The sequence below is a fragment of the Calidris pugnax genome, unplaced genomic scaffold, assembly GCF_001431845.1.
Source record: "Calidris pugnax isolate Ruff unplaced genomic scaffold, ASM143184v1 scaffold41, whole genome shotgun sequence".
Classification (NCBI taxonomy): Eukaryota; Metazoa; Chordata; class Aves; order Charadriiformes; family Scolopacidae; genus Calidris; species Calidris pugnax.
Genome location: NW_015094509.1, coordinates 23144186 through 23216274, shown reverse-complemented (window position 1 = coordinate 23216274; position 72089 = coordinate 23144186). Strand labels below are relative to the sequence as shown.

General features: G+C 39.8%; 2 protein-coding genes across 2 annotated transcripts in view; both read left to right on the top strand.

The window, feature by feature from the left end:
• The first annotated feature begins 25696 nt into the window (after positions 1-25696).
• KCNQ3 (potassium channel, voltage gated KQT-like subfamily Q, member 3) lies at positions 25697-61805 on the top strand. Its single transcript, XM_014965220.1, has 16 exons — positions 25697-25752; positions 27348-27438; positions 29147-29273; positions 30984-31156; positions 33092-33247; positions 34598-34708; positions 35549-35644; positions 36987-37081; positions 37903-37929; positions 41671-41727; positions 46414-46601; positions 47654-47756; positions 51398-51529; positions 52818-52916; positions 54669-54753; positions 55720-61805. The coding sequence occupies exons 1-16, from the start codon at positions 25697-25699 to the stop codon at positions 56455-56457; spliced, it is 2334 nt and encodes a 777-aa protein (XP_014820706.1). The 3' UTR covers positions 56458-61805.
• A 10022-nt stretch (positions 61806-71827) lies between these two features.
• Positions 71828-72089, top strand: part of HHLA1 (HERV-H LTR-associating 1) — a 14320-nt gene continuing 14058 nt past the window's right edge. The window contains exon 1 of the mRNA XM_014965219.1: positions 71828-71870. Coding sequence (XP_014820705.1) covers positions 71828-71870 — 43 coding nt within the window. The remainder of the gene's footprint in view (positions 71871-72089) is intronic.

The following is a 72089-nucleotide window of genomic DNA, read 5'->3' as shown; positions in this document are numbered from 1 at the left end:
TCCTTTCAAGTGTTTAATATCTCAGAGCCAGAGACATGTGTTTTAAAATGAAAGGTAAATGGATAAATATTGAAAGCAGACCAGGAAGGATTCATTTTGATACTTTGAAGGTGGTAGCACTGTTTTGCTAAGGTGAGAAAGGAGTTGCGGTGAGAGATATCTTGGGTTTTGTTCCACAGTAAAAACATTTTTGTTTTGTTTTATTTTTTTCTGGGACAAACTTTGTATCTCTTTGTAGTGTAAAGTACAGTGTGTCCTCAGGGTGAGAAAGAGTAATCAACAAGATTAAAAAAAAAAAAACAGTGGGCAGGTACAAGATAAATTTCAAAATCTTTTGGCACTGGCAAGCCTTAGAGACAAAAACCACTAAATTGCCTTTTGTGTATATCCCAGGAGAATGTTTTCTCCTTTGGTGTGTTGAATCTGTATGTTTGCTCATGTATTAAAATTGCTGCTCGGTCTGCAGTGTAAAGATAACATAAAATGAATCCTAAATACCAGATATAGGTTTAGAGCCTGAGATGCTCTCCAGAGCTGTCATCACTTCTGCGTTGCGGTTGTAATGGGATGTAATATATTATGTTTGCAGCTTCTGGACAAGCCATGGCTAAGGGGATTTAGAGAAGCTGACCAATAGATGTAGGCTAGGATACCTGCTGGAGAAACACACAGCAAACACTGAGGAATTGCAAAGGAAGAGAAAAACAGTGCAGAGGGACACCATTAAAAATGTGGGTTATCACCTTGCAAAGCCTATCCTGCCTTGCTGTGCCAAAAACTCAGCTAGGGGCTGGGACTTGCAGACACCTGGAGACCCACATAAGCAGGTCCCAGGCTGTCATGGAGAAGATAAGAGGAAGCAAGTCACAGCTCTTGGGCAGACAATTACTGTTCTCAGTCCCTCACCAAGGTCGCAGCAGCCACTGTGCACTAGAGGAAGTTGCTTTACCACTGTATTCATAGTGCCAAAATGCCTTGCTCTCTTCAGTGGGTTGGAGAGTGGTAAGACTCAAAAAAGGATGGCATCCGAGGGTGGCTATCTTTGATGTGGTCCTGGATAATCTAGAGTAATTCCTCTTTCTGCAAGGTGATACTACCTGTGAGGTTTTAGCCAGTATCCCCCTTTACATACGCACAGCCTGAGAGGTCACAACACTGCTGAAATAAACTTTTGCCCAAGCAGAGCTCTCTGCCTGGTCTAATGTGCCATGTTGCATGTACGAGAGATGGTTTTCACCCCATTCCTCAGGAAAGTAAGTGCTCCTGGAAGTGGGACAGGTGTGTTGACAGCAACACTGGTCATCAAAATGGGACGTGCTGGCACTGTACCATGTGGCATTCGGGAAAGGAGCAGGGAGGGAGAGAGGTCCTTGCTCTCACTGTAGGTACAACTCCTCCTTACGCTGTGAGCCAGAGGCTGTTTTACTGCAGGGTTTCATTTGTGATTAATGAGTTATTATGGCCACCATTAGAAAATCCACCATAGTTGTTTGTTGCCAGATGACATTCATCTCCTACTCAATTCCTGCTTTTGGCTGTCAGGTTTTGGCTGAAATCAGACACTGAGGTGATAAGTGCTGGAAAGCAATTCTTAGTTTAGGCTGTATAAAGAGAACAGTTACTCTTTAAAAGCACCTGTGTGTGTTTGGTATTGATAGGATTAGTGCAAGGTAATTCATATTCCAAGACTGTAACTGGGTTCCAGATTAAATACTATGTCCTGCAAAGGAAATTTCCAAGACATTTTGTGTTAATAACACTGCACACTTTTTTTTTTAATTATTTATTATTAATTTTGAGTACCAGCCTCACACTTCAAGAGTGTCTCGACAAGCTATTACACCTCCCTTAATTAAAGTTCTGTTAGCACACTGGCTTCTTGAAATTTCCAGGAGATACTGGTCCTGTAGCCTGTGTAAATTTATACTTCCTAAAGTCTGGCTTTCAGCTGAACTCTGGATTTCTGCTGCATACTGGGGTTACGTGTGTACCTCAGGGAAAGCAGCATTAAACATGGTGTGGAATCAATCAGGAGAATTATGAAGATATCAGAATTAATTTATTGGGTTATTATTAACTGGTTTCCAATAGAAACCTCCTGATAGAAATGTTCACCTTAAGGGAATGACAAATTTTGCTGTTTTCAGTCCTGCCTCAGTGAAGTGTTGCAAAATTATGGGAATCACAGGAGCTCTGCAAGACCGCACTGAGTGGCTGTATGTGATGTTACATCTCAGCTCCCTGTCTGTAAAAATAAATTACTGAGACCTAGTGCTTTAAGAATCCCTTGCAGACAGACATCAGACTAATATCAGAAAGTGAAAACCCATAATTTTCAGAAATGTGATTGGAATCAAGCAGATTCTTTGAATTATCTTATCTTGAATTCTGTGGACAGTCTCTCTTATTCTTAACACACGAAAGTGTAACTGTAAAGCTTCTGGCATGTATTTGTGTGGGATGACACTTGCCTACAATTTCAGTTCCTCTTTTATGTTTTTCCCTTGTCATCAACAGGCAAACTATATAACGTTGGGCAGATTAGTTAACTTTCTGTCTCGTGTCTGTCAGGCTGTTGAAAGCAGCAGGACATGCATCATATAATGGTTTGGTAGGTCTTCATCAGCAGTAGGGTTTTAAATGGTTTGAACATGGACATGTAGAATAAATGCAATTGTTTCATTTTGGCACCAGGCCGTTTAGGAACCAGTGGCTCATTCTGAATGTAGACATCTGTTGGCCATACATCACTCTTCTGTATTGTTCTTCCTTCCATCATTACGTGCAAGACAGTAGAAATCTTACTCAATTTAGGTGATTCCTCTCACTGTAAATATTTGCATTAAAGTTAATAGCATTACAGAGACACCATAACACTGAGCATGCATAAAGATGCCTGCCACTTTCTGGCTTTAAATAGTTTTCAGGTCCCCTTAGCAACTGGGTTTTGCATGTGCAACAAAGTGCTTTTAATGGGTGATAATCATCAGACATTGATGCCCATGCTGAAGAGTTAACATTAATGCCCTCTTCATGCTGCAGGTGTTATTCAGAGATTTGCTTACATCATATAATTAGATTGAACGATCCTCTTACATGTTTCTCTTTAACATTTCCTTGAGGGTGAATGGAAGGATTTACTTAGGAAATAATTTGTTATTTATTTTTCCCTCAGACTGATTTAGCTTTGAAAACAGAGACAGTTTTAAATCAGTGCCAATATTGATGGAAAAATTTACTCCATTAGTTTGAGGTGGTGTGACATCCCACAAATCCATGAAATGATCCCCATTTTTCTTGTTTATTGAATCACTGCATTTTAAATTAAAATAAAGCCTTTTCCAGCAGCTTTTTCTTCAGCAGCCAGTGGCCTCATTCATTCTCAAGTCATGGTAAAGACCTGCATTCTGTTGTCAGCCAATTTGATCCAGAGTTTGACTTTGCCAAAAATATCCAGAAACCTCTCATTTGCCTAACGCTTTTCTTCCTCCAGTTTAAAGCTAAATATTCTTCCTCTTCTTTAACTGTCAATTGTCTGCTAGAACAAGAACTGCAGATTTTTTAAAAAGAAATAGTTAATGATGGCAGGGAGGAAAAAAAAGAATGCATTTTCATATTCTCCTACCACGGGGCAATGAAGCATCTGAGGTTTTTAACCTTGACTTTGAAATGGCTTTGTAATTATGCCTTCTTAAGACACTATGTTTGAAAGTCTGCTCATCACTGGCTGAGTGGGAGAAGGAATCTTGTCATTCATGACGGCTGATAACTCGTTTGCCAGATCAAAATTAAGAATAACCTTTCACCACCAGCTGTAGCACAGCCATCATCCTCTCTGTCTTCTCAGTGGGTACCAATGAGATTACAGTCAGTTTGCACATGACAAACCAAAAATAACCCCAGCAGTCTGTTAAATTTTAACTCCCCCAAAGGATTACATCCTAACAAGCTCTGCAGTCTAGTGCAGTTCAGCTGACCAATGGGAGGTGTATCATATGTTTTATTTTTTTCAAAGTTTTCAAAAATCTCAATCAGAAAATAATTGTGTCTTGAACAGAGGATGATGTATAGTGTTGTAATATCCAGCACAGATTGCGTGGTAAAGTCTTTGCAAGATTAAAGCCCCAGGCCTTCAAAACTGCCATGGTAAAATTCAAAACTAATTCTTTCTCCTAATAAAACCTTAGCTAAATCCTTGCTGCTTCCAAACCTTTCATTGCGCTAGCAGGTTTCTCCTGTTCTGTGCGTATCTGTCTGGTGGAAAGCACGTGAAACTACTGCATTAGCTAAAGGGCATCTCAATTTGCCATCTGTATTTCAAGCTATTACAAGTAAAGCTTCTCTTTACATTTTTAAGATCTCTCTTTAAATTGCTCTTTAAGGCTCCTCTCATTCACCAGAGACATGGGTATTTAGAATTGATCAGCTAATTCTTGAGCTGACAGCAGATAGACGGGGAAAAAAAAAAGAAAAAGAGAAAACATCAAAGAAAAATAATCAGCAGCTTTGAACGTCTTTAGTTCAGTGAATAGTGACAGTGTATTTGGGGCCATCTTCCCCAAAGAGGGAAATTACCAGACGTCAGAAGCGCATAGGTCATTGAAGCATGGAGGTTTTTACATGAAAGTGTTTGGCTATAGGCTTTGCTGTCTGACTGCCACCATTTCTCTGTGCCCACTGTCTTTCATCACAGACCTGTTTCTTCTCTTCCTCTCTTGGGCTCGTGCTTTGAGCTCTGATCTTCCACTATTAAAGCCACTGAGAGTTTTGCCGGTAATTTCTCTAAGCATAAGATCAAGCTCTTACCTGCCATTCATACTCTTTCATAAGTTTCCCAAATGTTTTTTTCTGGGCTTCATTCCCCCAAAGCACAGATGTTCTTTCAGTCTCTTTTTTTTTTTTTTTGCTAAAGAGTAGAAACACTTCAGAAAAGCAGTGAATAATTTGATTTGTCAGATTTCTTCAAGCATTTTGGGAAATCCTTTTTTTAGGATATGGGTGATGATCAAACTAGTTCAGATTTTCCGTCTCTCCTAGAAGTAGCAAAATGATGTCTGTAGGATGCCTAGTTGCCAGAAAATGAATTCAGATACACACGCATGTACTTATTCCCATGTACAAACCTGTTTGTAACTGACATTAAGGTAACAATATTAGAAATAATTAAATACTTTCTGGTTGCTCACATCTAAGCTCTGTGAACAATTCATGCAGTTAAAGTTGTTGAATTAAACCTTCCTGACTCCATAATGCTGGCATACCAAGCAGATGTATTCTGGAGTACTACCCACTGGCACGCTATCTGCTGACTTGCTGCATTTAAAGAGAGAAGAACACTCATGTAACACTATATATATATATAGCAACCAACATACACCCTGGAGATGTTGTAAGGGCTCCAAAGTTAAGTTTACTTTGAGATTTTGAGCTTAAATCAGAACTAAAACTGCTGTAAAATATGTTATGATGATTGAATATACTTTCTAGATTTAACATCTTCACAGCCCTATTTAATTTCCTGTAATATTTTTAGTTCACATAAAAAGATGTTCTCCCTATTCATCAAAAGATATTTTAGTCCTGACGAGGAGAAAATGAAGCCACTGATGTCTGCTTCCTTTATTTAGTACTTTTCATTTGACACCGTGCTCCCACATCGGCTTCTTACCACTGTTCTGGGAACCAGGGAGAAGAGCTGGGTCAGTGAAAGTGTAGGAAGATGGAGTAAAGAGGCAGGTGTGCACCTTTCTGGGTTCATTTCAACAGTTACAACCCCTCCTGCACTTCCCTGCTGGAGGGGTCAGGCTCCTGACTATGAAGATGAGGTCTTCTGTTCTATCAGAAAAGGCTGCAAGGACCAACAGCTTCAGTCATGTGCAGCCAAAGAAAATTAGGTGTTTTCTCCAGGTGATATCAGGGACTCATCCACTGCATTCACCCGAGTAATGATAGTGTCATCTCTACAATGAGGTTGAAGTGTTTTTTAAAAAAAAAAAGCCTATATGGAAGACCAAGTGTCTCAACTGTAATGTACTTGAAAAAGAGTGAGTCTGTAATCATTTCCTGCTATAGCAAAATAATAACCCTAAGAAGTAGGCAATGCCTTACTTGGGAAGGCATTCCTTTGCCTTGTTGCAGGGAAAAGAAAAGAAAATATCCAGGCCTAAGGTGATACTCAATGCCAGAGTGAAGATATATCCCTTCGTGATACCAAATCTGGTTCTTGGCTTAACTCAGACTGTGGAAGTAAGATATACAAAGTGTGTCATCCTGTGCATCCAAGACTTTCTGGATTTTATGACACTTCTGTTCAAGCTGTCATTGCTTTCCTTTAATGGTGGCCTTTGTATATGTATTGCATTTAAAACAAAAAAAATGACTATGGGACAGGTTTCAGTGGGATGTAAAAATACCTGAGCTAGCTTTAGCCAGGGTACGATGATAATGGAAGCAGATTAACTGTGACAGCACAGGACTTTCTGCTGTCAGATTAATCCATTGCACCAGTTAATTAATTCTCAGGATGGAAAATTAACCCATACTACTTCTGTTACATTTGCTTTTTCATTCTAGCTAGCTTGATTAATTCTAACATTTTCATACTAGAACATCATACAATTAAGTTAGGTAGTAACAAGTAACAGTAATAGCATGACTTCCTATTTGTCTAGGTTTAGATCTTCAGTTTCAGATTAAAGTTGTGAGGATGTGTGTACAGAAAAATGTCCTCAGGGACCACAGATAATCTTTTTTTTTTACTAACCTAGATTGAAATCCCATTGCAGAGCAAAAAACCTGCAGTGATGTCAATAGAAATTTGTAGTGCTTAGTGGAGACTTGGGAACAGATTCACATGTCTGAATACCCCTAAACCCAGTATTTTCTGTTGCCAAGGTGCCAAGATCCAGCCTAAAGGGCTGAGGGCAGGGAAAAATTAAGGTGGATGAAAAACTGGACTTGAGCTAGCAATGTGCGCTCGCAGCCCAGAAAGCCAAACAGATCCTGGGTTGCATCAAAAGAAGCATGGCCAGAAGGTTGAGGGAGGTGATTCTGCCCTTCTACTCTGCTCTGGTGAGACCCCAACTGGGAGTACTGTGTCCAGCTCAAGAGCCCTCAGCACAGTAAAGACATGGACCTGTTGGGGTGGGATGGAGCACCTCTCCTATGAGGAAAGGTTTAGAGAGTTGTTCAGCCTGGAGAAGAGAAGGCTCTGGGGACACCTTATTGCAGCCTTTTAATACTTAATGGGTGGCTTTAGGGACCCATAGGGACCAACTTTTAAGCCAGGTCTGTTGTGACAGGACAAGGGGTAATGGCTTTAAATGAAAAGAAAGTAGATTTAGACTGGATATAAAGAAGACAATTTTACAGTGAGGGTGCTGAAATACTGACTCAGGTTTCCCAGAAAGGTGGTAGATGCCCCATCCTTGTAAACATTCAACATGAGGTTGGACAGGGCTCTAAGCAACCTGATCTAGTTGAAGATGTCCCTGGACAACCCTGGATGGGTTGGACTAGATGACTTTTAAAGGTCCAACCCAAATCATTCTGATTCTATGGATCTGTCCAAGGATATTCATGTTGATATTTCAAAATTTATCAGATGCCACTGGGCCCTAAAGGATAAGAAACTCTCCCAAAGGCTCCAGTAACTGTTTTTCTCTGGTTGAAATATCCCTGAGAGAAGCAGCGCTAAACTGGAGCAACAGTAGACAAAGAGTTAACCCAGGATATCTTTGCCATACTCTTTCATTTAATGCTAGTTCTCCTGAATGCTGGTAGCTGGAGTGCCACAAGCTGCAGTCTTTCCATCTCTCCTGATCACTGAGGTGTTATCTATCCTGTCTTACGCAGTGGTGCTCAAGTGGTCATTCAACTTCCTCAGCCAAGAAACTTCCGCATCAGCCTCTTAGTTTTTTCTTCACTGTAGAGGCCGTGAGACACTGAAGTCCACCAAACAGCACGTAGGATTTGAGAGATTATGGGTCTTCCTCCACTTGGAGTTTCCTTACCACACAAGCAAGCTGTGTATGACTCTAGAAGGTCATTAAGAACTGGTCATTTGCAAAAGGTTTTAGGCTATATGCTTGTGAAATAAAACGTGGTCTGGATTTTATATGTGCAAACCCTAGAAAGTATATCTATACTTAATTTGTTCCTATCTGGAAGTGGGGAATGAAGGAAATTTAGGCATGCAAAAATGTCTGACCTGTTGCACTGGTATCTGATCAATTAAGAACATCAGCTGAGGCAATTGTTAGTGTGAGCCCAATCTGTCTAGCTTGCTGTACCATGAAAGTACATGGAGAGGAACAAATAACCCCTGAATTCAATTTGGTTTTAACTGTTGCCTCTTTTTTCTTTTTTTTTTTTTTTTAATCATCTGTCTGATGAAGTTTGGGTCTGTGATATCAACTCATAGGGATTGCTACTAAATCAGCCTATGAAGTCATTGCTGGATCTGATGCCTGCAATATAAACCCTGCTTTTGAGCTGATAATGGAAAGGTTAATGCTGTAATAAAGGATGAATAGACAGATATGTGCAATTTACTCCCTGCTCTGTAAACTAGGGAACTAATGAAACCCGTGCTATAAATGAAATTTAAAAAAAAAAAAAAAAAGGAACAAAAAACCCAACCAACTTTCACATTTCCACATATTAAAAAATGACAGAAAAAATAAAGCTGATGTGAGTTTAAGAACTGGAGCAAGGTAGAAAGATACAACTGAATGTACAAGATGACTGCTGCATTATTAACAGGTTCAAGGGAAAAACTCATCCTGCTTTTGTGCACGGCATGGCATGTCTTGTATAAGAATGATTCAAAATTACTGGCAAAAAAAAATATTTAGGTTTGAAAGATTTCACATGCTTTTGTATCCTTTTGTCCCGTGGAGAGAACACAGTGATCCATGCTGGAGGAAGGAGCACAAGTTCCCTCAAAAGTCTAAAGCATAAAATATTTCGTATTTTTTATCCTGCCCCATAACTTCTGTTAAATTTTAACTCCCCCAAAGGATTACATCCTAACAAGCTCTGCAGTCTAGTGCAGTTCAGCTGACCAATGGGAGGTGTATCATATGTTTTATTTTTTTCAAAGTTTTCAAAAATCTCAATCAGAAAATAATTGTGTCTTGAACAGAGGATGATGTATAGTGTTGTAATATCCAGCACAGATTGCGTGGTAAAGTCTTTGCAAGATTAAAGCCCCAGGCCTTCAAAACTGCCATGGTAAAATTCAAAACTAATTCTTTCTCCTAATAAAACCTTAGCTAAATCCTTGCTGCTTCCAAACCTTTCATTGCGCTAGCAGGTTTCTCCTGTTCTGTGCGTATCTGTCTGGTGGAAAGCACGTGAAACTACTGCATTAGCTAAAGGGCATCTCAATTTGCCATCTGTATTTCAAGCTATTACAAGTAAAGCTTCTCTTTACATTTTTAAGATCTCTCTTTAAATTGCTCTTTAAGGCTCCTCTCATTCACCAGAGACATGGGTATTTAGAATTGATCAGCTAATTCTTGAGCTGACAGCAGATAGACGGGGAAAAAAAAAAGAAAAAGAGAAAACATCAAAGAAAAATAATCAGCAGCTTTGAACGTCTTTAGTTCAGTGAATAGTGACAGTGTATTTGGGGCCATCTTCCCCAAAGAGGGAAATTACCAGACGTCAGAAGCGCATAGGTCATTGAAGCATGGAGGTTTTTACATGAAAGTGTTTGGCTATAGGCTTTGCTGTCTGACTGCCACCATTTCTCTGTGCCCACTGTCTTTCATCACAGACCTGTTTCTTCTCTTCCTCTCTTGGGCTCGTGCTTTGAGCTCTGATCTTCCACTATTAAAGCCACTGAGAGTTTTGCCGGTAATTTCTCTAAGCATAAGATCAAGCTCTTACCTGCCATTCATACTCTTTCATAAGTTTCCCAAATGTTTTTTTCTGGGCTTCATTCCCCCAAAGCACAGATGTTCTTTCAGCCTTTTTTTTTTTTTTTTTGCTAAAGAGTAGAAACACTTCAGAAAAGCAGTGAATAATTTGATTTGTCAGATTTCTTCAAGCATTTTGGGAAATCCTTTTTTTAGGATATGGGTGATGATCAAACTAGTTCAGATTTTCCGTCTCTCCTAGAAGTAGCAAAATGATGTCTGTAGGATGCCTAGTTGCCAGAAAATGAATTCAGATACACACGCATGTACTTATTCCCATGTACAAACCTGTTTGTAACTGACATTAAGGTAACAATATTAGAAATAATTAAATACTTTCTGGTTGCTCACATCTAAGCTCTGTGAACAATTCATGCAGTTAAAGTTGTTGAATTAAACCTTCCTGACTCCATAATGCTGGCATACCAAGCAGATGTATTCTGGAGTACTACCCACTGGCACGCTATCTGCTGACTTGCTGCATTTAAAGAGAGAAGAACACTCATGTAACACTATATATATATATAGCAACCAACATACACCCTGGAGATGTTGTAAGGGCTCCAAAGTTAAGTTTACTTTGAGATTTTGAGCTTAAATCAGAACTAAAACTGCTGTAAAATATGTTATGATGATTGAATATACTTTCTAGATTTAACATCTTCACAGCCCTATTTAATTTCCTGTAATATTTTTAGTTCACATAAAAAGATGTTCTCCCTATTCATCAAAAGATATTTTAGTCCTGACGAGGAGAAAATGAAGCCACTGATGTCTGCTTCCTTTATTTAGTACTTTTCATTTGACACCGTGCTCCCACATCGGCTTCTTACCACTGTTCTGGGAACCAGGGAGAAGAGCTGGGTCAGTGAAAGTGTAGGAAGATGGAGTAAAGAGGCAGGTGTGCACCTTTCTGGGTTCATTTCAACAGTTACAACCCCTCCTGCACTTCCCTGCTGGAGGGGTCAGGCTCCTGACTATGAAGATGAGGTCTTCTGTTCTATCAGAAAAGGCTGCAAGGACCAACAGCTTCAGTCATGTGCAGCCAAAGAAAATTAGGTGTTTTCTCCAGGTGATATCAGGGACTCATCCACTGCATTCACCCGAGTAATGATAGTGTCATCTCTACAATGAGGTTGAAGTGTTTTTTAAAAAAAAAAAGCCTATATGGAAGACCAAGTGTCTCAACTGTAATGTACTTGAAAAAGAGTGAGTCTGTAATCATTTCCTGCTATAGCAAAATAATAACCCTAAGAAGTAGGCAATGCCTTACTTGGGAAGGCATTCCTTTGCCTTGTTGCAGGGAAAAGAAAAGAAAATATCCAGGCCTAAGGTGATACTCAATGCCAGAGTGAAGATATATCCCTTCGTGATACCAAATCTGGTTCTTGGCTTAACTCAGACTGTGGAAGTAAGATATACAAAGTGTGTCATCCTGTGCATCCAAGACTTTCTGGATTTTATGACACTTCTGTTCAAGCTGTCATTGCTTTCCTTTAATGGTGGCCTTTGTATATGTATTGCATTTAAAACAAAAAAAATGACTATGGGACAGGTTTCAGTGGGATGTAAAAATACCTGAGCTAGCTTTAGCCAGGGTACGATGATAATGGAAGCAGATTAACTGTGACAGCACAGGACTTTCTGCTGTCAGATTAATCCATTGCACCAGTTAATTAATTCTCAGGATGGAAAATTAACCCATACTACTTCTGTTACATTTGCTTTTTCATTCTAGCTAGCTTGATTAATTCTAACATTTTCATACTAGAACATCATACAATTAAGTTAGGTAGTAACAAGTAACAGTAATAGCATGACTTCCTATTTGTCTAGGTTTAGATCTTCAGTTTCAGATTAAAGTTGTGAGGATGTGTGTACAGAAAAATGTCCTCAGGGACCACAGATAATCTTTTTTTTTTACTAACCTAGATTGAAATCCCATTGCAGAGCAAAAAACCTGCAGTGATGTCAATAGAAATTTGTAGTGCTTAGTGGAGACTTGGGAACAGATTCACATGTCTGAATACCCCTAAACCCAGTATTTTCTGTTGCCAAGGTGCCAAGATCCAGCCTAAAGGGCTGAGGGCAGGGAAAAATTAAGGTGGATGAAAAACTGGACTTGAGCTAGCAATGTGCGCTCGCAGCCCAGAAAGCCAAACAGATCCTGGGTTGCATCAAAAGAAGCATGGCCAGAAGGTTGAGGGAGGTGATTCTGCCCTTCTACTCTGCTCTGGTGAGACCCCAACTGGGAGTACTGTGTCCAGCTCAAGAGCCCTCAGCACAGTAAAGACATGGACCTGTTGGGGTGGGATGGAGCACCTCTCCTATGAGGAAAGGTTTAGAGAGTTGTTCAGCCTGGAGAAGAGAAGGCTCTGGGGACACCTTATTGCAGCCTTTTAATACTTAATGGGTGGCTTTAGGGACCCATAGGGACCAACTTTTAAGCCAGGTCTGTTGTGACAGGACAAGGGGTAATGGCTTTAAATGAAAAGAAAGTAGATTTAGACTGGATATAAAGAAGACAATTTTACAGTGAGGGTGCTGAAATACTGACTCAGGTTTCCCAGAAAGGTGGTAGATGCCCCATCCTTGTAAACATTCAACATGAGGTTGGACAGGGCTCTAAGCAACCTGATCTAGTTGAAGATGTCCCTGGACAACCCTGGATGGGTTGGACTAGATGACTTTTAAAGGTCCAACCCAAATCATTCTGATTCTATGGATCTGTCCAAGGATATTCATGTTGATATTTCAAAATTTATCAGATGCCACTGGGCCCTAAAGGATAAGAAACTCTCCCAAAGGCTCCAGTAACTGTTTTTCTCTGGTTGAAATATCCCTGAGAGAAGCAGCGCTAAACTGGAGCAACAGTAGACAAAGAGTTAACCCAGGATATCTTTGCCATACTCTTTCATTTAATGCTAGTTCTCCTGAATGCTGGTAGCTGGAGTGCCACAAGCTGCAGTCTTTCCATCTCTCCTGATCACTGAGGTGTTATCTATCCTGTCTTACGCAGTGGTGCTCAAGTGGTCATTCAACTTCCTCAGCCAAGAAACTTCCGCATCAGCCTCTTAGTTTTTTCTTCACTGTAGAGGCCGTGAGACACTGAAGTCCACCAAACAGCACGTAGGATTTGAGAGATTATGGGTCTTCCTCCACTTGGAGTTTCCTTACCACACAAGCAAGCTGTGTATGACTCTAGAAGGTCATTAAGAACTGGTCATTTGCAAAAGGTTTTAGGCTATATGCTTGTGAAATAAAACGTGGTCTGGATTTTATATGTGCAAACCCTAGAAAGTATATCTATACTTAATTTGTTCCTATCTGGAAGTGGGGAATGAAGGAAATTTAGGCATGCAAAAATGTCTGACCTGTTGCACTGGTATCTGATCAATTAAGAACATCAGCTGAGGCAATTGTTAGTGTGAGCCCAATCTGTCTAGCTTGCTGTACCATGAAAGTACATGGAGAGGAACAAATAACCCCTGAATTCAATTTGGTTTTAACTGTTGCCTCTTTTTTCTTTTTTTTTTTTTTTTAATCATCTGTCTGATGAAGTTTGGGTCTGTGATATCAACTCATAGGGATTGCTACTAAATCAGCCTATGAAGTCATTGCTGGATCTGATGCCTGCAATATAAACCCTGCTTTTGAGCTGATAATGGAAAGGTTAATGCTGTAATAAAGGATGAATAGACAGATATGTGCAATTTACTCCCTGCTCTGTAAACTAGGGAACTAATGAAACCCGTGCTATAAAAGAAATTTAAAAAAAAAAAAAAAAAGGAACAAAAAACCCAACCAACTTTCACATTTCCACATATTAAAAAATGACAGAAAAAATAAAGCTGATGTGAGTTTAAGAACTGGAGCAAGGTAGAAAGATACAACTGAATGTACAAGATGACTGCTGCATTATTAACAGGTTCAAGGGAAAAACTCATCCTGCTTTTGTGCACGGCATGGCATGTCTTGTATAAGAATGATTCAAAATTACTGGCAAAAAAAAATATTTAGGTTTGAAAGATTTCACATGCTTTTGTATCCTTTTGTCCCGTGGAGAGAACACAGTGATCCATGCTGGAGGAAGGAGCACAAGTTCCCTCAAAAGTCTAAAGCATAAAATATTTCGTATTTTTTATCCTGCCCCATAACTCAAATGATGGTGTGTGCAGAATTTAATTACACGCTTTCTATTGTGGGCATGTTGAATCATTTGTGTTAGATAAACAACATCCATAGCCGCACTACAGCTGTTCAGTGTATGCTTAAAGTGGGCACCTTGAGATTCATCTAATAACCTTACAAGCAAGCTGAGTGCAAACATGTGCTTATTTTTAAAATGTCACAATGACTGAAATAGTATTGGTAATTTAATGTGAAGTATTTACCGTGAGAACCTTTCAAATTTTGATCTTATGAGTAATTAACTTTATCATCACACTTACCACAGCGCCCTAGGAGTTCAAATAACTTGAAAACTAATAGTTACCAGGTCTGATAATTTTACTGGGTGAGATGGGATTGCAATATTTGGTTTCTTCAACTTTTCTCCAAATATAACATTACCTTCGTAGGAGGAACTAAGCTTTTGTTCTTTAGAACCTATTAGCTATTATTTTAATAGTTATCTTGGCCATAGAAAAACACTAGAATGTATGCATCCTCAAGGGTAAAAATGTTGGAGGGAGGTATATCTGAGAACATCTCATTGTTAATTTTGGCTTCATCTCATGTTTTTTTTAATATTCAGTTTGGCAAATATTTCAGTGACAAACATGTCATGTGTAAGACAGAGTAAGAAAACAACTCTTTTTTTTTCTGTATTGTTAAAGGTTGTATTTAGACATTTGTGCCCTGGGGCCAAGTGGAAAGCTTTCTTCCTTTTTACTTCTTTTTTATCATTCCCAACATTGCAAGAGAATGTTAGGTTTGATTCATGGCTTGTTCTCTGACACTGTAAGAGAGATTCATCTGACCTAGTCACCTGGGGCTCTTTCTTCCAGTTGGAGAAGTAGGCACTTCTAATACATAGTTCCTCCTAAAGTAGATACCTAAAATAGAGCAGATGAATCATGTTTTTAATGTCTCCCAGTTTTCCCCACTGCTTTAAAGCAAGCCAGGCACACTGAGGTGCAGACGCTGCCAGTGTCTGCAGTAAGTTGAGGTGAATCCCAGCCTATATTTCACGTGCATCTGGCCTCATTTTTATTGAATGAAAATGCAGCCAGAAACCTTAAGTGGCAAAAGGGTAAGGCTGAACTCCAAAGCTCATTGAAGCCAATGAATACGTTCCCATTGATTTAAAGGCACTTTGAATTAGCCCCTAAAAAAGAATTAAGAAGAGAGCAATGTTGGAGGAGCAATCTTGTCCCTCTCCTTAATTTCTTGCTTTTTTTTTTTTTAAAAAAAAGACTACTTTGACTATAGACTAGCCTTCTGAGCCTTCATAGGACTGCTGGTGGTGGTAAGCAATGGAAAAATCAATGTACAATTGGTTGTCAGCATCTTGATCAAGACTTCTCACAAGTCATTTTAACATAATTGGAACAGTTAGAACCTATGACCTAAATAATTCATCAATGCGGAGAACAAATTCATGCCACTCTATACAAAATATAAATATAAAGGCAATACTGTAGATAGTTAACACTAATATCCATGTATTATATATCCAGAGCATTGAGAGACTAGAGAGATTGTCCAATTCATTCAGTACATCTTGCACCCAGAAAGGAGTTTCTGCCTGGTGTTGAGCGATTAATGTTTTCTCTAATCACATGGCAATTGTGCTACCGCGTCCCTGGAGTTGTCCTGTTGCAACACGTAGGGAGAAAAATCTGAGTTCCCTCACACTTTAATGACTGTATCAACCATCACAGTTGTCCGGAAGGTCAATTAAAAAGCCTAGACCTGACATTCATCCCTGTGCAAGATTCCTATTTTCACAGGAAAAGGGAAAAACTCCGCGTGTCTGATGCTAAGCTTCCCCATCATCCCAGTATTTGGGACTGGCAGAGGCACTGCAAGTTGTGAGCACAGCATCAGTGTTTCTGCTTCCCACTCCAAGCTTTCTGCTTTTCTTCACTTACATGAGACGAGATTCAGTTTGTGATTAAGAAATTCAATACAGCCATCCAAATATCTGTGTGCATACGTATGACTGAAGTATCTACTATCCCACTAATGTGGTTGGTACCATCCATGGAGCTCAGAGGGCAGTTGAACTCACTGAACGAGCTTTATTGGCTGGGTGGTTAGACCTGTTGTGCTATCCCTGAAAATGGATTTAACTTTCCACTCTTACAGATTCATTATTACATTGAGATTCCAGACACTCTCGGCATTAATGCCACAACAGAAGAAGGTGGCAAAGTTTGAATTTGGAACAGGAATTTCTGTTCCCATGGATTCAAAAAAGAATAGGAAACTTATGTGTCCCACTGTGCCAAATACTTTGTTACAGAGGACCTTCCTCCAGTAAAACCAGCTGCTACATTTAGGGAGAACCAAAGGTACATATTTTTTGAGGATAAAAACATGTGAGTCCCCACAGAGCTGCTTAGCACAGACTTAGCTGCTTTGCTAGATTGTATTCTGCATGCAGAACTTCTCATTACTGCAAATTGGATTTTATTTTTCTAAATGTACTTATGTATGCTGAATTCTGTGCTGTTTCAAATTACTTACTCGACTAAAGAGAGGTCTTTCTTCAAAGAAAAATACGTAAAAGTATTCCCTTCCATATTGCCATTTTTTCCTGCAGGTTTGATAGAATTGTCTTTGTTTGAAACTGTCAGGTTAAACAGGGATAACGTAATCTGAGATATAAATGAGTCAGTTGAGCAGAAGGGCCATCATACATTGAGTTGAGAGGCATTGTTGCAGATGCTGGTGAAACACTTCAGGAATAAAATTGGGCAGGTCTGGAAAAGGCTGATAACCTCCTCCAAAGACTTCAACTTCAGACTTCAAATGAAATATCCCATGCTTACAGATGATCGTTCTGAATTTTGAATGCTGGTTAATTGCTTATGGTAATGCAAAGCAGCAGAAATACTTTAGAACTGCATCAAATTTACATAGGTACAAATGCCATGTGCTACTGTTATTCTTTAGTTGTATAAATCAGAGTTCTGAGTGTACAATGACCTCTACAGAGCTTACCCAAAGTTCACCTTCAAGGAGTACATGATTCATTTGCCATGCTAACGCAACACATAATTTACTAATGAATGTGAACTGAAGAAGGAGCACGTATAACTTATCAGTATTATATGCTTCAGCTGCTGCAGTGTTGGCCTTAGTGGCTTTGGTAGCACCACGGGTCTGCAGTCCACTGGGAGTTGCAGATCCTTCAATGCTCTTTCCTGTGGAGATGCAGAACCTATAGCAACTCCATATGACACAGCCTCTGTAAGCACCTTCACTGAATCACTTTAAAGTTATTGACATACTCTCATTTGTTTGAAGATAAGACATTGGAAAAACACTATTAGAAAGGGATTTGACTCTAAGTAATTGACCATCTCACTCACACTTCTATCCAGACCACATATTTCGTCATGTATTAAACCATCAAGGCAGCAGATGACATTTTAGAGTTGAAGTCCACTTTCTGTCCCTCTTCTATCTTCTGAATACATTGTCCAAAAAGTCATCAAAGTTCATATAGAACTAAGAGAGAAGAGAAGCCCTCAGATATATTTTGAAATGCAGGTATTAAAGGGCATAAGACCTGTAGCAGTGGGTTGATTGGGGTGCAGCTGAGTTACAGGGGGTGGTCTCAATTCTGCAGTGTGAGAAAGGGCATGTCAGTGAGCATTTGGCCAGCTGGGGAAGGTGTGATTTGCAGACCATGCTGGTCAGGTTGACATCCAAAATGCATTTTCATCCATGTTGACACTGAGTTCAGCGCTAGGACTCTGGGGATACTCCCAGTGGGTATACTGAAGCCATCTCCTCCAAAAAGGCAAGGAACTGGGACTTGAATCTTGTGCACCTAGTGTACTATGAGATACCACAGGGGACCCTAAGTATCTATAAAGGGCTGGAAAATATATAACAGAACCTAGAGGATATCTGTGCCCTTATGGAGCAGCAGCTGCAGAGTGAAGTTACATCAGTGTCTCCATCATTTTCTGATAGAAGCTCATCCCTTGGGTGGTATTCTGACTGAGATAAGACCTTTACAGTGACATGTTTAAAAATGGCTATTTTCATGTGATCTCTGAGATAATCTAAAGCTTCTGAGACATCCTCAATCCTTTGTAGAAAGAGATATTAAAGAATATTCTGCATTCAGCACTCGGTGTCCTTTCCCTGCCATCCAGGTAATGCCATCTTATGGGGTACAGCAAGTTTGGTCTGTCTATTAATACAGTATTTTGTATATCTTGATTTGTGTATCCCAAGAAGAAGCCTTCCTCCACACCACCACTGTTCATTTGATCCACTGATGCTGTAATGTAGTTTAGCCCTTGCATCTTTTAGCACAGATCCCTTCTGCTCCTCTTCTATCACTGTGAATAAAGTGAGAGCAGCTCAGCGCATCTACTTTGTATTCCACACAGTAAGAAATCCTTTCCTGGCTGATTGATGTGAGCTTGTTTTGAAGCACCACTGGATTTGTGAATGGGTCATAGGCTACAGACCAGTTTGTTAAATAAAACTGATGTGCAGTGTTGTCACATAGAGTAGGATGCAGGGATGACTCTGCACTCTTCACTTATATAAAAATTAGAAAAAAAAATCAAAAATTCCTCCTGGATTAAAAAAAACCCAACAACTGGATAGTTCAAAAAAGGGATCTGAGACCTCTGATTTTCTCCAGTGTAGGCAGCAATTAAACACTATATGGAAAAGATCTCTCTTCTACTCTTGCTGTAATACTTCATGCTTTTAACTAATGAAATTTTTCATAATGAAAAACCCACTAAACTGTTACCTGGACCTGAAGTGTACTGGCAGTGTTCTTGTGGGTGCAGGCTGTGTGTAGCAATGCACCTTTTCCTTACACAGTTGCCAATCTTTAACTATGCAAAATGTCCATTAGGAATGGCAGCATGCAACTTTTCTTCTGAATTTCCCACTCCAGGTGAAAACTGAGATCACTGCATAAAGTGCTCATATTCACACATAAAGGTGTGTGTGTGATGGAGTTTGAGATGGCACAGGCAAAGAAGATACAGTCCAAATTGGAAATTGCTTTTTCACTTGGCAATCCCACCTGTCTGAAAGTGCTAGAATAAGTTGGAAATAGTGGCAGTGTTTAACAAAAAAATGTTCTTTTGCAATGTAGGGTCAAAAATAGAAAAAAAACCCAACTGTTGAAACTCCCAAATAGGTCAAAGTCTTGGGTAAAGAGTAAAGATTCTCTTTTCAGTTCACTGCAAGAATCTGCCCTGCCACTGAATTAATGTAATCACTTCCTTACTTCAAAATCCTCTATTAGAGACTACAGAGGTTATTTCTGGACAGTGCTATCTTCCTGATATTAGAAATTCACTTTCAACTATATCACCTTTAGAGGACCTAATATATTAGGAGGACTAAGGAGAATCTCCATCATTTATTGGATGCAAGGAGAAACACGGTGACCAAGGAGGAGGAAAAGGCTGAGGTACTTAATGACCTCTTTGCTTCACTTTTTAATAGTAAGACCAGTTCCATGGGTACCCAGCCCCCTGCGCTGGAACACAGGGATGGGAAGCAGAATGAAGACCTATGGTCCCAGAGAAAATGATTAGCGAGCTACTACACCACTTAGATGTACACAAGTCTATGGGGCTGGATGGGATCCACCCGAGGGTACTGAGGGAGCTGGCTGAAGTGCTCACCAAACCTTATCACGCTCTGCAACTACATGAAAGGGGGTTGTAGAGAGGTGGAGGTAACTTGCCAGTAACAAGGGATAGGACAAGAGGAAACAACCTCAAGTTCTGTCAGGGGAGTTTTGAATGGATATTAGGAAAAATTTCTTCACCAAAAGAGTTGTCAAGCATTGGAACAGGCTGCCCAGGGCAGTGGTGGAATTGTCACCCGTTGAGGTATTTAAAAGCCATGTAGATGTAGTGCTTAGAGATATGGCTTAGTGGTAATTTGACAGTGGTAGGTTAAAGGTTGGACTTGATGATCTTAAAGTTCCCTTCCAACCAAAATGATTCTATGATTCTAATCTATGATTTGGTGTGAATGCCTGTGAGAAAAGGGAATTTGGTAAGGCAGAAGAAAGGGAGGGGAGGTTGTTTCATTTGGGTTTTTTTCTTGGTTTGTTGATTGGGGTTTTTTTCTCTCCCCTATAGTATTTGATTTCATTTTATTTCAAATAAGAAGGTAGAAAATATCACTACAGTGTGTTCAGCCAGGGCAAAAGGCATGACAACAGATTCAGAAGTTTCTCCCATTTGCATTCTTTGGAGCTCCCTAAAAATTCATTCAGAGGACCTAATGAATTCCTGTCTTCCATTCCAAAGAAATGGGAAGGGATTGTGGGGAGATAAGTGCATGTCTGTGTGAGAGGTCCTAATTCTTGGGTATCCCCCAGATTTTGCCATATTTGGCAGTGGACTCTTTGATCTTTCATCTCTCTGGACACAACAATGTTGGTGATGCTTAGAAAGGTACCTTCCTGGAAATTCTTACTTAGGATGTTTAAGCATTGACATGGATGATTAATGCTCTTACCTTAGGCTCTTTATATACTCTAAAATCACTTCTTTAGAGGGTTTACTGGAGGCTGGGCACTTGACTGTTGAATTACAGGCTGACTTTCAAATGCCCTGCACTTCCATTTCACAAAATTTAGCAGAAACCAATGTATGAATCTTAAAGTTTACCTTCAAATGACTTCATACAAATTTGTTAATGTCCTTTGGAGAAAGTCCTGTTAGAAGCATTTCTGAACCTCATTTGATTTGTGGTTATTGCAGCTGGGGCTGCTGGGTAATGCGGTTTGGGTGTCTGCTGCCCTTGCTTTGCAGTGCCGCATGGCCCACCGTGTTTCATAGTCTGTGTGTCTCAACTCAATTAGCAGCATGCTGCCACTCAGAGATAAGCCCATGGACAGGCATACTAGTCATGGCAGATAAAAGCCCCAAACAATAGTTTGGTCCAATGTCATTCACTTAATATAAAAATAGAATTTAAAGCCACTAACAGAGCAGCTCAGGATATTTAGTTGCAACTCTCAGAAGCTTTTCTATCCTTATTCAAGCTGCAGGAGGACAAGAGACATCTACCTCCTTGGTAGTTAATGCTGCTATTGCCTCTCCTTCACTTCTGCAATCTGTCCCCCAGTTGCCCATGGGTTAAGGTGTCTAGGCTGCTTCTTGTAAGCTATATATGCTAGACCTTTCAGAGCATCTTTAAGACTTGTCTCAGAGACAAGGTAGAAATGGGGCTCTTAGTGGATGGCTCCTGTCTTCCAAACTGGGAAAAATCAGGCAGGGAAACAGTGCACTGACCTTTCTATTTTGTACTCTTATGCCAGCAAACCTAAGAAATGTGTTAGGCCATTCTTCTGAAATGTCCCTGACAGCAGAAAATCCAGGATGATGTTGTTCATGCTGTCTGACATTGCTGACCCAAAATGTTTTGTACCAGTGTGCTAGGCTCTGTAAGGAAGCTGGAACCAGTGGTACACAGGGAACTGAAGCAAAAAGTTTTTAGGACTGAACCTGAAGAAAAAGCTAAAAGAAGAGGAGGCCATAACCAGGCTTTTGGCTTGTATGTAGAGGACAGGAGAGAGGAACTGTCTGATTTAAAAGCTGTTCTTTTGCGCCTTAAATCCCCTGCACAGTTTTCCTCTCCCAGATCTTGCTTTTTATAAGCTTTCCAAACTTAGGGAAACAGCAGTGAAGCCGTTCAGAGGAACTCCTGCCAATGAGAACCCAAGGTCATAAAAAACATGGCATAAATAAGCATTTAAGCTTTTCTGGCTCAGCTTCCTACTGGGAGATGGTCACCAATGGACTAGTGTCATTCTGGGCTACCACTCATCACCTGCCAGATCAGCTGGTATGCCAAAGTGACTAGGGATCTTTCTTTTCTTCCTAGGTTTTCTCCCAGTGTCTTGTGAAGGGTGTCTCTCTCTGCTGTTGCAGCACAGCAAGAGTGCAGTTCAGGTTACTGAGCATGGCATTTCTACCCTGCCCTTGCTTTGTGATGGGATTGGGCCAGGGACTCCTGCCCGGAGCTGTGGATGTGTGTGTGTGTGTGCTCAGAGGGATCTGTGGATGCAGAGAGAGAGGAACCTGTGAACATCCCTACCTGAAGCACTTGCTGCTTTTTTTCCTCCTCCTCCAAGACCTCTACTGAGTTTCTCACCGGACATCCCCATACCCTTCTGCACAGTGCACATTTGTAGCCTCACAAAGTTTTGGGATTTTTCCTGTCACCTCTATCTCAGTACTGATCTCTGTAAGAGTAACTGGCCTATTGCTTGGGATGGCAGAGATGCAAGAATCTAAATATTAAACAGCGAGTATTCCCAAGTCTGTGAAAAGCAGGCATGCATTCCCTTCTCTCTGAAGAGCTGTTCTCAAATATTTGGTAATGTCATTTTTATAGTGTTAAAAATCCCAACTCAAGCCTCTCATTAGCAACCATAAAACGATCAGTGCAAGATTCTGCAGATGTTCTGTGAAAACTGAAGTTCGGATGCAGAGAAAAAGATGGTGGGTAGGAATAGAGAGCAACTGAAAGAACTGTGAGAAAAGATGCATTTTTAATCCTTATGGGTAAAAGCCAATAGTTGAAGAAAATAAGGTTGTTCCAATATGAAATTTGGGAAAGTGTGTGGGAACCATGGTTTTAGGACCATATTGCATTGGGAACTGTAAACCAAAGATTGAACAAAACACTGCCAGATTTTCCTAATATAATCTTACAGAATTCCATTAGCATTTACCAGGTGGCAGAACATAATGAAACTAGAACACAAGTTTTGAGGGAAACAAGAAAGGATCAAATGGAGGAAAGGAGAAAAATCCTAGATTCATGCAAACATTTGGAGACAGAGGAAATTCCAATGGCTTGCAAAAAATGCTATTGAAGATGTGAGAGCAAACAGTTGCACTGTTGCACTGGAGGGGATTTCTTACTTGTAACTGTTTAAGAGGCTTTCAAGGACTGCTATGTTTTGGAATAGATTATAGGCAAATCATGTGAACAGCTCCTAAAGCAAATCACATAAATCCTAATCTTAAAATTGTATGATTCTAAAATTTTGAAGCAAGAGATGTTGAACAATATACATGATAAGAATCTATATATGGAAAAAATGTAAAAGTTCTCAGCTAGGTCTGCATTATATTGGCTTCAAATGAAAGCAGATATAGAAGAAGAAACTCAAAGAATGTGAAATATTAAAAGAAATTTATCAAACAAAACAGTCTGTGATGTTCATCCAAGAAACAGGAGATTCATAGTCCAGTGTAGTCATAAATTATTTCTTCTTTCCCGGAAAAAATATGTCTTATTTTTGGAATACTGTCTTTAATGCAACAAAATGGTACAATTAAAAAATATGAATGTTAAATTTGATTTCCAATAACAAGCATTCATTTACTAGAATAGTATGTTCGTTGTGACAGTGACAAAAGAGCAGTGCTATTTGGTGGTCTGGAACTTATGCATACAAAAAATTAATCAGGATTTTAGGTATAATACTGCAAAAAGGTACAATGTAATCGGATGTGCAAAATGATGTAAAATGATAGCAAGGATGATTCTAAAAACAGAGGAACCAAATTCAGATACTTATTTGGCATATCCCATCTTGAAGTCTGGAATGCCACCTGCTGAAACACTGTTCAATAGGAAACTTAGGCTTAATAGGACTCCGTTTTCATTCCTCAACCTTGAGTTTTACCCTATTTCTTTCTTCTAACCCCCGGTGTTTTATGTCCAATGGATAGTATCGTTATAACTGTGGGTAAATTTGAGACTTTCTCCCTCTCTGCCCCTTGATTCCTCAGGTCAGTGTTAGTCTCCCCTCTGCTCAACCTCTCTGAATTCAGCAGTTTCTTTCCCTGCAATTTGTCTGCTAGGATTTTGCAGTCAGGCTCAACTGCTGGACCCACACTGCTACCTCTAAAAGATGAAATTAAACAATACAGACTCAGATATTGTCCTGTTGCCATAGGACAGCATAGACTCAACAACTGTCAAGCAAGCTAAGAGTCTTTATGTTTGCAAGGCCACAATATGGGTATAGATAGTGTATATACCCACAAGATGGGCATAAGCAACAAGTTAAAGATGTACCTTGTTATCATCTTTGCTGAGCAAGGGGATTGATGAAAGAATCATGACACCTCGGTAGCAACTTCCATAGAAAGAGGAGACAAGAAGGCTTGCAGGTTCCCTAAACACCAAGATCTGAAACAGAAGAGGCTGCAGGGAAATTGGTGGGTTGCATAGCATCAATGGAGATTAAAATTCATTAAGTGCTCTGAACACGGTTGCTATTTCAGATGCTTCAGTAGGACAGCTGAACCCTCCAAGATGGATTGTGGTTATGTATCCCAACACAGGCTTTTCATCCCTGCACACTGCAGAGTACTGCAGGAGGCTGGCTCTGTGGGCTTTGTGGGTTTTGGGGCTGCAGTTCCTGCTTAGCATTCGCACCTCTGAGGCAGTCTTCTGGGCTGCATTCATGCATTGCCTGCACTGGGGGGTTCAGACCACATTCACTGCTCAGTTTTGCCATCAAAATTATTCATGGTGACTTCTGTTCTCCAGTCTCACTCTCCCACCCTATTTTTACTGGTTTTGGGGTTTTTTTGTCTTGCATGATCTGTTGTTTTCATGGGTGGGCTCTCACTTTGAGCAATGGGACTCGCAGCATGGGCTGTGGCTCATGGAGTGATTGAGCTGGCAGCACCCCTTGTGTGTTAATGCACAGTGTTTGGGTGTCTTAGTGACCAAGGAAAATCCTTTTCACTTCTGTGACGCTCCTTTTCTTGCACATCAAATACATGGGTGTGATCACCTGAACATCACCTGCATTGAGTTTCTTTTATTGGGAAGGAAAATAGGAGTGAGAGCTGTATCCCTTTGCTCTATGGAGCACCGCCACCCTCTAGTGGTAAAACCGCAGGCATTTTTAGGCAAAAGATGACGATTTCATTACTGACTTCTCTTCTCTCTTCCTCTTGGACAAAAATCTGCACATCATCTTTAATTGACAGAGCAATTCTGTTGAATGATATCATAAATTCATGTCTTTATTTTAAGTAGCGGATGATGTAATTTCCTTGGACGGTTTTCAGTATGTTTTGCCTTCCATTAAATCATTTAAATGATACTTGTGAGCTGATGGGTGACGGAATTTTTACATAGTATAAAGAAATGGCTGTAATGGAAAGCATCAAGTAGTAGTAGCTCAAGGGTTTAAATGGAGAATTAGTGATGGTACCACTGTAATGGCTGTAATGTGGCAGATCATAGCTGGTTTATAGCTGATTGAAAGAATCGTCATCTCGATTGAGTTCTCACCCGTTTGCTCATGGAGGCACAGGGTAGCTGGATCATGGGTCTTGGGATGCTACTGGGCCACTGGCCACCGGCTTTGTAACTTCAAGATGGGGACAGCAAGGTATGGTGAGACAAAGCGAGCTTGAGGGCATGGCAGGAACATCACGAAATTGCCAAGTTAACAGCGAAATGCCTCGAGCAGCAGGAATATGGTTATAGGTAGATGTTAAAGAACACATTCTGGACCCAAAGGCTATTTCCTACCAATCACATAACCCTCACCCTAGAGCATGACTGGCGAGTGGGAGAAGGTGAAATTTGTCAAAGAAGTCCAGAATTATTTAGCGTGAGCAAATACTTTTGTTTCTGTTGTAACCTTGCTTGAAATGGCTGATCTAAAATTTTCCTGGCGTAGGAAACTTCAGTCTGAGTAGGTAATGTTAGGAACACCACAGCAAATAATCCTTCAGGTCTTGCTGTAAATTTTCGCTGTTGTCTCTTCATTGCATGGAAGATGCTAGTTAATTCTGGTTAGGGGAGATCCCCCCCGCCAAAGTCATCAGGAGCTTTGTGCAGCTCCCCTCTCTCCTTTTACTCCAGCTGCCAAAATGTTGCAAATCCTCAGAAACACTCCCCTAGCCCTAGGTTTCCCCATATGTGAAGGAAACAAAACCCCAGGACAGGTTAGAGGACGCGTACGTGTCTCTGAGTTGAGCCCCCTTTCCCATGGTCCTTGCTTGCTTCCTCCACACTGCAGGCTGTGAACTCAACTCTTCACCCACTGAAAAAAAGTGGAGTTTTATTCAGCAGGAAATGAAATAACACTTTAGGTATCAGATTGAAATTCAGAACAGGTAGTACACACTAAACATAGTTTGAGTCTTAACAAGCTTTTTTCCCTGGATGATTTCAGTACCTGATCTGTATCATTTCTTTGATGTAGCCTAACTATGACAGCAAGGGATCCAGGACTTTTATGGAGATGTCCTTCCAATTTATTCACTAAGCTCTGAAATATTTCCATGGCCACCTGCCCCTCTGTCCCTGCAGATCAGGTTTTGGGAGCACATAAAATGCCCATGATCTGGGTACATTAAGTACTAGAATATGATCTTCCCCCAGTCTGCTTCACAGTAATCACTTATGAGACTCCCTTGATTTTTCTTATCTCTTTATGTATAAAAGATTTTGAATAGCTTGAACCTGGGAATAGTTTTACAAAGCAGATCAACATGACTTTAGGTTGGACTGAATTGGATTTACCAGCAGTGGGAGTTAAATTTTCTGTGGTCTCTGTGTTCTGGAGCCTCACAGACAGGCAGTAGCCCAGGGGCAGTGATTTATCATGCATTGTGTTTACTGGAGAGTAGAACTTTACCTTCTCTATTGTTTCTCTTTCAAACCTTTTTATCTTTTCATCTGCATAGAAATGAATGAAAAAAGGGAAAAAAAAAAAGAAATGCAGTGCAGTTTTCAAGGGAGGATTTGTCCTGGTGCTGCATTGTACTGAAGCGTTTACTGTTTCTCAGGTCTCAGGATGTGCCAAGATTTATTCCACTGTAACTGCACTGCCATTTTGTGAAGCACAAAGGACATCAGCTTGGAACAGACGTCCGAGTTTTACAGTCTTCTACCATACCATACAATCTTTTCCCAAAATAAAGTATCATCCATTTCCTTCCTGAAGAATTCAATCAAGTTAATTAATACATGTCTGTCCCAGAACTATTCTGATTGAGGATCTTGCCATGATTTCTTCACTGCCAGGCCCCCCATCCAGGTTGAGAACCCTTGATCTTCATGACATCCCACCTCACTGCTCACTGAGGAGAAGTAGCCCATCCTCTGAAGGTCTCCACTAAGGTTTTTATACACAATATCTCCAATGCAAATACAGAGAGGGGTAACAATGCTGTGGTTTCTGCTTTTGTTTCATTCCAGATTTCTGATTGTCTTGGGGTGTTTGATCTTAGCTGTCCTGACAACTTTCAAGGAGTATGAAACTGTTTCAGGAGACTGGCTCCTCTTGCTGGTAAGTAGACTGGCTGCTGCATCACCCTGGTAATGTCCCTGAATTGAAATCAGCCCCATCAGCAGTGATGGAAACTTACTCCAAGCTCTGCATGCAATAAGATGACTTTTCTAGGTCCTGGAGCAGTGACCGTACATTTACATATTATTGGAGAGTTCCCAGTCCATCGTCAACACCGAATGAGTAAAAGGGAAGTAAGGAGAGAGGAAAAATACCACCCCAAGACTTTTAAATAATGGCTTTTCAGCATTTGCCTAACATTTCTTCCGCCAAAGTATCAATACATTTCCAACTGACCATGCCAGACCTGAGCATTTTTGGGGGGTCCTACCAATTCCAGTATCTCTTTCAATAGCAGCATAACTGAAATTGTTGCAAGCAGTGTCTCCAATGACTATCCATGAGAAGAAATGTATTTGCAGCAAATATATTCTTTTCTCTGTGTTTCTAGCATGCTTGTTTTATAAATGCTGGAGTTCATGCTCAAGACTGTATTTCCATAGACCTCCCATTTGGCAGAAGAGGAAAAGAATAGGAAAAAAAAACCCTCACTAATTATAAACATGATGTATTAATTATTTTATGAAAATGACCCTAACAAAGAACTTCGTCTGCTCCCACAGCTATCATGAAATACAAGGTGCACTGTCTCACTTAACCTGGCCTTGTAGAAAAGCATCCCCAGGGAAACTGCACAGCAAGAGTAGTTCCAGGATCTCAATTTCCATTTCCCCTTTTACCCCCCAAGACAAGTAGATCCGAGCTGGAACTAAATGGCAAAAGGAATGAAAGGTGAATTCCCCTTGCATGTTCCTTCTCAAAAAGTGCCTGTATGAAAACACCCTCATCCCCGAGGGAATGTGAAACTCATTTTTGGTCCCTGTTACCTTGCTTAGACCTATCTTTTCACATTTGAAAAAGCCTGAGGTTATTTTTCCTTCTCCTGTTCTTCCTTTTATGTGGCGCTCAGCGGTTTTAAGAAGTCCTTGACAGTTGTGGGCATGAGCATCAGGAAAAAAAAAACTTTCCTCCTTGTCAGTTGTTCAGAGAGAGGAAAAGTAACTGCGTGCCCCATGCTGCCCTTGGCCCATCTCCGCTGAGCACCTCAGAGAAGCCCTTTCCTCTCCATTCCCACCCCGTGCTTAGAAGAGTTATTGAGCAAGGTGGAAAATCCCATTATTAGTGCACCAGAAATTTAAGGAAACAATATATGACCTAAATTTGTCTTATATATGCCTTTATCATTGCCTTAAATTTATGAGCATATGAATATACGGTATCCTATCCCTGTCTCTATAAATACAGCTGCATGAACAAGCTACTGGTCGGTTACCTTGGGTGTAGGTATGCAGTGCACTGGGGACTTTGCAGCCACTACTCATATATGTCTTCTTTTTTTGTGTGAAGCAGGAGGTCTTTTTGTGAAGTAATTGCCCTTCCGTCAAGGTGGGGTAAGCATTTCACTTTTACCCAACAGCAGAGGCACATCCTTTCTGCAGAGCACTTAGCAGGCTGTGAAGTTATGTCCTCCTTTGCCTTGCCTCTTTCATCAACCTGGATTCTCCTCCCCACTTTTTCCTCTCTTTCTCTCACACTCACATACCCCAACACTTGTACTTCATCTGTTTCCTTCAGCGACCTCTATGTGTCCAGAATTACTTCAAAACTTGTCACAAGTCTAACAATGTAGTCTGTGTCTTTGATACAGGAAACTTTTGCCATTTTCATCTTTGGAGCAGAGTTTGCCTTAAGAATCTGGGCTGCTGGGTGTTGCTGTCGCTACAAAGGATGGAGGGGGAGACTCAAATTTGCCAGGAAGCCTTTGTGCATGCTGGGTAAGCACATGCTTTCTACTACTGTTTTCCCTGTTATGTCCTTTTCCTTCTAAGCCAGTCTGGGGGGTTGTCCAAGAACCAGTGAATGGCAGTGTAAAGAACTTTTGTCCTAGGAGCTGTGTCCTGCTTGGAGTAGTTGTTTGAAGTACCTGGCAGTAATGATTTGTTCAAGATAGTCTTGAGTGGCTGGTCAGTGAGAAAAAAAATAATAGATCATTCTACTCTTCAAACACATTTTTCATGTCCTGAGCCCCACTGCATCTTTCTTATGTTCATCCCAAAATAACAAACCACTTCAGATCTCTGTGCCATCTTTCCCAGCCCTCTTTCATATTCAAATCTTGCATTTTACCTTTGTAATGTTGGTCTGCACTTGCAAATAAATGTCTTTGTAATTTCACCCATGTTATCTTTCAGGCTTGGAAGGTACTGCTATACAACTCTCATAAAACTACTCATTATTCGTGTCTGAATCCCCTCCTGAAACTCCTCATTATGGCCACAAACCAAACCAACATTTAGGAGCTCACTGTGCCCTGAACACCTGTCATACACATCCACATTCGTTCACTGTTTCCAGGACTCCCTCATTTATTTTGATGCTTTTCAAGCCAAGAACTAGCCTTTTGTTCTTTATTTGTACAGCACATAGTACTCTGGGGAGCAGTGGTGCTGCAGTCAAATGAGTACATACTACCCTCTTCCCTCTCCCTCCTTTTTTTCATCTTCTGGGTCTAAAAGGGAGACAAAATTGGAACAAATTTTCTTTGTGCATCTATGCTATCTTCAATTTAGTAGGGCTCCTTTGGGTGCTACTGTTGTATAAATACTTCCTATACTTCTAATAGCATTGTGAAAGCAGCAGAACACAGTGTGAGCAAGTGGGATTGATGCTGTCTCAGGCTTCTTGGTAGAAGCGTCATCTCAGTTCTGAGAATGAATCTTCATTGATATCTGGGTAAAGAACAGAAAAGATCCCACTGGATTTATTAATGTCATCTCTTGGTTGTCATTGGCACAACTTTGCTTTGAGAACGATTGAAAGCGAATAAATCTGAAATCCATCTGGTGACACTCTTTTTGGCTGGAAATACAATGTGAAGACAATTTAAAGACCAAGTGCCCATAGAACGTTAGAAGCCTTTTGGTACCACTTTTTTCTCATATATTTATAGGATCAAAAAAACAGGGGGGAAACAAGGAAAAGAAAGAAAAATAAATTAAACAAGAAGAAGTGATGTGATTTGCATTACAAGAGGTTTCAGTTGATCAGCAAATTGGCCCTGTGAGCACTTATAAAAAATAGTATTACTAACTTTGAGTATTTAAAGGGAAAACTCAGCCAGAAGAACAAACGGCTAGATGCACTATGAAAAACTGAATTTCTCACCTGCTGACCTGTTCACTAAGGTATTCCTGTGGGACAAGGTTGTTTTGCTTTCATCATTTGGACACTGTTTCATCACTAAACTCGTTCAGTGTCTCAAGTCCAGTGCATCAGCCTGTAAATAGATTACGAGGCTTTCTGGTGAGTGCTGTGCATGACGCTGGCTGTGTGGCAGGTGCAGATATCTGTTTAATTGGCAAGAGAAAACATTTTCAGGCAACTTTAAAATTTGCCTAGGGAAATATACAGCACCACCAGATGGGATTAAGAAGCAGGTGATAAGGCTACTTTTGTTGGCAGACTTGGTTCTTTTTGCCTTGCAGATATCTTTGTGCTGATTGCTTCAGTGCCAGTGGTTGCTGTTGGGAACCAGGGCAATGTTCTGGCCACATCTCTCAGAAGCCTCCGATTCCTCCAGATCCTACGGATGCTCCGAATGGACAGGCGGGGAGGTACATGGAAACTTTTGGGATCAGCCATTTGTGCACACAGCAAAGTAAGTGAAGAGCTTGCAGGGCTTAACTGGGGCTTGGGGGAGAGACATTGAAAGGAAAGAGAAGGGATTCACAGGTACAACAATGCACTGGGATTATGTCTTTTAGTTCAAGCAACAGTTTTGCTCTTTTAGCTTTATTCCATCTCCCATTGTCTCAACCATTTCTACCCCTTGCTTTACCTTTCTCTACTCAGTAGTGATGCTGGGAACTGACAAGAGAGAGCGTTCATTCCCACACTCGTTACAACAGGAATTTTGCCTTTACACTGAATGAAAGCAGGGCCATCCCTTTAATGGTGAAGTATGTTGAAATCTTTGACAGAAAGACTTCACAGACTTGTATGATCAACAGATGGAGCAGGACTCTGAAGGGATGGAAAGAGGCTGGTTAGCAAAAATGTGGTTTCAGAGGGAGCTACTGGTATAATTTCTCTTTGGAAACATGGGCCAGGCAATAAAAAGATGCACACAGTGTGAACCCAGACAGACAAAATTTCTAAAATCATCTTTGCTCAGACTAACTTGATGCTATAGTCAGACACATTCTGTCTCGCACCAGAAAGACACATTGTGTTCTTGCATTTTCACCAAGCATTATTACAAGTTTAAAACTATCTGCATACAAATCCTCTAGATGAGATTTCTCATCTGCACACAGTGTAGAAAAATTGCATATACTCTGTGCTAAACACTGCTTTTTCTTATCCTTGAATGACATTCCTGACATTTTAGGGGTTCTTTAAAATTAAAATGCCAGCTGGCACAGCATAATTAGACTTTGCTTCTTTGTAGTGGCTGATAGGGATACCCACCCTGCTTCGTTTCATACCAACTTCTGTTTCTTCCCCATATAAATTTACTACAAGGCAGGTGGCACATAAACACTTATGTCAAAAAAGTTTCTCAGGAATCTGAGATCATGGAAGAAGTCTATGTGCTGAAGACACTGTTTAGAAATTGTTTAAGATTTCATTGTGTGGAATTTCATTCAAATATTCCTTGTTTGATTCCCAACCATCACCCTTTAAACCTCAGCTGGCTGTGGGAGATAAGAAGCAGTTGCAAGAACTTTGCTTCACTGGAGACACTAAGGAAACAATTTTGATAACAAGGTTAGCCAACAAATTTCCTTCTGTGGTTGCACACCAGAAATCAGCCAAGAAACTTGACATCTTGAGACTCAATTATTAAATTCTCAGCTGCAACTTTTTTATTTTTCTGGATGCAATAAGGTAGTTCTCAGAAAACAAAAGGAATATTGATTTTTTACCCACTTGTGGTACTTCACCCAAAAAAGCTTCTGCTTTGTTTCAGACATTGCTGGGGTTTGAACTTGGTTTGCTGCATCTTCTACCCCAGTAGGATTAACCACATACTCCACTGTAGTCACTCTCGAAAACAAGGAAGCTTAGGTTTGTTTTCACACAGATGATTTTCAAGGTCTGTTCTTATTGCATCAATTCATGATGAAATCATACATTAGAACCTGCTTTGATATGTTTAAAGAAAATAAACTGCATCCTGCAGCCTTGGCTCTAGGGAGGTAGGGAGAGGGCAGAGCGGTTGATTTGCCTGCCAAGACTGACCAAGCCTAAGGGCAGCAGGAATGGGGAAAGTCAAGGTCAGGGACAGAGCCCTGCAACACCCTGTGTCATGTGTGTAGCTAAGCCCTTAACCCAGCTTTAAGCAGAACTACAACTGCAGATTGCTCCAAGCTGTTCCCAAGGAAGATGCCATGTAAGGGCTAATTCTTGTAAATCTCTGCATTATTTCCCAGTAAGTGCTGAGGTGGGCTGGTCATGGGCTGTGACCAAGCCAGCAGCGACAGCTCTGCTGTTTTCCTCACTCCTTCTCTCTTCTCCTGACGTTTACTCTGCCACTGTGGGTACTGAGACTGTTTTCAGGCCCTCTAGTGTCCATCTGTTTATTTTGCAGGAACTCATCACTGCTTGGTACATCGGGTTCCTGACACTCATCCTATCCTCATTTCTTGTTTATCTGGTTGAAAAAGATGTTCCTGAAAAGGATGCTAACGGGGTGGAGATGAAGGAAGAGTTTGAAACCTATGCAGATGCACTGTGGTGGGGGCTGGTAAGTGACTCCAAAAATACCTTATCCCCTTATTAAAAACTTCATATCCAAGAAGAGATAAAGTATTGATGTTAAGGATTGCACTATAACTGTTGCTAAATCAGGTGAGGAGCATGTTACCAGTGTAACATTACCAAAGTAGGGATGCCCCTACAACCATTTAACAGAACTTGTATCCCTGTTGATTTTCAGTCAGACAAAGGCCCTTAGGTGTTTAAACCCCTTTCAAAAATAAATCTGTGCTCTTGACTTCTAGAAAACCCCTCTTTTAGAGGAGTGTCTCTTTGGTTATAACTGCACTGGCAGAGCCTATGCCTATGAGAGACCTAGCTCTCATCACAGCAGTATCCTGCCTGTGAGAAAGATCGCTCAGAAAAAGGCAAAACCAAAGCTGGCCAACCTGGGAGGTGCTGTTGACTGAGGTACAAGAGGCCTTGCAGAGGGATCTAGATAGTTTGGAGCATTAGGGAATGATTAATGAGATGAAATTTAACAATTCTAAAATGCCTCTGGGAAAGGATAACTCAAGACTTTTGCATCTTGCATGTGTTCCCAAAGAATCACAGAGGGAATGCCATTGGTGGTAGGATACTGAGCAAGAGCGACCTTTGATGCATTTGTTCTTGTCTCTGATGAAGAGAGGAGTGTTGCATTATGGTACTTCTCATTTGATCACAAAATATTCCTGCCACCTGGCAGACAGGGGAGTCTGTATCGTGCTGCAACTAAAATGCAGAAACATATTTTTTTCATTTACTGCAGTTCACTCATAAATGGCAAGATCCCTCCCCACCATTATTAATCAAAAGGTCCCAGGTGTTGCATAGAACACCTGGATATTTTCATATCCTTACATATCCAGGATGTTTATGTAGAGCCTCACTGGTAAGAAGAGGTACACAGCCGGAAATTAGCAATTGTTGAGGAATGGAGTGAGTTTTCACCGTCATATTTGTTTTACAGAGGCTGAGACTTCAGGGAAAGGTAGCCCTGATTGTTTCTTAAACAGTTACAGCTCTGCAAGCTGTAAACTGGAAAGTCCAATTCCTAACTGCACTGATGGTGGGCAGGAGACTCTGCATGCAATGTCACATGGTATTCCCTTTGAGCAAGTGCATCCTAGAGAGGCAGCTGCTTTAAGACTAAATCTGTTCCCCCTGGTGCAATGCCTCTGGACTAAGATGCCATTAAAAAAAAAAATCAGTTGGCCCAAAGTCAAGATCTTATTTTAAGAAGCTGTCCATGAACACCCATAGAGCTAAGTGAGTCATGCGGGTATCATGGTGATATTTAAAGCAGAGCTGTTGACTATCATTTTCTTATGCAAAGTCCTGGTCATTCTGCCCACAGATCACCCTCGCTACAATTGGGTATGGCGACAAGACCCCCAAAACATGGGAGGGACGGCTGATTGCAGCTACTTTCTCTCTCATTGGAGTGTCTTTCTTTGCTCTTCCTGCAGTAAGTACCTTCCTCCTCCTCTGTTAGGCACAGCCCAGTGCTGTGCACTTGCGAAAAGGAGGTAAAGTGATCAAAACTGCCAGTGGAATTAAAAGCCCTTTTTAAGAGTTGATTACAACACTTGAGTTGGTCTATAACAGTAAATCAAACTCCTTTCTTCCCAACTTTGCACAGGGCTTATTGGGAATAATATGTCACCCTGACACCCCTCCAACCACGTGTGGACATTTTCTGAGACAGCTCATTGGCACAGGCCAGGTGAATCCTACTCTGGCTGCTTAAGAAACAATTTCTAAATTGCTTTTGAAAGTATATTTGTTCTCTTGTGTTAGATAAGCCAAATATTTGCCTTGTCTGCAAAGTCCTCAGGTAAGAATGAGATCAGATCTAGGTGAGATGGATCAAATAGCAACAGAAACCATCCCAAGTCCGTATTTTAGGATATTTTTCCTTTAGACTGAGACTTGGAAAAAATTTAATGGAGGATGAGAGCTCACATACACCCAAATAAAAGGTATGGTTAGCATAGCTGTTTTGTCACACAAGTATAGTTTCACTGTACCCTGAGTGGAAAGTAATATACTACTTGGACACCTCCAGTGTGGAAAGTCAGTAGATATTCAAGAAGCCTGTTGAGGACTGTAAAATTATTTGGTGTGGCCTTTGGTCCTTCAGAGGATCATGACAACCTTGTGTCTCATGAATGGAGCAGGGGGAAAGGCATGAACAAAGGTTCCAAGTAGCCATTTCCATCTCCACTCACAGACCTGTTTCCTCATCACTAATCTGATTTTTCTCAGTCAAAAACATCTACAATCTTGCATCACTTTATGCTTTCAGGGTATTTTGGGCTCAGGGCTGGCACTGAAGGTCCAGGAGCAACATCGTCAAAAACATTTTGAGAAAAGAAGAAAGCCAGCAGCTGAACTCATTCAGGTTTGCAGCCACTTATCCCTTCTTTGAAAAAGTGTTGTGCATGAAGACTGCTGCGTCATGTTATCAAGGGCCACTGCTTCCCCCCTGCCCATATTTTCATTTCCCATTTCAGGAGGTGAGAAACTGTGTTTGTAAAGGAGTCAGGTTTTTTCACATCGGACTAAATAATCTAGAGGTCCTTGCAGTTTTTGAGGAATCTTTCAGTTCTCAGAATATCTTTCAGAAGAACAGTGTCTTTAGAAGAAAGGGTCTCATCTTCTAGCTTCTGGAAACCAACCAACTTCTGCATCGGTGCCACAAAATCAAAGAAAACAAGCTGTCGAAAACATATTCTTTCCAAAATCCAGGTTTTGTCAGTTCCCTTGAGAGAGCGCTTTTATGTTCAAACAAAGTTATGTTGTTATTGATGTGAGAACAGCAATAGAAGTGACTGTTTCAATCAAGACAAATGAGGTAAATAGTATGTGTCATTGTAAAAACTGAAACAAATCCTGGATCTTCTGTTATATCACTGGTCCATCAGAGGATTCAATGGGAAGAGACTCCTTAGCTCACTTGGACTTCAGTTTGTTACAAATTCAGAAAATTGAGCTTAAAATTATTAGTCTGGGGGCTGAAAAATTTGACAGGAGTTACTCTTAGTAGGTGTGGAGCACACCCTGATGTGGGGAGGTGAATGGCACCATTTCCACAGAGGAAAGCATCTGTGATATCAGATGGAAGCATTGATGCTCAGGAACGCTCACAATCAAACCAGTCCTCAGGGAACAAAGGCTTAATGTTGTATTATGCTGTTCTCATTAAAAACACTCCTTAGCAAAAAGAAGGGACTGCAGAGATGACTTGTGAAATGAATTCACCTTTTTAAATTAGAGCATCTCTACTTAGCAGGTAGTTAATTTAGCTACAGTATTTTTTAGGTATGTACTTAGAGAATTTTATTGGAACTAAATGCTGAAATAGACAATTGCTCAGCAAAATTTCCTCTGATGGTACATTAGGTGATAGTAAACTAGCTTAAGCAATTCTAGAAGTACTGGAGAAGTCCAGCAGTGCTTGAAGCTCTTTTAGACATACCAGACAGGAGAATAAACCTGTTGAGTCAAATGTAATGTCTTGTTGATGTTGGTGGTTGTCTCCATGTCCTGTCTCCTTTAACAGACCTCCCAGATCATAATCCAGGATCAATAATTTTGCCATATAGTGACACCCATTTGGTATGGCTGATTAGTAATTAATTTCCAGATAGTCACTCAGGTGCATTGTTGTGTTCTTTGAAACAATCTGGCTACTGTCATACCGGGGAACTTACACTAATTACTTCCTCTCCCTTGTAATTCAGGCTGCCTGGAGATACTATGCTACTAACCCCAACAGGATTGATCTAGTTGCTACCTGGAGGTTTTATGAATCAATTGTTTCATTTCCATTTTTCAGGTAGGTGCATTGGCCACCTCTCCTTTATCATTTTCTGTAAAGTCAGAAAAAGCCCTCAGAAAAAGTAGCCTTAAATTACTACTCAGCTCAAGCAGAGGTCTCCACATGTAAGTTGCGTTCACTGTGCTAAAACTGCAGCTCCAGCTGTTGCTCAAAACTGACTGGAAGAAAAATATCAGGCTACTACCTTTACAAAGGGCAAATTACAAATATTAACTCTTTCTTTGATTTATTAACAATATATTTCTTTAGGATTGATCTCATCTAGATCAAATAGAAAATCTCTAAGAAACACAAGGGTTTAATTAAGGCTCTATATGTTTCTTTCCTTTTCTTTATCCCATCTCATTCTCTATCTATTCCCATGTTATCCATTATAGAGTGATTTCTAGAGGGTTTCTTGACCTCAGGTTTTGTTCAGAGAATGATTCTCAGGCTTTCCTGGAGTCTAGATTCATTACCGTGACTTCAAGCTTGTTCATTGTGTGTAGGTTCTTCTGTGATTCAAATGTGACCTGAAATTTAATAGGTGTTTTGCAAACAAGGTCCTGGGAGAGAAGGCAAGGGAGTTCACTTCTCACCAAAGACTAGATTGCCAGCCTAAGCAGCACAGATTGGTTTCAGGAACCTGTATCACTTCCTTTGCTTCATGACTAGTTGAAAATTATGGTTTTACTCTGGTGTCAGTGATGGTCGTGGAACAAAAGTGATATAAACCAGTAGCAACAGATTAGAAATTTCTGTTTGAAAAAATCTGCTGAATTTATTAGTTAATTCTTCTCTCCTTGCTTTCCTGTAATGCTTTCTTTCTTCTATAAAAGGAAAGAGCAATTGGATGGTACTACCAGGTACGTAGCTGCCATTATTATAGCCTTACTTTAATACAATTAATGGAGGATGCAGGTTAAATGGTTCTTTGTGGATTCGTGAGCTGTTAACCAAAACATGCTACTAACACCACAGGTAGTCATTAAAAATGATTAACCAATCCATCTCCTAATTGCTTGCTTTTTTTCAAAATTTAACAACACAGCTAAAATACTAATTGTACAACTGCAATGTTGCTTGTTGATTGTTGTTGATTGTCTGTAAGCAGCTTTATTGTGTGTTATGATTAATCATAGCCTAGATTTCTCCTGATCCCTGCTGTAAAGTCATGGTTTAGCACCCAGGTTGTTCTGGGGTGAATTTAGCATTCTGTTTCACGTTATTGCTCAACAGTCCTGCAAAGAACAATGTTGCAGTGTAAGGGATCAAGTCTGTGGAGATTCATCATGGACAAAGATTTCTTGATGATAAATACTAAGATGGATGGCTAAGAGGGATCAGTAGGATAGTCAACCTCATCTAAAAAAGCTACGTGAGGTTTGAGGCCTTGTCCCATCCCTGCTGAAACAGGTGGGGAAGCTCCCAGTCACTTTGGGGAATTTGCAAGCAAAGAAAATAAAGCAGTCATTGATCCTAATACTGGTATTCACTGAAGACTCCCCATGAGTCAACCTGCAAGGTCTCAAATGGAAATGATATATTTATAACCTCTTCCAGCTAAGTTGCAGGTTCAAAAGTACATAAAATAGTTTAACCTCTTAGGCTGGAAACATGAAATACTTAATGCTAAACTGCTATCAGTGGATCACCCACAAAGAGTCAATAATGATTAAAGGATAAATAGTTCCAAAGACTCGTGCTGAAGCTATTTCCATTTGCATCTACATTTACAACACAGAGAAAAAGAGCAAGAACTGTAGCAAAATTTGAAATCTGTTAGTCAGAGGACAGGCCTGGGTTCCAGTCCCTGGCCAGATGAAAAGTTATCCTTTTGAGTTTTAAATATTTCATGCAACACATGACAGCTACAATAAAAGAAACTGAAAGAAAAAACAAATTTACACTTGCTGTTCTCATATGAATTTTTTGGGTTCAAGCCTCCTTTATCAGAAAAGAAAAATCAATCTCAAATTCTCTTATGATACAGGAAAATGCTGTAGTGCTGAATTACTGGGAAAAGGTGACTTGATCCTCCTGCCACCATCATCATGAGCTAACCTGCTCCTCTTCAAAGACTGCCTGGGTGGGAGTTACCTAGTTTGTGAACCTTCATGAACTTTAAGTACTATACATCCACATTACTGCCCAGGCTAAGCAATCATGAGCAAGCTCAGTTGCATTAATGTAGATGGCTGGAGATTTTAGCCAGCTCCAGGGTTGGCAACAGCTTAATTTTGCCCTTTAATATGTAGGGGAGAGTTTAGGAGCTGAAATCCTTTTGAGTATGTAATTCCATACCTTGAGCCAAAACGTGTTCTGACTCAGATGCAGCAGCAGATTAAAATGAGGCAAGTGAATGATTGCTGCAGTTTGCTGTCAGTCACAGCTCCCCTAGAGAAGCTCCTGCACCTGCACTGACAGAACAGTTTGTGGAGCAGCTTCAGAGTTACTGTACCTTCCAGGCTAGGAGAAGAAATCATTTTATATTGATGCACTAGATTAAAAACTGAAAAGTGTGACTCACAGCTCAAAATCTTTAAAACTGTAATCCCATGGCCCCTCTTTCTAGCTGGGTATATCTTGCTTTTATGTCGTTACATGTGTAATAACTGTCAACAAAATCACCAGTAAACCTGCACAGGTTCCTGTTAGCAGGAATGTGTTTATGGAAATAAGCATTCAATAAGGGGGACTGGAAATCCTCCAGGTAAACAGAAGAGTAATTGTACTTGTGGGAGCATCCACTGACTTCAGTAGACATGGGACTGAACCATAAAATCTGGTTGTTTTGACAGTCCCACCTCCCATCTCTCATAAAACTCTTATTTACAGACCAGATAATTAAAAAAAAAATAACCAAAACACTCTTCCTCCTACAGTGATTTAGTATAGAAAGTATTACTTGTACTCCATTGCTGTTTGCATTTAAGGTTGTATTGAAATAAATGAGCAATAAGGGAATGCAGTCCTAGTGGAGAGAACAGCCCATAAGTGCAATCAGTCTCCAGCTTCTTGCATCAGTTAAGTACTTAATGAGAAAGCCGTAATAATAAACTACATTGTCATAGCAGTGGCTGATAAAAGAGAGAGAAGATTTGGTCCAAAGCTTTCCCAGAAGAGTCAGAAAATTTAACTAGTTAATAAAATAAAAATGCGGCCTGGCTGTGTGAAAATTTGAGGATGGGTAACACTTTAAATGACAGGGTTCCTATTTGGTGTTGTGAAAACTGTTTAGGAACTTTACAGTTGTAGAGTTGTAGATCCTTCTAGGATCTGTCCTTGGAAGCAGACACTGGCCTCATGACAAAGTCGCAGCTAAATGCAGCTCCTTGTTATTAGACCATTTGGGAAAAACACAGGGAAGACAACAAAGTCTTCCCTGGAAGACTATTGGAAGAGTCCATTTTGGAAGTTGGATCCCAAGGCAAGGCTGTGATAGCAGAAAGCCAATTAAAGTTTGGCAGCAGCCCAAAGCTTTACAGAAGCTCACTTTAAACTAAAGCTGTGAAGATGTGAGATATGATGAAGAGCACATTGGACTACTCTTGAACTACATAGCAGACTGGGCCCTGTAAACAGTGAAGTGATACATATGATGCTTCTCTGTTAAGAATGGCATTTTCCCTACATACCTTGTATAGTCCCCCAAACAAGAAGGAACTGGGGCTGTTATTCATTGCTCACTTGTGGGGAGTTTGCTGACTTCATACTAGAGAAACCACTAGCTTTTTCTTCCTTAAGTAGCCTTAAGCTACCAGCACATGAAATCTCAGATAGCAATTGCTCTTCTGCATGTATTGCAAAGCCTTTTCATCTGTTTAGCTCCCAAGAAGGAAAATTTATGAGAAAGATATATTAATGCTCATTTCTGCTGGAGTGCAGCAAATCATTCAGCAAATGTGCTGAATGTAGGTGCTTGACCTACATATCCCAGATTTCTGGATGGACCTTTGCTTGGTAGACATGTTGTTTATTTTAACCAACATTTTATGTCTATATTTGAGGAAGGAATTGGGGGTCTCACTTTTCAGCGTTGTTAGCAATTGTTCCACTGATTTCAACTATTGTAAGAGTTTTGAATCACTTGTACGTACAGGCACTTTAGTGAAGGGTTTTGAAATTTCTTCTAAGGTCTTGCTCCTGATCAGCATTGTCCAACTGTAGAACTAAACATCAGGAGAGCACATTAATTCCAAGATCTAATATTATGTGATTGCAGGAAAGTAATTTATCCCTGTTTCCTTATCTCTACAGGATAAATAATATTTCTCTGCCTTTGGAAAGTTGGTTTGATTTTTTTAAGTGGCAGAATTGGTACTAGTCTTTCCTAATATGTACGAAAAAATGCATGTAATGTGGTGCATTTTAGTATCGCCAGTAATAACATCGTAACGAAAATAAAGTCATAATTTGCAAGGTGGAAAATTTCACTGTCAGCATTTCTTCTTTATACACCTGCCCAAAACAGGAAGGGGTAAAAATTCACTCTGGTTTGCACACTACATTAACTACAAATGAAAGGCTGTTCCCATTCTTTTTCATAGAGCTTTTCATGGGTAATCATTAACGTCTCATCTTAATAACTTTTCTTCACTTTACAGTAATGTCATGTTTAGTAGGGAGTCATTCTTTGGATCAAGCCTCACAAGAAAACTTAGGTATATACATTCAAGTAACAATTGAGCCTTACTCTTTTCATATTTCTTGCATGCCATTCTCTGCCTGCAATATCTGTTTTTATTAAATAGTTCATCTAACCACCATTAAAAGTAAGGAGACATAAGATTGAAAAGTGATTTAAGTATAAAAAGAAAGTTGCATGACCTTGGAGATAGTTCATTGTTCTGCTGTTCAGAAAACATGGGATCTAATCCTGGCTCTGCCCATGATTTACTTAAAACCAAGCGCTTTTCTCTGTTTTCATAGAATGGGAGTGATACTAACCTACCCTGGAAATAATTTAGAAATTTACTTTAAAAAAAATACACTGTAAGAGCTAAATATAGTTACTCATGCAGTCCCAACCTTGCCAACACAAATTCATGCAAGTCACTTTGCATTTGAGTTCAGTAGAACAACATCTCTGCATGTGTATTTGCAGGTTCTGGTTCAGCAAATGGAAAACGAGTGGATGCTTTTGATCATCTGAATAAAGTTAGTGATGTGCTTAAATACCTTGCTGAACTGTGACCTAAGAAGCGAGGCAAGAACTTTATCTTTTTTGCAAAGAAATATAAATCCTGAAAAATCTGAAAAACACATAATCAGAAATACTAATATTTTGACTAAATTTTTAAGCATTTTATTCTATCCCACACAAACATCTTGCTATTATTCAACTATACTCATTGTTCTCATTTCTACTTCATTCCACAAACATGAAATCATCAACACACAACTCAGCTTTCCTAGCCTAAGCTCTTCAACTTTTGGAGAGCAGGTAGCGAAGCACTCCATTTTTTCATTGGATGATTGTCCCATGGAAAATAGTCAAGAGACATTGATTTTGCAGTTTGGTTGGATTTCTAGTAGTTGATACATGAAGATATGTTCACTGCAAAATAAAGAGTGGGTCAACATCCATATGGTTTCTACCTACATTGCTGGCTGCATCCATTGGTTAAAAACACCCATCCTGTTTTCACAAATAATTGAACTTGGATAATTTTCCCCATGGATTTGCGTGGCATTGCTTATTTTTACCCATTTCCAATCACTTTAGAAAGTGTGGATGAGAAGAGGGGCTGAGAAAAGGCTTTTTGTGTGTATAAAGGTTCTTTCCCTTTCTGACAGGCATTGAAATTGAGCCCAGGTTAGGATTCGTGTTCATGTTTCTGGGCAAATAATCTGTATGGTAGGTGGGTTCGGATTTAGAGTCATACCTATAATGAAACACCAATGAGGACATACATCACCAAAAAATGTGGAAATTGGTTGGCTAAAAGAGGGTGTTTGCTTCTCAGACATCAGAAACTTGCAAATTTAGACCTCAAGATTGAGGGTGAAAAGTGGCTTTTTAAATGAAGACATCAGCTGTCAAGAAGTTAAAGTCAATTATTTTGAGACTGAATATTTTTGTGAGTTCCTCCCTATAGAAAAGAATGTTACTAGATTTCCTTAAAAGGGAAATCTGATTGGCAAAAGTTCAGAAGTACCTCAGAAGTGTAGAATGATCTTTGTTTTATATTAAGAAAACATGTGAATTCTCTGAGATCAGCTGAATGTATTCAGTGCAGGATTCATGGTTGTCCTCACATAAGTTTCATGTTAATTTCTATTGGGAATAGTTCAAATTCCCGAATATTTCTGGAAATCTCATTCAGAATGCTTGATTTTGAAGTACAGCTGATAATGTAGTAAAATATTGGAGTAAACATGAGTGCCTTTTGCTTCCAGCGACTGAAAGTTACTAAATCTAATGATTAGCTAAACTGCAAAAATATGAAAAAATATCCTGATTACTATTACTCCTTGTTAGGTGAAAGTGGTAAATGCATGGTAGAGGGCTGTGTTTGATTCACTGTTAGCATTAATTCATTATCTTTTTTCTCATACATATATCCATTTGTTTATGAAACTCCAATACTAGGCAAAGCACAGAGAGGAGAGTATTTGACTTGCATGATGGGATGTAACTGCATCATTTCCTTGCATGACTGTTTCTGCAAAAGTATTTCTAGTTCAGTGGTTCCCACTCTTTATTCTGAGGAAGGGTAAAACATCTGCTGCAGAAGCCAGCCATCTCTTGTGTATCCAGCCAATGAATTCATCTTTCAGATGTTCCAAAGTAATTCCCCATGCCCTTGGGGAGCAAGAATCTGAGAGCTGAATTGTTATTTAGGTAGGAAGGTTTTGAGCCAAACTGTCTGTGCTGCTTCTGCCTTCTTCCTACTATGGTGGTCGGTATCTACTACAGAACTAAGGAGTTCTCCTGCTGGGACTCCACTTCAAAGACAAAGCTTTTGCAAAAATTTTCATTCCACCACAAGGGAGAGGATGCAATAGCATGCAAGACAGGTAACAGCAACGTATCCAAGCTAGTCAGAGAAACTACTCTGCTCTTTTATCAGCGTGTTGGGTATGCATTTGAATCCCCCCAGTTTCTGGAATTGTTCTGGAAGTCAGGAATCACATTTTATTGAATGTAAGGAAGCCAAATGAAGTGGAACCAATGTCCCAAGGAGAGGAAGAGTAGCTAATATCAGTAGACAAGCAGTGATACATGAACCTGTGGGTGGGAACCACTGTCCTAGCCACTCTCATGAAGGATGATGTGATCTGCGCATGCTTCATACTCTGAGACTGAGCCCTGCGCATGCTGTTTTAATGAAGTAGATTATGTCATGAAAACAAATGTTTCCTAAGTCCTTTTAAAAAGTACAATAAAAACAAAAACCCCAGCAGACCCAGATTTCATCCCTTGGAAATGAGAATAAAGTCCATTTTTTTTGTCTGATGACAGCTAGTCATCATCTGGAAAGAAGCTTGGGTTTTGTTTTGGTTTTTTTTGTGTACAACATACTGTTGTATTTTTTCATGTGAGGATGATGAATTATTTTCTGATGATTCTACTGCTCTGGCTGCCTGGATATGAACACAATTGTCTATATTTATTACATAAACATACTGTTATGAATCTGAATGTTACTTTAAGGGTTAATCATCAAGACTCAATTAATGAGGAAGGCTTCAGCTCAGGTAACTTTAGCTTAGAGTAGAGTTCTCTTAGAGAGAGACTGCTTTTTAAATGACTTTTCATCTAGATCTTTTTGTAGATAATAACGAGAGACAAGTTCCTCCACCTGTAAAGTCATTCCAAAGTGAAATGGAACTGAACGACACTCTGTAGGTTGCTAACTTCCTGCTGATTATAGAAAGGGGCATGAAGATTAGTCTTAGACAGGACATTTAACTTTTTAAGCAGCTTAAGACAGATGAAATGGGTTCTAGCTCCTAAACCTAAGATGCTCGAGCAATGGTTTTGGACAAGAGTTTGTTCCTAAACTGACACTTATCAATGGGGAAAGTTAAGATACTCCCTAGAAAGAGAATTTGGGAATGCTTTTCGTTTATATTATCTACCTTAAACCCTCATCCCACAAAAAAACCCAACCCCAACCCACAAATGAGTGTACTGACATGCAGTGGAAAACATCACTGCAAATAAGTACTTCTACCACTGCTGTTTGTCGCTCGGCTCTGCTCCCACCTGTGGCTTTCAGAAACCTGATAGCTGCACTGGCTTCTTTCCCCACACTCAACCTGCCTGCCCTTCTTTCCTAAGTGCCTCTTGACTGTGTGGGCACGATTCACCTTTCCCCCACCTGTCCCACACTGCAACCTCCAAGAATGGGTTAAAAGACAGGCTTTCTTCCCGTGGCTTAACCCCGCATTTTTTTTTTTAAACAAATGTGTAATTGACAAATATTTAAGCAGCAAATTGAGCAAGCAAATTAAATAATTGTACCATTTTTCACCTATGAAGTGTTCAGAACATGTTTAAGCTGATAGGCTCACTAGCAGAATTCCTTTTGTGTTGATCCTTTCAGTGGCCTTTAAGGCCCTTACGGTCAAAAGGGCTGTCAGGAGGGTTATTGGTCAGAAGGGATGCTGGTGAGATGGCAAGTAGATGTGATTCTAGCTATTTGTTGTCACTGAAGGAAAAATGTCTTAAGTCAGTAAATATGTAGGAGGGCAGTGCAAGGAATCATCAGAGGAGCAAAATATGTCACTTTATTACAATTCGTATAGGTGACCTCAATTTCTAATATAGTGAGAGATGACTGAAAGTAAGTGGTGGAGAGAACTGGGTAGCCTGGCCTACCATGTACCTAGTAATTGCTTGGCAATGCCTTTTCAGTGTTTTGCTGATAATTTATTTGGTTCACAGCACATCTGACTTTCTTTCACTCCTGGCTATTCACATGAGTTATTCATTTAATAGCCTGCCGCAAACCTAGTAGTTAAAGAAAGCACTGAACAGGAAAGGCCAAGCATCCTTATCATTAGGCAATACAACTACCTAAGTAGTGGTGTTTCTCTTAATAATAAATCTGCTGCTTCAGACATGATAGTGGAGCTGAAGCACTGTGATACATTACATAGGGAGGATAGCAAGACCCTCTGGTAACATTTTCAACGTTGACACAAATAATGCTCATAAAAAGCAGTTAATTATCTGTGGAGCTTAGCTGTTGCTTACAAAGACATTGATGTATTACGGTAGCCCCAGCAGTGTCCTTGTGTACAAAATATTTATTTAGCCCGTTATATAATTAAAGCATCATGAAAACAAGTTAAAAATGTACAAAGCAGGAAATTGATTACTTTTGCTTATTTTGTAGCCAAAAGCTGGGTCTCTTGGATCGGGTTCGTGGTACCAATACTAAAGGAAAGCTATTTACCCCTCTGAATGTAGATGCCATTGAAGAAAGTCCTTCAAAAGAGCCTAAGAATGTTGTCTTGAATAATAAGGAGCGTTTTCGCACTGCATTCCGAATGAAAGCGTACGCTTTTTGGCAAAGCTCCGAAGGTAGCCCATCTGTGTTGATTTCTTTTTATCCATCCCCTCTTCTCCCCATTTTACTTTGTTCTTCTGCATCTTATGTTGAAGGTTTGTGACTTTCTGGGCTAAGCATGGCCGGTCCCTGGTTTTACATGGCACATTTGGGGAAGCTCCAGGAAATGATTGCTGGAGTCCAGGCAACACAGGGCTTGAAATAAGACAATGGCCCTCCAAAAACCAGCAATCAATATAGGACATGGCCAGTAGGTGTAATCCACCTATTTGACCTGGGACAAGAGGGCACACTGGGCAGTAATGTTATGCTAAGGTAGCTCCCTCCTAGACTGCATCCAGCGCTGCACTAACCTGTGTCCAGGCATCCCAAATATCTCCTCACTGCAGTCTCTTAAAACTTTGTTTTATAGAGTCAATGGCTGCTTCCCTCCCACTGTCCCAAAGACTGCTGCCCCCTAGGAGATTTCCATTGGGTGTCCATGCAACATCATAGGTCATTTTTCCTCTCAGCTTTCCTAGGCACACATTTTCCTCTTATTGTCTGTAGTGTCCAAATGGTCTCTAAATAACAGTTTCTCCTTTGTTGTGCCAGCTGGCATCAGTGCATGCTGGGCAGACTACCATGGATGCAGTCTGGGTGTCCACAGTGGACTTCATTATCCTGTACTACAAGCTACATGAGCTCCAAGTAGCAGAGTGGGAGGAGAACTTGGCCTGTAGCTTCTACACCTGTTTTAGCCTTAAGTAAAAATCATTTGGGCAAAGAATTGTCATTGTAGAAACTCCTAAAAGTGGGAACTTCTAAATCTATTGGAAAGGTAGAAAAGTTCCCAAGTTACATAAATGCTACAATCTGAGAGAGGATCCCTCAAACTATGTGTTTTACAGCTGTCTCAGCAAAATTATGAAATCCCTTTCCAGAGCTGATGGGAGAAAGAGGAACCTGCAAGAGATGTTCCTTTGCTAAACTACACTTACTTTATGTAGTGCTTTAGTTGGCCAGACCTCCATCTAAACTTTGTGTGGTCAGTTGCTCACACAGCTTTTTTTTACCTGCTTTGCAGATGCAGGAACAGGGGAACCCATGGCAGAAGAGAGAGGCGACAGTAGTGACTTCCTTATGGAGGACATGATCCCCACATTCAAGACAGCCATCCGAGCTGTGAGGTAAACATATCTGATGCTGCTCAATGTTTTGCTTCCTCTTTGAATGCTTATGCTTCAGGAAATCACATTACCACATAGCTACATGTTGATTCGTTGCTGTTATTATTGTTTTTAAATTCAAAGATTAATTTAGATTTTAGATATATTGAAAAAGACATGAAAGGCCCTATTTAACTTCCTCTTTGAAAGTATGCAGAAAGGAAAACGTTTTTCAGTAACACTGACCATACTATTTTTCCAAATTACTCCATAAATATATTTATTACAAAATAATATTGTATACAGTTCCTCATCAAAATGTGTTATAAATATAGTATTTTGCTTAATTTAGTGATAGTAGCATTTATGTAAAACTGGAATTTTTTACTTAACAATAAACTTTGAGCTGACTCAACTCTATTCACAATTGTATGAGTGTGCAATATACTTCTCAGCTGTCATATTTTAATAGATGCTGAGGTCTCCATTTCAGCACTCTTCAGCTTGTGACATGTGTCACCTCTATTTTTGTATCGCAAGTGATATTCCCTAGGGTTAGGAAACTCCTAGTAAGGCTTAGTAATGTGTTTAGCACGTCAAGCACACAGAGTTCATTCACTGATGCTCTGTTACTCCTCTACTTGGTATTTTGTACTCTATTCCTTTGAAAAATGTCCCTACAGGAAAATACCCTATGTTCATTGCAATTGCTTTTTATTCCAAAAGTTTTTAAGTTTTGGGGCAGGGAGTTATTACCTTCCAGGTGAAATACTGCAAGTCTGGAGTGCCCCAAAATTATCTTCTTAGAAAAGCTTCAAGGCAGGTGGTTATAAGTATATAAACATACAGTTATATATATATAACCATAACACATATTCTCCTGGTTCTGTTCCAACTGGGTGTAGGAGAACTAGTCATTAAAATGCCCAGTTTTCTCAAGCCTGCTGAAAGCCATGTCTCACAGGCTTTGCTCATGTTGCCCATTACTGCTTCCCTCCCCCTGGAAGTTTCTTCATCCCTACTTCCCCCATAGTTTTCCCTTTCTTTCCCTGATACCTGCTTGCTTTCAAACACAAACTATACATCTGTACTGTTTTGCAGCCCCACCTCCATCAAACAAGCTATTATTACTTTTGCAAAACTTCCTTTCCCACATCCTGTGTAAATCTAATTGATTCTTTCAATTTCCCTTTAAACTCGATCATGAGCCAGACTTTTTTTTCTTGTATAGTTTGCCCAGACCCTGAATGCTAATGGGAAGTAATTCTTTCAGAAACCCTTAATGGTTTTTCAGGGTCATGATCAAGGAGATTTTAAATTGAAATTGTGAACAGTATGATTCCTATTTTTCATTTATTTTTTTATAGTATGGTTTTGCTGTTATTATATGTAGTTAGATTATAATAGGCACAGGTATAATTTTGAAATCTTAAAAGATTTATAAGCAACAGAGTTAAAGAGTTGAAAACCCTTAGAAACTCAGTATTATTTTTGCTAAATGAAAGTTTATACAGATCTTTTTAAAGTTAAAAAACCCCTTGAATAAAAAACAGGTCAGAACTTAACAGACAACAGTAATGCCCCAATTCAGATCAATAAGAATATGGAGACTATACTGAGAAAGTAAACCCTTGGATCCCAAGCCTAAAACAAACAAAGAAATGTAACATTTTTCATTCTTTAAATACGTTTCTTGTCTATTTATTTAATCTACCAAGATATAACAGTCTAAAGTAATGTATAAACAGAAAAGAATGAAAAAAAGAATGCCAAACAGTTTTCAAGTGTTCTAGCCAACACTGGTCCTTGTTATAAGAATTTTATTATTAGTTACTAGCATGTTTTATAATAATAGTAATAATAACAGCTATTTTATTATTATTATTATCCTCTATTCCTTTGAAAAATGTCCCTACAGGAAAATACCCTATGTTCATTGCAATTGCTTTTTATTCCAAAAGTTTTTAAGTTTTGGGGCAGGGAGTTATTACCTTCCAGGTGAAATACTGCAAGTCTGGAGTGCCCCAAAATTATCTTCTTAGAAAAGCTTCAAGGCAGGTGGTTATAAGTATATAAACATACAGTTATATATATATAACCATAACACATATTCTCCTGGTTCTGTTCCAACTGGGTGTAGGAGAACTAGTCATTAAAATGCCCAGTTTTCTCAAGCCTGCTGAAAGCCATGTCTCACAGGCTTTGCTCATGTTGCCCATTACTGCTTCCCTCCCCCTGGAAGTTTCTTCATCCCTACTTCCCCCATAGTTTTCCCTTTCTTTCCCTGATACCTGCTTGCTTTCAAACACAAACTATACATCTGTACTGTTTTGCAGCCCCACCTCCATCAAACAAGCTATTATTACTTTTGCAAAACTTCCTTTCCCACATCCTGTGTAAATCTAATTGATTCTTTCAATTTCCCTTTAAACTCGATCATGAGCCAGACTTTTTTTTCTTGTATAGTTTGCCCAGACCCTGAATGCTAATGGGAAGTAATTCTTTCAGAAACCCTTAATGGTTTTTCAGGGTCATGATCAAGGAGATTTTAAATTGAAATTGTGAACAGTATGATTCCTATTTTTCATTTATTTTTTTATAGTATGGTTTTGCTGTTATTATATGTAGTTAGATTATAATAGGCACAGGTATAATTTTGAAATCTTAAAAGATTTATAAGCAACAGAGTTAAAGAGTTGAAAACCCTTAGAAACTCAGTATTATTTTTGCTAAATGAAAGTTTATACAGATCTTTTTAAAGTTAAAAAACCCCTTGAATAAAAAACAGGTCAGAACTTAACAGACAACAGTAATGCCCCAATTCAGATCAATAAGAATATGGAGACTATACTGAGAAAGTAAACCCTTGGATCCCAAGCCTAAAACAAACAAAGAAATGTAACATTTTTCATTCTTTAAATACGTTTCTTGTCTATTTATTTAATCTACCAAGATATAACAGTCTAAAGTAATGTATAAACAGAAAAGAATGAAAAAAAGAATGCCAAACAGTTTTCAAGTGTTCTAGCCAACACTGGTCCTTGTTATAAGAATTTTATTATTAGTTACTAGCATGTTTTATAATAATAGTAATAATAACAGCTATTTTATTATTATTATTATCATTATTGTTATTATTATTATTATTATTATTATGAAACTATCATGTTATACTGCTGTTTTCAAGGACATTTCAGGTGGTTCTAATACTTTTTCTTTTCTCCACAACTTGAACTGCTGCTGACTTACCAACTTCCACATTTCTATCTAATTAACATTTCCTACCCAAAACTTTCCCAGGTGCAAAATGAAAACGAAACTGAAAATGATTCAGCATTACATATACTATAAATTAGCTTTATAATAGGCTGAAGCATAAAAAAGCAGCTGCAGCTTCACAGCTTCAAAATCTCCTGTGACTTGTGCTGTTCAAAATCAAATTCCACATATTATCTTGTAGCTTTGAACCATTTCTAGTTATTATGATAGTGTTCAAAAAGACATTTTGTGTGTATAATTTGTTTTAGGCTATTAATTATGAAAAGCCAACTATTGTATCTTTACAAATGTGTATGATAATAGAGATTCTCTGCTTATGTTTTATTACCTTGTTTTGAAATAACAGGTTCAATTTCTCTGTAATTTTTCTGTTTATTATGCAGAATACTACAGTTTCGTCTCTATAAAAAAAAATTCAAGGAGACTTTGAGGCCTTATGATGTAAAGGATGTGATAGAGCAATACTCAGCAGGGCATCTTGATATGCTTTCCAGAATAAAATATCTTCAGACAAGGTAAGAATCCTCTAGTAAATGGAAAAATGTATAGCTGTGTTGGCAAAATAAAAGCATAGTTGGCCTATTTGCATGTGAGGCCACCCAGAAGCTATGTCTTTGCATAGCATAGCTGGTCAATAAGAAGATCTTTTCCCCAAAGAATAAAGGCAAGTGAGGAGTTAGCATGGGTAACTGCAGCAGAAGAGATCACTCATTCATATTTACAAAGAAATTGGAGTGAAAAGTCCTGTGAATTTTCTTGACCATTGTGTTATTTGATTAAGGTCATGTTTCTCCCCTTCTCACAGATGATAAATAAAAGCAATAGTTACTCTGTGTAGACATTTTTTTGGGCTGGATTCTTTGCTGACCTGTGCCTGGTGAAACACCTCATACAAGTGCAAAAATACATCAGCACAGAAGGTTTTACATCCCCTGACCTGTATGAAAAAACATTGGAATTTCAGGCCTTTGTGACTGTTCAGGTGCAATCTGTCCCCTAGCCGTTTCCTCACAGAAGTGTTGAGCTTTTGGGGCACGTCTACCAAAATGTGTGCTGCTTGAATCCGGAGCCATGGGCACAGGTCAGAGCTTGAGCTAGTAAGTGTGAATTTGAGTGCACATGAGTGTACACAGGTGTACCTATATTAGTTCAGTCCCAGCACAGCACTGCCCGTGTTTCCTGAGCCCCTCCAGTCACTCTGAGCAGCAAAATGCCACACAGACATACCCTTGACTTCCATCAAGAATGTGCTGAGCAAGTGCAAATCTTGCTGCACATTTGGACCTTATCTACACTTACTTTGGACTTGTCAGGCTGCTCTGTTCCTTCTGTTGCAGTTCATTTTTTATTTCAAAATGCTTTTCCATGTACTGGGCTATCTTTTTTTCAAGCATATAACATGCCTAGTTCTTCACTCACATCTTTCACCAAATTCTGCTTTTCACTATCAGGCACAACACCTGATGAGTCTCTAATGATATTTTTAGAAGCAGCTGTTATTGGAGGTTTTTTGATAATCACACTATTTAGTTACTTTGAAGGAAATGAAGTCATGCATTCCAAATGTCAAAGTTTGAAAACAGTGAGCTAGATAATTACTTCATTACCAGGTAATTAGAATTTAATGCATTGATTGTGAACCCAGAACAGAACAAACACGTCATGATCCTCAATATATTGCCAAATCAGGATATGCTTCCTTTTTGAATCTTTGCTACAGTTTGCTGCAGAGATGCACAGAATTTCTATCATGTGTTAGCATTTAGAGATGGACTTATGCAGTTGCACTTTTCTTTTTTTCAGAGTAGATATGATTTTTACACCTGGACCTCCATCTACTCCCAAGCATAAGAAATCCCAAAAGGGAGGAGCTTTTTCTTACCCTTCACAACAGTCTCCCAGGTGAATTTTTATGCCTAGTCTTTTACACAGACCAAAACAGAAATAAAAAGTTCATTCATACCAATAAGCATGCCTTCCACTCATCCAGCCAGTACACTGCTATAGCAATGATACTGAGAGGATATGTTGGTACAAGATACGTGTGTGTAAATGTTGAACCAGAAAAACACTAGCTTCCCTAAGAACAATGTATGATGGAAATCTAAACTTAATGGCTTCTTAATTGTCTAGCTCAACTTCTCCATGGTTTGGAAGTGTGATTTTATATGAAATATGTAAATATGATTGCTGATGTGCTGAATTTCTAATATTCAACTAGTAAACCCACTTAAAAACTCATTAAAAATCACCAATAGTTTAAAGGTAAATAAGTTATCTTCCTGAAGTGAAAAAAGTTTCGTTATCACCCCTACTGAATGGCAAGCACAGAGTTTTAATAATGCTGTTTTTAAACCAATGATTGGTGATAATTACTGAAAATGAGTTGCAATACCAGGTTTCTGGGTGTGAAAGTTACAGCATGTTATTGTATTGCTGCATTCCTGGTAGCAAAAATTCAATAATAAATGACATTTCTGCTGTTATTTACAACTATCAATCTGTCAATAAATACCCATGAAGAACCACACAAGACCATCAACAATCTGTCCCCAAAGCTGTTATCGTTGCTCAGAGCAAAAGTAATCTCACAGAAAATAAATTAACTTGGCTCTATCTGGTTTATCCCACCCAGTGAAAAACCAAAAAATATGTAAATGTGAAGACAGAGACCTACATATATGGAAGAGACAAAGAAGCAAAGCAGATTGCAAAATTTGAATGAGAAAATACCATCAGTAACCCAATGTACAAAATCTGACATATTTTAGTTATAGTTTCTGCAGTATATATTCACAGTTATATTTTGAATTTTGTCAGAAAGAAGAACTGAACCTGTTAAAACAAAAGTTTTAGGGTATATTTGTTCAAAGTCATGTTAAAGAATAAGTGCTTAGAAATTGTTTTTCTAGAGGTTGACATAAGTTATGGAAAGACACAGATTCCTTTGAGATTGGTTTGGAAACCTTTTGATCAAGATTTAACTTGATAATGACCATCCTAGACCCCATGGAGTTCTAAATCAAAGTTCTTTAGTTAAGCAGAGATCATCTTCTTACCTCCTGAAATCAGTCCATCCGATGGACAGGCAGTAGGAAATTACATAGAAGAAAATTTATTCTGGAATCTACTTTAAATCTCTAGGCCAGACTGTCTCTTTTCAGCACTTCCAGTCTCTGCCATGTACCATTTGGTTTAATGAAATTGAGAAAAAAAACCCCACTCAGACTTGAAACTCAAATTCAGTCATCAAAGACACTAATTATAAAGAATTAGATTTAAAAACACATGGCCATCCGTAGGCCCATTTTCTAGAATATCTCAACAATTTTGACAAACCTGAAATTATTCCACCAAGCCTGAGATTGATTTCACATTTGTTTTGAACTTTTTGCTTGGTTTTGTTTTTACTTTATCTTAATTTTGAACAAGAATAATTTTAAATTAAAAATTTATTTTAGAAATGCATAGGAATCACATAGAATACACTTTTGCTCCTATTTGTATGATAAATAACTAAATTCAACCTCTTCATAAATGTGGCCCCAAGGACCTCTATGAATATACCACCGAGATGATAATTCTGTTTTCTGATATAAATTGCTGTAATGAAAACGAATACTGAACACTAATAAAGTTATTAATTCTTTATAGAAATGATCCATATGTAGCCAAAGCATCTACAGCAGATACTGAAGACCAAAGTATGATGGGCAAATTTGTTAAAGTTGAACGACAGGTATGTAATCTCATGACAATGATGGAGGCTGAAGTGCTTGTACAGAAATGATAAAGCTGACATAAATTCTGGATGAGTCTTTGGCTCACCTGGACAGATTTGTACTGTTGATGATCAAGACTTAGTCAGATCTTATACCAATGATCACAAAACTATGTTGTTAGTTTCTCTTGAAACAATTTAACTGAGAAGTGTGCATTTTGAAACGTGTTGAATGAATCACTATATATGGCAGCAGGATCCTAACCATGATGTTTAGGTGGGACTTTTTAATTTCTTTTAACTCTATATTCATCATGTCTAGTGTTTTGCTGTGGGCACCACCTTTGTTTGCAGGGTCTGTCACTCAAAAGGCTTGCCTCCACAGGTATTTGTGGGCCCTCTTTGTGCATCCTAACCTATCCCTTAGCAAGCTGAGACACTAATTTTTAAATACATAACTAAGTAAGATGGAAGCAAGTGTCATTGATTCACATCTTTCCTTTCATGGGATATAAATGTTCATGCACAAAGTACTACCAACAGAGAAAGAAAATTAGTCCTGGTATTTAACTCTGGTGTTGTGGGACTAGTAAGAGCTAGAGAATAGGTCTGTGTGCAAAGGTAATTCCATCTGTTGTATTTTAGTAATAGCTGTTTACCGTGTGGTATCAAGACTTTGGTCAGAACATTGTAGAGTGCTGTTGGATGCTGGACTGACAAATATCCAGCAACACTAAGAATTTTTTGGCACAATTCATAGGGATGGGTCTTCTTAATCTGAGGCACTAGAGTATAAGGTGACAGTCCAGTTTAACCAGCAGTACTGCAGTCCAGCTTCCAAGGGAAAGTCATGATTATCCTGTAATTGCCTTCACCACCAATAAAGATGGCAGCACACTGCTGGAGGCTGTGCACCTGGGGAATCATTGACTTTTTCATTGAACAACTGACTTAAGACAATATCATAATATTGGTATTTTTCAGGTTAATGACATGGGGAAGAAACTGGATTTTCTTGTTGATATGCATATGCATCATATGGAACAGCTGCAAATACAAGTTGCTGAGATAAGTCCATTGAAAGAAACCGCTTCTCCTGCAAAGGAGAAGAGACAAGAAAACAAATATTCTGAATTAAAAACAATAATATATAAATACACAGAGCAGTGTGCTCATGAAACTCCTTACAACTTCCAGCAGGTTCCAGTCAACAAAGTCAGTCCTTATGGTTTCTCACCACACGGTCATATGACTCATTCAAAACCTTTATCAATAGGTGGGCAAAACTCTGGCAAACTGCAAGCCACACCTTCCTCAACTTCATATGCAGAAAGGCCAACAGTTTTGCCTATATTTACATTAATGGACTCCCAGATTAGCTACCACTCTCAAGGAGACCTACAAAGCCCTTACTCAGATAAGGTGTCACCAAGACAGAGAAGGAGCTTAACAAGAGACAGTGATACTCCATTATCCCTTCTCTCCGTCAACCATGAGGAACTTGAGCGCTCCCCAAGTGGCTTCAGTATCTCCCAAGACAGAGACGACTTCCCGTTTGGCCCCAATGGGGGTTCAGCGTGGATGAGAGAGAAACGCTACCTAGCAGAGGGGGAAACGGACACGGACACCGACCCTTTTACACCAAGTGGCTCCATGCCTTTGTCTTCTACGGGAGATGGGATTTCAGATTCAATATGGACCCCTTCAAATAAGCCAGTTTAAAAGTGCGTGTGGGGGCGGTCACTGGTTGACTTCTCCATGTAATGTAAGCATACTTTGTATATCTCACTTACTCTACACCCAAAGCTTACTAGTTCAAAACACCAATGGCTGCATAAGATGCATGTGATATTAGTGGTAGTCATTCTGCACCATTTCATACAATTTACTAATGCAGTTTTTTTCATGCTACCAAAACTAAGGAGCTTAGTTTTGAGCATGGTTTGCATGACTTTACCCTATATAAATGGTACAGCTGATTTCTTCTATGATACATATCTATCTGATACTCTTCAATACAACAATGGCGAATTGCTAACAGGCGAGATATGGTGGTCCTTGCTACATTTTGTAAACAGAGCAGCAAAGTAAAAATATTTTCAGGAGCAATATCCCTTTGTGGAAACTTAATGTCTGAACCCATTTTCCAATGTAAGTAAATCAAACTCTAACCAGCCTAGCCAAGAACATCTAATATTCAAAGCAAGGAAAAAGCTGAGTCAAAGTAAATGACCTTACTGAAATGGTTTTGTGAACTAGCTGTTTCTCATGAGATCTATTATACAACTGCCCATGAAATAAAATGTCAAAATGAAATTAGGGGTAGAATTTAAAATTATCAGAGGGATCTCCTGGGATTGGTCATGGATATTTATTTATTATAAGATGTAAATAGAAATCCTTCAAACTACTTTGAAAATCTCCACTAATGTTTATAAAATTGCTCAAAGCGTGACTACAATGCTATTTTGTAGAAAATCTTTTGCTAAATCCATTTATTATGGAGCCAAATTTTCTTTCTGTTCCAAAAATAAGGTTGTTCAGTGCAGGGAACCCCAGGTTTATACACTCCACTATTTTATTGACCTATGTGCTGCTAAGTAAGCTGCATAATGTTACCCTGCCTCAGTTTCCCAATCTGCTAATTGGGAGTTCTACTTCTGTACATAAACACAGGTTATAAGGCTCAATTCACTAATATTTGCCAAGCGCTTTGAGCTCCTCAGATGGGCAGAATCTCTCTACTCTGTTCCCTGGGAGTTCCACCATGTGGGATGCTGCCAGCATCTGTTTCTCTCTGTTTACTGTTTCTCTTGGAAATGGACTACTCCATGAATGTGTGCCATATTTAAGATCAATGTAAAAATAAACAAATACCATTTTTGTCACCTGTCCCTGAGCAACAGAGGGATAAGCATGCTCCTTAGGCTTTAGCCAAATATTTTTTCATGGGAATTGGAAATACGTTGACGGAGAGTAGGAAAGCAATCCAGCTTTCCTACACTCTGGGAGTAGGGGCAGAATGGGAACAGGGCAGAAATGAACTATATCCCACCCAGTAGTGTGATCTGTGGGATGTGTACAGTGGGATCACATCCCGCTACAGTGGGAATGTAGTATCTATACAGACAGTGAAACCAACCTGTCCAAATAGTTTATGCCAATCTAGGTGTCCATGAGAAAGTGTGCATTAGATATCAAGTTCTTTGGTTATGGAGTCTTTAGAGCTGGTGGAAAAGTGATCAGTACAGCCAGTGAGCACAGGGTACAAGAACTGAAGCACACGTGCTTTAGGATGAGGTTAATCTCATCTTTAACTCAATTACCTACAATGACCAAATTGCTGACTTCAAAAAGAGCAGAGGGTGACTTGCTGAAATGTCAGATGATCAGGGACACTCACATCCCATCAGAACACAAGAAAGAGATACACTTTACTGGGCTTCCCATGGGTAACTGGGTATTGCACAGGCCTGGACAGAGTGTGCTTCAGTGGAAGACACCTTGCTGGGTTTTGCCCTCTGTAGTAAACTTCAAATTTGATTCCTCAGTATCATTGACATCTCTTAACTGTCATTCCGTCCAGGGAGCTTCTATTCTCTTTCAGATGTAGGCATTGCCTTGATCTTTATTCTTTATTTAAAGAGACAGCTAAAGGATTAGGATCTTCTTACTTCATCTGCTTCTTCAACTAAATCATGATACATCCTTCTGGGACAGAGCTTCAGGGAGAACAAATTGCTGTAGTTATTCCAGTAAATACTGCAGACCAGTTACAGCCTTTGAAGCTGGGCTGAGTCCATGGAGCTGTTCTGAAGCCAGTAACTATGATGATATGAGACACAATTCTGGTAATTACTTAATTGACAAAATTGCCATTGACATGAAAGATAATCTCTATTTGGTGCAGTTTCATGGCTAAACTTGAAGAAAATAGAACTAGCTGACAAAAGCGTAATTATTATAATTTGGCATATTGAGAAGAATTCTTTGGCCATCAGTAATTTTTGGAAATACCTGCATTGCACCTGCTGCAGGCTTTCTGATACTGTAATACGTGTCTGTGGCAACTCATAAGATTTAACCCTCACATGACGAATGAGAAAGAATGCAAACGGATTTTAACATCATTGCTAGATTTCTTCTGAAATTAGTGTAAGTATGTGCTAGACAGGCATGCTTCACTTTTCTTATATGTCAAGTTCCCGGCATCCCTACTGATTTAATTTGATTTGGCCCTTCTTAAAATGTTTTCTAAATCTGAGTAATCAAAAATCAAGGCAGCCAAAAAACCAAGTGCAATCTGAGAATTTTAGTTAGTGAATGTTTCTGACAGGGGCTATGCCATGCAGTTCCCTGCCCAGTTCCCCCCTCAAATTCTTCAGTTCACTTTTCCCATGCCAGGTTATATAAAGGGAATATTTTCTCAGTATTAAACCTGGCTGAAAATCCGTAAATCCTCTCATTATAAAGGTATGTTCATTCCAAGAGAAAGTTCAAGCAAGGTTAGAGACTTGCATGAGTCTTCACCTGTACACAGAGTGCACCCCCAGAGCAAGGGGGACTTGAACTTCCCTGCACTGTGTACACTTAGCAACTGAACTGCCCTCAAATTAGCATTTTCTATGGGCTGTAAGCACCAATTTGCTACATGCAGCTTAAAAACGCCCAGGTCAGGTATTTGTAGCCACATCATAAAGTATTTAATGATGTGCTAACAAGCCAGATAAGGTCTGCCTCTTCCTTAAAGGCACTGATGGTAAGGTCAGCAAGACCCTCTGCAGTGGACATCTCTGAATCCTCTGGAAGATACCCAAGAAGAGAGCTAAGGAAGGTCTGATTTACATCTTATTTTAATATTTATTTTTTCTAATAAAGCAGTCACTGCTCAGTCAGAAGGGTGACATGTTTAGCAGCTCCCCACCTCCTACATCACCTGGATTTAAAATAGGGTGTGCATCAGTTCTGCTGCCTGTGCTGACAACAGACACGTGTCAAGGTGTCTCCAGCAAATCAAGATCTGAAGACCATCCCTGATCTGGGATGTGAACACAAACTTCATCAGACTCCAGCTCAGGGTGAGTCCAGGAAGTGAATCCATGTTGGAACTGCAGTTTGTGTTCCTGCCATTGATACTGGGCAAAATGAGGTAAAGTATCTGTGATTTCTGTCCCTGGCAACATTTAAAAGGGCAGGACCTGTTTTGCAGAGTAGGCTCACCACGTACAAGGAATCGATTATTCACAATTTCATTCGAGAGAGGCATCTGTGTCAACAGAACTCTGCACAGCAGGGATGGATTAGATTTATCCCTTCTTCCATTCGCGTGTGACGTTTCAGTTTAACAGCTACCCATTTTGCTTGGGTCAGATCTTCCTGGCACCTAGACTGACACTGACATTTTGTTTACGTATAGTTAACCTTAAAGAGAATTAACTATTGAGCTCTTTGCTGGCTCTTAAATCTTATGAGTGAGCAAGGATTTACTTCAGGCCTTGAGATGTTTTTCAAAATCAGAAAGTGTGGGGCTTTCCCTGGCTTTTCCTAAAATCAGTAAGAAACCTCAAACTGATGCACTAGGATTGGGTCCTATCTAGCTTAATTTATTAATTTCTTTGTAAAATACAGCACTGATTTAGAGATGCTTTTCTTAGTGACATTTTGATGCTGATTTTTTCACTCACTAACAAATGACACACATCTGGAAGCTGTTGAAAAGGTGAATCTGTGTTTACATTGGGTACCTCTCTTTGCAGCATTGTTGCCCATCAACCTTCCTCACTTTAGGTTCAAACTGAGAATATTTCATTACAGCAGAGGTGAATGTTTAACAAAAATATGCAGGTATAGAAAATGTGGTTTATGCTCCATTTAAGGACTTGCTCCTTTAAAAAAAATCTAGTCATGTAAAAGGTTGCTGTTTTTTCCTTGGCTTTTCCCTGCACTGAATTAATCAATCTGGCTCCTATGGAAATAAAAGGGAATTCAACATGTGGAGAGATTGACTGAAAAGTCCCTAAAACTGACTTTGGCTATATTTGCTCTGTTCTTATCTGTGACTTTGCTGCATTGTTACAGTTCAGAGTGGAAACAGTTTGAAATTTTTCAGCTTCAAGTTGTGGCCGTCAAGTAAAGCCCACCTGAACCCGTGCGTAGCGGGGCTGCTGACTCGTGGCCTTCAGGAGAGCACCGTGGTCCAATCAGTTTGGTAGATCCCAGCCTAAAGCAATCAGAAAATGCAGATTAAGGAGCAAATTCAGCCCTGCTGGGGGTCCAGATGTTGCAGCAGTGCCACATCTGCCTCTCTATGAACCGAAATTGTCCCACTTAGTGCAGAGCATGTGAGAAAGAACTGGATCTTGATTCCTTGCACCCCACAGCCCCCTTTAGATGCCCAAGTGCTACAAACCTAAATTTTCTACAGCACCTCATGAATTTGGTGTGATATCACGTTTTCAGGAGCCCAGCTGAATGCGAGTGTTCACTTTCAAAGTGAACTTTTGATTTTCAGAGGTGCAGAGGAAAAAGGGGCCATTTTCAAGTGTTTTTAGCTGGGCACTGTGTGGGGGGGAGATCCTGAGTATCGCTATTGCTTCTGATGATTTAGGCTGTAAGATTTGATCCTGCCCAATTCAGCTTTTAGTAGCTTCCCTCTGAAGTTAAGTGAAGCAAAATACTAGAAGTGGGATCCTATTTCCATCCTCAAGAATACGCTGAGACTGAAGGTTACATGGCCAACTGCATTTTGTTTTCTAGTTATGGCATCTTATTATTACTAGTATTTGTGCCTTGCTCACTGAAATTTTCTCCATGCTACAAAGATGCTTTTCAGATTCTGGCTGACAAGGGAACACAACTTTTATACAAGTGGCCTTTAGTGCTCTTTATAATATTATTTATTGTAATTTTTAAACTGTATGTGTAATTTATATTCTGGCACTGTCCAATATTTGAACAACTTTAATATGTTTATTTCAATATATTATGCAAATGATACTTCTTAACTGATTTTTTATGTTCTGTCTTTAAAAACTGCACCACTTATTAATAAATAGAAATTTCAATTATGATGTGGAGGAGTTTATTTTCATTGAAATTGTGATATCTTCACACACATTCAAAGAACAGTGTCAAATGTACCCCCAGCAAAAAAGCTGGCAAAGACCCTTTTGACTTCATCTATGCAGGACTGAACTCGCACCTCCAAGTAGGCTTTATCTGGCTTCCACAGCTAGTGCTGGTGTAATAAAACACACAGTAGATCCCATTATATGGGACTTCTTTTGATTAAACTGAAAGAGGGGTTATTTGGATTAGATCTCAGGAAGAAATTCTTTACTGTGAGGGTGGTGAGACACTGGAACAGGTTGCCCAGAGAAGTTGTGACTGCCCCATCCCTAGACTGGATGGGTCTTTGCACAACCTGCTCTAGTGGGAGGTGCCCCTGTCCACGGCAGGTGGGGTGGAACTGGATGATCTTTAAGGTCACTTTCAACTCAAACCATTCTATGATTCTACAATTCTTGCTAGACCCCTTTTGTAATGAGGGGAGGAAAATCAGCACTTTTCACAGCACGATCCAGCCAGCCCTACATCAAATGACCCAGAACTGCCTCTGTCTCTAACTGGCATCTTTCTTAACTGTAGAGTTGAAGATGTCCAACTTGGACAGACATATCTTTCAGATTGCTAAACAAGATGATATGATTCCCATCCTATTAGTTCAGAGACAAGGCTGAAGGGTAATTTTCCTGAATGAGATAAGAACTCAGGATGTGAAACCACCTCCTCCCAAAAATATCACTGAACCCAGTGATATATTTTTAAGACATTCCCTGTGGCTTCAGCATAATGATTGTCACCAAGGAACCAGCTCTGCTTGACACTTGAAGTGCAACCCAAGACAAGATTTCTTAAATTTTTGTGGTAGGTAAAAAACTACTCAGCAGTTATTCTGGTTTCTTATCCTACTTCTATATCCCTGTAAATTGCAGATAAATAAAAAACCCTGTAGTACAACCTCCAGTTGTGGTGATTTTGGAATTTGGCGGGGAGGGGGGTTTACTTTGGGTTTTTTTGCTTTGTTTGGAGCTATTTTTTTTCTTTTTTTTTTGTTGGCTGATTTTTAAATGGATCGATTTAAATAGGATCCATACCAGGCTCTTACAGCCAATTTTAATCATTTTTTTCTGAAGATTGACAGTATTTTTTTAAACTAATGCACCAGAGTGTGGAATTTCAAATCTTTTGAGTTCAGTTTTTCACACAGCTAAGGCTACGTACCACACTAACACTTTCTTTATTCCCTGCATTTCTTTCAAGGCAAACACAAAGGTACTTCAAATGAATTCACATCCTTTTATAGGCAATATTACCATGCATTATCATTACTTAGTTGTTAAAGTCCCAGTTTGAACTGAACAGCAGTTGCACGGCAGAATTCTTTTGGGAAGAAAAGCAGACAGCCACAGCAATGACATTTAAATGAGCATTTCACAGACACAATAGATGAACCACTCAGCTTTTGTTCACCTGAACTGAAATATATTGCTTTATAATTTCCCCTTGGCTGTCACCCAAATAAATAAGCATGCCAAATCACTGGATTTTACTGCGGCATTTAGAAATGGATTCTAAAATGGGAACAAGAAGTGATATCTATCCTCAGGCAGAAGCCTGCTTATATTGAGGGAATTTTTGCCTCCTGCAGAGTCTGTTTACATCTATATGAGACTACTGAGGTCATATATAATTTTTCTCTGCCTGAGCAGGGTAAGACCAAGACTTGATAGTTTAGAAAGGGTAAATATCGGTGCTTCAAGTATGGCACAAGCACCAGCATCAGAAGTGGAAATTTCTCAACATATCCTTCCCTTTCTTCTCAAGATCCTTATAAGAGAACTTTGAATTTCAAGACTTTCCAGAGTCTTGATAACTAGCTTAGATAAAATAGTCTCTTGATTAATGTGGAGCATCCTCCTTGGGAGGGAAGGAGGCGGGAAAGCCAAGTCCCCCGGCACAGAGCAGCAGGAGAGCTAGACTGTCTTTTAAGAAATTGCCCTCTAAGATGATTTTTTTCAGGCATATGGTCCTGATGGCTGGTAACCCAGTGGGCTTGGGACAGCACCACAGCTTCTCTTCTGCTTCCTTTTGTCAGATGCAGATGGCCAGCAGAATATAGACCAAGGATCATAAAAAAAGGAGATGTAAGATGTGCTGTTTCTGGTGTTAGTGCCAATCTTAGCAAGATATTAGTAAGAAAGATTTAAAAAAAAAAAAGTTTTAAAGGACAGGATTCATTTGCAATTCTAAATAAATTACCTGAAACGGGAAGGAAATTTTATGAACAGGAACAAATATATGGTTATATATAAAAATATATATAGGAGATGAAATTTGTTCATCTAAGAGTAACAAAGAAACATTGTTACATTTAGTGAATTTTCCTTAATGATATCTGTGCAAAAATAAATAAAATATAATTAGAAAAACATTGATAACATCTGAAATGAAAATTCAGGTGAAAAGAAACTTTATAGAGCTAATATATTTCTTAACAAAATAAATATTGTCATGGCAGAGGACTAAAGAAGAAATGCTGAATTATAATCAGGCTTTTTCAGGAAAAAAAAAAAGGTAATTTACACAGTTCATATTTTTCTAAACAAAGTTTATTAAACAATTACTAAAAGGTGCTTTCATGGAAGCATTTACTGTAATATAAGAAAGTGTAACTGAAGATAAAACTTCAGTCCTCTCAAGCAAGCTTGGATTAAGTTTGCTTGTTTGTTCTTTTTTTTTTTGGGGGGGGGCTTCATTCTTTGTTGCACGTTACCATCTGGTGAGAGAAGGTACAGCTGGATACGTGTTTTCCTACTAGGAGTAGAAGACAGGCAGGTTTGCAAGATGCTTTAGGTACCACAGGATTCCATGTGCCACAGCTCGTCTTTTTGGGCAGAGATGGTTAATATCCCCCCCAGGGCAGGGGGTAGCCGTACCTGGGGACAGTAGCAGATTGGGACAGAGTGGGTGGGAGGGAGGGGATGCTGGTTGCTGGCACTGGCACAGGTCACAAGAACATATGGCTGTAGCCCTTGCAGTCTCTCACACATACTGTTAGGTAGAAACGTGTATTTAAATTGTCTAAGAAAAAAAAACACAGGGAAGGAGCCGTGTGTTGCTTCCATGCTGGGTTCTTCGCCCGCGAAAAGTTAAAGCACCAACATGCAGGCTTTGCTTTGTCCCTCCTTCCCAGAATTTCATGTCACATTGTCCTCACAGTTAAATCACAGGCATTTGGCTTAAATGTGTGTTTATTTAAATTGCATTAGTGGGGACTTATCCTGCATAGCCTTCAGCAAATTTACTGAGTCATTTATATGAATGATGCGCCTATACTGTGTTACTGAGATGCTAAAAACACCTTCTTTTCGGTTCTGGATTTTGGGATGTTAGCTATGGACACAGTGCTGTCACACAAAGAGACGCTGCAAAAAGGAGGTGCGTAAAGACTATACTCCTGAGAAAGCACCTTGCTCAGAGTGATGCTCTTGAGTGAGAACACAGCATTGTCCCCAAGAGTCAAAGTTGGGGCTGAACAATAGCCCCCTCCCCGGTCACCTGAGCATCGCTTTGCAGCTGAGGAAAGTTAAAATTACAGAGTCCCAGGGTAAAACACAGCATGAGGTAAAACCTGCTGAAAGTCAAATTATCCTCATAGCCAAACTTCAAACAGTTGGAATTGATCCCAGCGCACACATTTTCCTGGCTGTGCCTGTTTTTGTCAGCTGTTACAGAGAGGACTTTCATCCCAGCCTTCTTGATGGGATATTGAGCAACTGGTAATTAAATCAGTAAAAGTAAGTCTCGTCAAAGAAAAGGGGGTTCCGTATTCCTCAAGCTGCAGTATTTAGTCACGAGTCATGAAAATTTTCCTTTTATCACACCAGTGACTTCCACACAGCATTAGATAATTTCAGATGAAACGACATCCCACTGGATAATGTTTTTTTCATGAAAGGCAGAGTGAAAGAAAACTAAGGTAAGATTGTGCAGGGGTGTGCACGCACATGTGCAAGCATCATTATAACTCTGTTAAATGTGGCTGCTGTTGCCTTCCAGCTTCCAAAGTTCTTGGTGAAAGCAGGATTGTAGGACAGAGAGAAACACAGCCCTACCACACACATAACGTGATCCCATAAACATCTTTTCTGTGGGAAACAAGGACCCCCTCAAAGCATACGACTGAAATCTGAAACCAGAAAAATCTCATGTCTGACAGATTGGCAGGTTGCAGTGTTTTAGCCATTGCAGTAAGTTTCTTCCTTCTCCGCGTAACATCACGGCTTTCTTTGCCTTGACTGGTAGAAATGCGAGACTGGGACAATACAATGGAACAAAGACAAATGACAACAAAAGATTTGATGACACCATTTACCCAGGCAACATCTACAATAATAAATTAAGTAATGCTGGGGAGCCCTGCAACCTGAATGTCCATTGGTAGGACCATGACACTGAAAGGACGGTCCCAGAGTGCTCCTGACCAGCAGACCCAACATTTCCCAAGCCAGGTTTGGAAACTGGGGAGACTACTACCCACAGACAGTTTGTGCAGCTGTCCTGTGCACTGCATTTGCCATCTCCTCTTTGTCCTCTACCTTTCTCACAGGGGGTCAGAATATTCCTGCATTGACTTTTTGTGCAGATCCTTAATGTATTTTTTATTCCATGGACTGACTCTGAATCCTTTTAGGTTGCCTCTCTCTAATTGCTACAGAGTTTTGAATTAATTTACACGTTGAGGTGTTTGGTGGATTATGATAAAATTGCTGAATGGATTAATATCTACTTTAACCGTGTTGCATCTAAACTCACTGATTTCAGAGGAATCACGTGCAGCCTGTGGGAGTAAATGAGAGCAGAATTTTACCCACTGCTTCCAGAACTGATCGTCTCTTGGGCAGTCATAAACATCACTCATCACAACCAAAATTGCTCTACATCATTGCTGTGACCAGATCTCTCTTCCTCCCTCACCATTTAACCACAACACCAGGAAATTTTCTGTTTTAACTGTCATCTTGTTCCTTTTGATTTTCTACATTGAAGTTACACTTTAAGTGTCTTCTCTCTCATCTCAACAATGCTCCTCGTTTAAATTTGCTTCTCCAAGATCAGCTCAAGCTTTGCCAAAGGGGTTTACCCTGGCCTACCTCTCACCATCAAAGGTGGCATTGGGCTATTTGCAGTAAAATGAGCTGCCCCTTTAAAAAGGAAAAAAAAAATCCTTTCCCCTCCACAGGTTCAGTCATTACTGCCAAAAGGAGCTTCCAATTCTCACCTGAGCTGCTACAGGGACTTTCCATGCAGGATTCAACAGGCACTTTGTGTGCTTATGATTGTGTTACCTCTAGTTAGTCCTTCTGGGATTAGGATAACAGTTTCCACAGGATTTTAAAGCAAGATTATCAAGCCTGTCTACTCAAAGCCTTTCATAAAGTGATTATTAAGACCTGGCAAGAACTTCCAGTTTTATATATGCTCTGAAGATAATAATCTTTGACAAGACAAATCAGGTAAGTTGATATTAACTCTTCCAGATCTTGGTGGTTTCACATGTACTTGGAGGGAACCATTTCAACGGTGCTATTAATGCTCGGTGGAAATGTAGCAAATGAAATGTATTTTTATTAAAGGTATATTTATTACATTTTATTAAGTTCTCATGCAAATAAATCTGAACTTAAAAATTAGTTGTAGCAGTTTAATGAAGCATGTGATTATAACACAGGCATATTTCCATATTAACGTGCAATATTTCTTTAGACCTGGTGTATCATGGTGTGCTTAAAGTGAGAGATGACCTTTACGTGTTGGAACTGAATGAAGGTAGGGAGATTAATACTCAAGGACTTCCCCTTTTTATTTCTTTGTTCTCTTAACTTCTGTTCCACTCTGTTTAGCATAAAGACACAGAAAAACTACTTGATATCTGATTGCTCTCTGTTTGTACAGGAAAAATTAAAACAATTCAAACTTCATGGTTACCTGCCACATTAAATTGAGTTCAAATGAAGCATAGTTAATAAACATGTTGATTTAAGACTACACAATCTGGAATAACAAAGAGATATTTAAAAAGAGGTCTTTATGAGTGTATAAAGGTAATCTGAACTGGATTAAAATCTCCCATTCAGCAGTTCAGGGAACTCTGGATCAACAGTTCTAAGTAAAATGAATTCTGATAATATCATTCTACTTAAAATAAACACAGGAAGAGGATTATTGTATCCAGTAGAGGTAAAGGAGAATTTGTTGCTAAAGGCTTGACCTGCAGTCTGTATCAGAGAAATGTTTGGAAGGCAAATATTCAATGAGAGTCATTTTATGGGATGGTCGTGTGGCACCTTTGCCTTTGAGGCACAGGTTTCTTTTTTTTTAAGGGTTTCATATTTGCAGTCTGGACATGTATTTTAGCCACCACAGTAGTGTCAGTTATGCTGGAAAATTAATTTAGATATCAGATACTCAGAGTAATGCAAACATGACACGTATTGTAAGAGTTACTATTACTAATATCCACATTGCTGAGAGATAGGATATTTCAGGCAGCAATTCTAGGAGTGTCACAGATGGCTTTGAAATTTAATTGGACAGCATAAATATTCAGAGAGTTAATGATTTTGGAAAGCAGCTAAAACCTAATGCTTAAAATTTAAATCAGTCTCTACCTATTGAGGCGGAAGGGCAGTACTTTCTAGAGGGATGCTCTTAGCATTGAGATCTCTCTGCTATTTCTTTGTAAGCATCTTGAACTGGTCAGAGGACACCACACTGGTAAATCTGACATTCAGGCAAAACAAGCTTTCCCATGAATGGAGGATTTTCCATTCGTTTTATGCAAACCTTATTTAATATTTCTTTGCTAGAAATAGAACAGGATTTGGCTTATTACGATCTGTCCTTCCAGGTTATGTTTGCATGTTGTCCAAATCGTTAGATGTTTTGCTTGATGGAGGCTGTAGGGTGTAATCACACCTCAGTTAAATGTGGGTGTTATTGCCAGACTAATGCCTGCTCCGAATTCCTGCCACAAATCAGCGTTGTATACGGAGAAAATTGTGTGTGTTGGTTAGCGTGGAGGAGCAGCTCAGCGGGGAGGACAGCAGGCAGCTGCAAATTCAGGTGAGCAGAAAGCATCTCTCAATGTGCATGGGATGCTTCCAAACACAACTTTGTATCTCGCTTTCTTTCAATTTTGTTTCTGCTTTTAAAGCTGTTTTTTTAATTGTCTCTCTCAAGGTGCTTTTATAGGACAGTTCTTTCTCGAGTCAGTCTTATCGCCTCTTCCCTATCTCTTGGGAATGTGCTGTCTCTAGCCCCTTCACTGGTCTCCTGCACTGAGTCTTCTGTCGGATGATTTTCCCCATCCTGCCACCATAAACAGTTCTGGATCAGTTTAAATAGATCAGTAATGAATTTAAATCCCCTACAGGAAATTATCTTCACCCTATCAACCCTTTTACTTGTGAACCTCTGTAGAACAGCTGTGCTTGCACATCAGTCTGGGGAATACTCTTACCAAGGATTTCTGTGTTAGTTCAAGTGCAATTTGCTGGTGATCCAGGAGAGCCCAAGTTCCTCAGAGCATGTGCTGGAAATCAAGTCCCCCCCTCTCTGGCATGAACATTGACCACCAATGTGTAGGGACAGACTGAAAGTGGGGCTGAGGATGTCCTCTTCTCCCACCTCCTAGGTCTGAGTCTCTCACTCACCATGCAACCAAAGTCCTCATGAAAGGTAGAGTTTTGGGCTCCTTTGCAGCAGAGACCCTCTAGCCAAGGCCAGCCTTGTGCTGCAGGGACAGTAGAGTGGCAGCACTGCTTTTGACCATGTTTCATATTGATATCCCCTGGGTTTCCACGCACAGAGTTGGCACTGACTGTGCAGCCTGATCACACTCTGTGTGCAGGGAACAGGTCATGAGGAACTTGCTCAGGGGGAGGTCTGTGGCCCGTAAACACTGAACTGTCATCGTGAAGCGCAGCTCATTATAATAGGGATCTTCTAGAGCAAAGGAGACAGTCACTTCTCATAATACAGGAATAAAAATTCATGGTATTCCATTAAAAAAACAGCAAATCACCCCACTGTTAACCTCAGTCAAACACACAACCTGACAGTTCCCCCTTAACAGGACACTTAATTGAGTAGGTGCACCAGCCACTACAGCACTCCTGCTCCAAAACACAGGTGGGTACAAACCTCCTCTTGATGTGATCACGCAGCTCTCCATCCCACAACCCCAGCTGACCCCAGAGCCTGCTCTCCCCAACAGCCACCTCCCCATCTCTTTTGTAAACCAGTTCTTCAAACTCAGCGCCACTGAGGAGGTTTCCCTCACTAACTCTTCTCTGTTTCATACAGTAAAAAAAAAAAAAAGACATGATATCAAGCAAAATCCGAAAGTGTGGATTAGTTTTATATCTAACTCAGTGCAGATTACATCACCACTGCTTCCACCCCATCAGCATGTTAGCAAGCTTGAGCTACCATCCTAAAGTCTCCCCTAACTACAGAGGTCACAGGTCCACACAAAAAGTTGTTACAAGTCCCACTAAGCTTCGTAATACAAGATAGTGGAAGCAGGGATAGCTTTGATGGGGTTTCAGGCCCTGTGAGTCTCATGCCAGCAATATATTCATGGTCTGTAGTCTAGTTGTTGGTCAGATCCCAAATGTTGTTGCAAGAAGAGCCAAGCTTAGGATTTTTGGTGCTAGACTGGTCCATGGGACGCTGGACTCTGTCCATGCATAATTAGTCCAGTTCCCAGAAGGGTGAGGGCGTGTGAAGTCTGGCGAGTGAGTTTTGGCCATGGCTTTCTCTCCGTCTCAGCCCTGCTCTTCTGCACATGCTGTGCAGAAACTGTGGATGAGCATAGGCTTGGGGTCAAGTAAAAAGGATTAGGTAGATGGACCGAATCGATAGGAAAAACTACCTAAAAAGCTTCTCTGAGCTTGCTTTGAATTAGCAGAGCTGGCACTTAAATGCATTTGACTCATCGTACGAGCAAACAGACATTTCAAACACAGAGCTGCTTGGTATTGTTTCACCATCCCAAGGAAGAGTCTCTTTAGAACTGCTAAGTGCAAATTAGTTATTTTCAGAATGTGTTAATTCTCTAGTGAATTAAATATGAGAAAGATTTTAAACGTGATGATAATAGTTTGTTAATCAAACAGTATTATCTTCAAGACAATGGTTTGCTGCATACATGCAAAATTAGCTACTCCGAGAGGATATAAAAAAATTTTTTGGACCTTTTTTTGCTATTTTTCATATGCTCCCTCATTTTCTGACAACTGCAGAGCTATTTGCCATGTTCCGATATTAGAAAAACAGGTGGGGAACATGTAAAGAAGCAAGGACTTTCCTTCTTTTTTTCTGACTACCATTAATTAAAATCTTTGAAACCTGGAAAGCAGCTCATTGTGTGAAAGGCAGAGCACCGTTAATCCCTCCCAAGCAGCTAGGCAAGGAAGCACAGGACACAGCTTGGTGACAATAATTAACTACAGAAATGCAGGACTAAGGGTCACCGGGCAAGCAACACTTCTGCAGAAAATGAGCTCAATTGATACCTGGTCTGAAATTGAACATAAGTAAATTTTATCTTGTTTCAACAGAAAGGGTCCAGGTGCCTGATGCGACAGTGTCCTTTGGGCACAGGTCATCCTGCCAGAGAAGAGGACTGTGCAGACATCCTTACCGAGTCCCAGAAAGCCTCAGTTACGTAAGACTCAAAAATCAAGAGTTACATACTGAACTTATGATTCCCACAGATACCTAGAAAATACTGATTGTGTGATTTCTGTTTCTTTGCCATTTACACCACCAGTCTTTTCTCTGCATCCCAAAGACCTAATATTTCTCTCACGGTCACATCATTCTGGGACAAGGGTTGGATAAAATTGTGCAACACCACAAATTTTAACACCACCACAACAGTATTTCTTTCTCATAGAGCAACCCATACTGCTGAAACTGAGAGTCCACAATGCAGTCATTCTGCTGGCATGTGCCAGCGAAGATGAGCCTGGGATTTCTATGTCTCTTTCTGGTTTGCAACACAGGTAAGAACCATGGTTTGGTGCTCCCCAGAGTCTCTTTCCCGATTGCTCCCATCGCCCCATCCCCACATCCTTGTCAGGCTGGTTTCTTTCACCCTGTGTAGGCTAGGCTGATGGGCTAGAGCTCAAGGGCTGGTGGCAGATGATGGCAAGGACAGATCAGATGATGGCAAAGGTCTCCTCTTGGCTCCCATGCCATGAATCTGAAGTCATAAGAATTTA

Bases quoted from the DNA above. Each gene is read 5' to 3' on its own strand.
- KCNQ3 (XM_014965220.1), top strand. From the start codon at position 25,697: ATGACTGGCGAGTGGGAGAAGGTGAAATTTGTCAAAGAAGTCCAGAAT. The intron at 34,709-35,548 runs GTAAGTACCTTC...TTATGCTTTCAG, and splicing joins CTTTCTTTGCTCTTCCTGCA to GGTATTTTGGGCTCAGGGCT. The intron at 52,917-54,668 runs GTGAATTTTTAT...AATTCTTTATAG, and splicing joins CCTTCACAACAGTCTCCCAG to AAATGATCCATATGTAGCCA.